Source organism: Drosophila mojavensis, unplaced genomic scaffold, assembly GCF_018153725.1.
Source record: "Drosophila mojavensis isolate 15081-1352.22 unplaced genomic scaffold, ASM1815372v1 contig_136, whole genome shotgun sequence".
In the NCBI taxonomy this organism is placed as follows: Eukaryota; Metazoa; Arthropoda; class Insecta; order Diptera; family Drosophilidae; genus Drosophila; species Drosophila mojavensis.
Genome location: NW_025318667.1, coordinates 29,210,596 through 29,282,684, shown reverse-complemented (window position 1 = coordinate 29,282,684; position 72,089 = coordinate 29,210,596). Strand labels below are relative to the sequence as shown.

Here is a 72,089-nt window from a genome sequence, read left to right as displayed (position 1 = left end):
TTCAAGAGCTTCTTCTGACATCATACCTATCGGAAGGGCAAAGTGTTCTATAATTTCTGCACCATGAATCAAAATTTTATGGACAGAGGAAGGCATATAAAACCATGGGTACATGTCTACAAATAATATTGCAGTTTCAAATGCATAATGTTTAAAGACTTCTGTATCAATTTCATATCCGGATGCTAGTGTTCGTAATATTACACTAAATCGATAAATTAAAAGATAGTTGACTCCAGTTATTTTGGCAGCTAATTTTGCATCTTGAAAAAACTTTCTCGCTGTGTTGCCGTTATTAGTATTGCCTGACCCGCCAGGCTTTGGAATATCAACCAATATACCCATCTCTTTTCTCAAATTCTTTTGTATTTCCAATTTTCTCATATCAACAGCTGCTTTATCTGTACTTCGAACTTGCCAATTTTTAGTTATTAGTCGGTAGCTAATATGCAGAATGCAATTAAGGAAACGAATCCAAGCATGTAAACTAGATAAACCATATTTGTAAAGGTTTTCTTTGCATGGCAAGTTTTTAATAGCACTGAGATCATTCATTTTTTTTGGGGTTGTACCACATATTCCACAAACTGAAGTTGATGATTCAGCCAGAACACTGAATACTTTACCATCTATCATCGTCAGGTGAAATTGATGATGTACTTCAAAATTTGTTATATTAGTTGGCTGTATTGCTGTTATTTGGCTTTTGAAATTATTCACAACATCATGAACCAAATCTATTGTTTCCTTTTGACAAATCAATTTTAATGGCCTGCAATAACGAGTGGATGAAGGTTTGGCATTCTTCCAAACTATTTCTGATCCTCGTAGTATTTCTAATGGTACCAAGTAAGCCGAAAACATGTGCTGATCGACCATACAAGCGTTCAAATCATTAAAATTCTGGCGATAAGTTGAGTGGCCACTACTTCCATCACAACCCCATTTATATATTGCAGTTAGCTGGGAACCATTGTTATTTTCTATACTAGGAAAATCTTTATAATGTGCTTTATATATTCGGGATATTGTGTGGTCAATTAAATTTTGTAAAGGTACCTCAAATGAATGATCAGTTACTACTAGACCACTAGGATAGCACAGTTTTTTTGCAGAACGCAGAACATCATACGTCGGAAATATATTTGCATTTCGCATTTTGGTACCACGCTGCAAGTCTGTATAAGCCTTCTTTGTATAACCACCATCAATATATAAGGCTAAGGCTTCCTCTGGTGTATACTTAATTGGTTGCTTATCATCGGACTGAATAATTGATTTTATTTTTTTGGGAATACTTTCATCAGTGCTCAACAAATTAATCATTTTAGATGCACTTCGCTTTCCACAGTTGTATAAACTAGTACTAGCCGCGGAGACAAGCTCATTGCTCGGAATTTCTTTGACGATGTCTGAAATTTTTTTTTTCTTTGTTTTTTCCTGGCTATCTTCAAAACTGAGATCAGGTCGCCCAACATTTGAATTTCGATCCACCAATATTATATCGTCATCTAACCATTCCTGGTTGTTTAGCTCGAAATTTTTAAGAATTCTATGATTTTCTTTCCATTTGCATGTCAATTTTGTAATGAAATTTTTTATTTTCTTATCAATTTTAGCGCATTGGCTATCGTCGTATTTATTTTTATCAAAAATATTGGTGTAGATGTATGTCTCAACCGCAAAAGTTTTTTTTGAAACGTCAGTCTCCATATGCCATACACTAAATAATTCTCGTTTGGACACTGACATTGTTGCTAAAAAAAATATTTCTAAAATAATATGCGGATATATGCAGCTCATTGTGGACGATTTCACTTCGTAATACACAGACTTATTTTTTAAAAACACATTGATATCGAATCCAGTCGAATCTTAAAAGTTCTACTCTACTAAAGTTCAGTTTTTAGCAAATGTTAAGACAAATTCAAGTACTAATTAATATATTACGTTTTGGGACGAAACACAATCACAGGTCGCAAACATTTATTTGGTTAGTAACTACATACCTTTTTATTCAGTTCACAGCAAAAAGTTCAATTGAAAACAGTAAAACCAATTTTTATTCAATTTTTTTTCGATTCAATCGGAATTGGCGGGAAAGCTGATTGCAACAACCAACAAAACATATGTTGTCTTCTAAGCTTCACAGCTGTGCGAATATTGAGAGAAAATCGAAGCGATTAATGTTTTTGGTCTATCGAATATATTAGTGATCGATTACAAAAGAGAAATTGGCAACTAGAATTACTTTAAATTTGAATTAATCGGAGCTAAATCAGCCGTTTCGCCCACTGTGCAGCGGCTCCATACAGGAAAAAGAAGTCGAAAATATACCGGTGAGAAGCTATATAGTGAAAGTGCGTGAAGAAAGTCAAGTGAAAGTCAACGCGAGTGGTAAATCAGGACTCCCAGGACATCGTGGGAACAGCAAGGACATCGTGGGAACAGCAAGGACATCCAGTGGGAATCCTTGCAGATCATCAGCAGGCGCCGATCAGGACATCGGTGCATATCAGCAACGTAAGCGAGGCCTGCACACCTGGGTGAGTTCGCGTAGCCGTGCGTAAGAGAAGAGCTTGTGAGTGAACGAAGCTAGTGTTGTACTGTGAGTGAGCGAGATAGTAGGAGAGATCTGCATAGCTGGCGAACCGCCAGAGTTTACAGATCCAGACCCTGGCGTTTCTCAAATCCTTACGGTGAGCTAGCGTGTTTAGCACAACACTCTCCCAGCCGGAATGCGTTGAACAAGCGCTCAGTAGGTGTGCGTCGCTAAGCAAACCAGCGAGCCAGCATACATTTTCATAAGTGACGTGTACATTTCATATTTATTTAACCTAAACCACAAGACTAATTAATTATCGCAGGGGCTTCAACAAATAAATTTGTTGGCAACGAATCCACAGTCAGCTGAGACTAGCCCAGCTTAGACTCGGGATAAACCGAAGGTTCGTTACAGTGTATGCGTGTGTGTATGTGTGTGTGTATGCGTGTGTGTGTATGTATGCCTGTTTTTTTTTTTTTTTTATATTCATTTATTGACAAAATAAAAATTGCAAGTTGTGTGGTGGCTAGGATAGCGCGCGGTGCTTGCGGGACGGCCGTAAAGCATTGCTTCGCAAGCACTATGCGCTACCTTAGCCTGGGACAGCTCGTCTTCTCAGTCGCTCGACTCTGCGGAGCTCCATCATCACTGTGGCCGCGAAGGTGCTTGTTAGTTCCCAAGCTTCCTCCGATTCCAGCATGGCGTTGACTAAGTTGTCCGCTCTGATGGAGCGGCCCACTGCCTCTTCCAGACGACGCCTCTCCTCCAGGAACCGTCCACATTCGAAAAGAATGTGGTTGGCGTCTTCCACATGCCCTCGCTCGCACCAGGGGCACTCGTCAGATTCCTCGTGGCCAAAGCGCTTCAAATAGCTCCGAAAGCATCCATGACCCGAGAGGATCTGCGTAAGGTAGAAGTTAACCTCGCCATGTTTGCGGTTAACCCATGGTTCAAGCTCCGGGATGAGCTTGTGCGTCCACCGCCCTTTAGCTGAGCTATTCCACCTTCTTTGCCATCGTGCGATGCTGTTCGCCCTGACAGCGTTGAGTCGCGTAGGCCCGTGCGAATTCCGCTCCACGGCTTCGGCGACCAAATACTCCAGTGGCACCATACCGGCTATGACGAGCGCCGCGTCATCGGAGATAGTCCTGAAAGCGCAGCTGACTCTGATTGCGCTCAGCCTGTAGATCGCGCAAATGCCTCGGCTGTAGCTCGGCGTTGCCATCGCTCTTGCCCATATTGGCGCAGCATAGAGGATGACAGACCTAATGACGCTCATTAGGAGGAGACGTCGTTGCTGTTTAGGTCCCCGCGTGTTAAGCATGATTCTCGAGAGAGCTCTACACATATTCTAAGTGCTCGCGGAAAGTTAATCTTGTGTCTATCATGACACCAAGATATCTTATCGCCCTCTTTGACGCAATGGTGACGCTGCCGATCTTTATATTGGCAGTTTCCACTCTTTGCGACTGCTGACTAGTACCACTTCGGTCTTGTGTGCCGCTAGCTCGAGCCCACCTCCTGTCAACCAGCTTCGTATGCGATTGATACTTTCGCTGCACATATCCTCTGTATCTTTGAGCTCCTTTCCTATGGCTACGACAGCTACATCATCAGCAAAGCCAATGGTGTGCGCGCCTGCTGGTAGTTCCAAGCGCAGTACGCCGTCGTACATGATGTTCCATAGGAGAGGCCCCAGCACTGAGCCTTGGGGTACTCCAGCTGACACTGTATGAGTTTGGGGACCCTCACTCGTGTTGTATACCAGTGTTCTTCCTCTGAAGTAGCTCTTTATTATCTCTCTTAGATATTTAGGGATATTATATTGTGACAGCGCATTCAGTATCATATCCCAACTAGCTGTGTTGAAGGCATTCCCTTACATCCAGGGTCGCGATGATACAGTATTCCTTCGTCCCGTGCCTCCATCTGGTGCCTTGAATAGCGGAAGTGGCCAGACCAACAACTTTGTTAAGCGCGTCCGTTGTTGACCGGGCCTTCCGGAATCCAAATTGGTTTGGTGACAGGCCTCCGGCGCTTGCAATCGCAGTCTCCAGCCTAGAGCAGATCAGTTTCTCAAACACCTTTCCCATGGTGTCTAAGAGACAGATCGGTCTGTACGAAGATGGCTCATCTGGTGGTTTGCCAGCCTTGGGTAGCAATACCAGATTCTGGGCTTTCCATTTTGCCGGGAACGTCTCTTGGATCAGGCATCCGTTAAATAATTCGGCGAACGTACTTGGGTGCAAGGCGAGGGCTAGCTTTAGCGCACGATTTGGGATCCCGTCCGGCCCCGGAGCTGTGTTGGTTCTAAGACCTCGGAGAACTACTGATATTTCTTCCTCTGTAACTAAAACAATTTCAGCAATTTCAGTGCTCGTTGAGCCCTGATCAGCAGACTCGGACTCAGGGGCGTGAATGGAGCTTAAACTTTCTGGAAAGAGTGTTTCCACAATCGATTTAAGCTCCAGACGATCCGTAGGCTGCACCTGTCTACCTGCGTATAGTCTTTTAACTACTATCTTATATGCCCTGCCCCAAGGGTCATATTCGGCTGAGTCGCACAACTGTAAAAAAACATTCTCTTTGCTTGCCCGAATGGCCTTCTTCAGCTGTCTTCTAGCTGCCTGGTAAGCTAACTGTTTCTCAAGAAACGTTGGCCTACCGCGAGCCCGTTGGTAGCTTCTTCTCACCTGGATGCATTTGCGACGAATGTCACCTATTTGCGTATTCCACCAATACGTAGGCTCATGTTGTCGCGTGAACTGCTTGCGGCGTAACATGCTGCTGTTGCAGGCACTCTGTATTTGGGCTACCATTTGGCATGCTCTGGCCTCAGCATTACCAATCGTACCCAGAGACTGAATGGCCTCTGAAAAGACCGCGGGATCAAAAGTATCTAGCCGATACGACTCCCTCCACAATATTGACGCCCTGGCAGGTGGCTCACCTATTGTGAACAGAAGTGCCGTATGATCGCTGCCTGTATAGCTATCGCAATGGCTCCATGTTGCTCCCCGAAAGAGGGATGAAGTGACAAAAGTAATGTCGATAACAGACCCGTATCCCGCCCGACTGAAGGTGTACTCATGGCCAGTGTTGAGCAGTGCAACATCTAGTGTCGCGAAGATCTCCAGTAGGGATACGACCTCTGGCATTTGTTGTTGGGCTACCCCATTCTAGCGCCCAGGAGTTAAAATCTCCAGCTATAATGGCCTTCCGACCCCTAGCATCCTCGGCAAGCTCGTCGAGCACCGTCGTGAATTCACTGAGCTGCATGCTGGGGGCCAGATAGCAACTGTAAAGCCACAAGCTACCATATCGGCCACGTACGAACCCATTGAATGACTTAACATTCGAAAGTACGTTCGTTGAGTTGCCGCATACCCACAACGCAGCTTTGCCATTAACGTCTGTTGACCATGTCCTAGGGCAGCTGGTTCTACAGTGGTGAGGCTCACTGAGAAAAGGTACATCTATACATTTTTCCCTAATGGTCTGCTCTAGAAGATCTTGGGCAGCAACACAATGATTTAAGTTAAGCTGCAAAAACCTTAACATTTCATTTTACGAGCAGCTTCACGGTAAGATGGGCACTTGAAGCTGCCTGCTGAATGGTCCGTCTGCTTTTCACCTTTCCGGATGCAGAGGCTACATTTTGGTGGCTTGGTGCATGCTTTGGCACTGTGACCCATTTCTCCACACCTGAAACAGGCGCCCTTTAAGTCACAGTCGCTGCCGCAGTTTGCTGCCATATGACCGTAATCGAGGCACTTGAAACAGCGTTTAGGCTGCTCCACGGCTCGGATACGGCAAACTACCCATCCTATTCTAATTTTGGACAGCTCGAGCAGAGTTTTAGCTTTCCCAATTGGAAGAGCAACCGTAGCTCTTTGCTGTCCACCAAAAGCTGGCCGAAGCGATTTGATAGCCTCAATGGGGAGTGAGCTATCCTTCAACTCCACCCTAATTGCCTCCAAGATCTCCCTCTTTGGTCGCTAACTCATCTAGATCGCGAATCTCAACTTGCGCCGATTCGGTAAGTGTTTTAACTACCGCTCGGTCTCCCAAGGCCTTGCCTACAGCTTCGTGCAGAGCCTCAGCGCTATGCTCCGGCTTCCTACTCAGTTGCAGTAAAAGGTCCCCCTTAGCTGTCTTCCTAATGCCTTGAACGTCGCTGCTCAGATGCTTCAAATTTGGGTCGTTTTTAACTACACGAAGCATGTCCGCGTAGCTGCAACCCCCCTACGCCTGAAATCGCAATCGCGTCAGTCCTGGGACGTTTTTGCATAGGCTTTCGCCCTTTGACGACTGTCCAGCTGCTCTGGTTTGTCTGTCGGGCGGCCTGGTTTGAAGTTTCAGCTATAGCCCGTAGAGCCATTGGTTCTTTTGGGTTCGCTGCACTTCTATTGGGCCTCGGCTTTTTTGAGGGAGTTTTCCTCTGTTCGGAGGCAACTTCCCTCGACCGCTTGGGAGTATTGCTACCTACTGTAGCACTAATGCTCGCTGCCTTAACGTTTTCGCCTACTTTGAGTGGCGTGGTCTGCACCTCACAGTTTTTAACCGAACGGTTGCAGAACGCTTCGGCCGTCTTGTGGAGGCTGACCAGCCTAGCCAGCTCCTCTCTCATTAAGGCATTTATATGCCGCTGACCCCCAAATAAGGCAGACAGACCCCTCTAGTGTAGCTCCTATTTGAGCTAACGCTTCTTTTAGTGACTTGGGTGCCTGGCACTCAGCCACTGGAGCCTGGTTAGAAGTCGACGGCTGCGCCAACACCCTCTGTTGTTGCTGCGGCGATCGCTGCAACGAGGAACGACGCGCAAAAGCTTGCAGCTCGTCCTCCATCATCGCATCCATTTCTGCTCCGACTACAACGGCGTGAAGCCTGTAGTGGGCAATGGCTACTAAAATAATCTGAGTTTACAACCCGCAGTCACTTAAACTCAACTTGACTAAAGCGAGAGCCCGAAAGTATGCACTACTTTTAATAACTGCTACTTCACTCCAGCAGCTAGGTTGCTGTCTTTGCTAAGGCTTAGCAACTCACCAACGTTAGTGAGCAGCTGATTGCCCGATGCAATTTCCAGCACTACTAACAGCTGTTAGAGTGAATGCACCTGATTTTTCTTATTGCGCAAGTGTGACGCCTAAAGTAACAAAATTTACGCGCCCACAAAAGACAAGGAAAGGAAAGAAGCCCTGACGCCAAAACACTGACGCTATCGCCCCCCCTCTCTTGCACCACCGAATTATACCGCTTGGGAATTCCACGAACCGCCGCGCAGTAAGTCTCTGGTAGTTTTTTGAGGTCGCTGGGTACGCCGCGCCCACAGCAAACACGTTGACTTCAGTTCTTTCCACTTTCACAGGGGAAAACACAGTTCAAGCTATTGTCTACGATGGACCACGATGACATCGACCGCACTCCGTGAAAACGCAACTCGAATCATGCCTGTGTGTGCGTGTGTGTGTGTGTGTGTGTGTGTGTGTGTGTGTGTGTGTGTGTGTGTATTTCTTGTGTAAGCTGAAAGACGCGAAAAATTATTGAACTAGCTATTGCTCCAAGGGTTCAGGGGATCTCGTAGTCGAGCAGTCTCGACTATAGCTTTCTTACTTGTTTTATTATAAACTACTTAAGTACTCATTATTCTATATTACACTTTTTAAATGAAAATTGTTTTTTAAATGGAGAAGAAAAAAAATATCAAATATCATCAACACTTAAAGAAATACCACCATGGTAACTATAAACCGTTTCAAATGTCCTAGCAGAAATGACCTCATTGCTTAGATTTGAAAACGCCCAATCGATATGTGAATCGGAATTGGTTGTAGACGTCTTCAAATCTAGCAGTCTTCTAAAGCATTTTCTAATCAAATTATTATAAAAGGTTCTGGATGTTTCGAACCTGCTCAAACATAAGTTAAAATCTCCCACAATTACACAATTTTCAGTTAGAAATGAATGATGAAGAAACAATTCCTCAAACTTAGTTCTAAACAGCGGTAATGAATAAGAAGGACTTTTTTAAGCTACAATAAAGCTTAACGACTTATATCGAAATACTGCATATTCAAAAACTGCTGCCCCGCATATTTTTCTACCGCTTAAGCAGTTTGAAATATTATTAAAAATTTCATTCCTAACATAAATAATTATACCCCTCTTGGTTCGAACAGCATTCGGTACTACGTCGCAATCAACCCGAACTATAATACTAAATCCTGGAATGTCCACATTTTCATTTGGATATGTGGACGCCTCAACAAAAATAAAATTGACGATTTAAGCATTAGTATGTCAGACCGAATGTCTTGAATATGACAATGAATGCTCTCAGTATTATGAAAGAATATGTCAAGAGTGGAACTATTAACTAAGTGATCATAATGTGATCGAAGCTGCTTCACACTCCGCAATAGCAAAATTTGATTTTGCACCTTATCTTCATTTCTAGAAGTTTTGGGAGGCACAAAATCTCCTATAATAAATAGCCCCGATGCAGTTGTTGCTCTACTACATGCTACGTATATTGAAACGCGCTTCATTCGAGGACAAGTGTGGACAACCACTTTGCTATATATAGCTCCCTGACTTTTATGGATTGTTATTCCTTCTGCAGGTACAACTGGAAATTGTTTGCGGTCAATAGAAACTCGCTCGTTTCGTCGATACTGAAAGCTTTTTACAACTTTTTGAATAGGAGTCCATAAGCTTTCAGTACGATGTGTTAACTTTGATCGAGCAAGTATTCCTATATTATCGTCAGCAAATTTCATCCATAACGTATTCGGAGTATTGAAAGAATCCAAATCAATTTGCATTAACATGCCTGTTGCGCCATTAACTAAACCATCTGCAGTATCTATATTAACTGTAATCATATATTTTGCAGTGGTTATTAAATGAGACATACACAATCCCTGTGTTTCCGAGCACCTAAAACTACTAACGGCGTCTAGAATTCTTTGCCTATTAGCATTTGTTAAATGGGATGCTTTTACAAAATCAACAGCGTTAGAAACAAGTAAGAAAGCTCTAGTCGAGACTGCTCGACTACGAGATCCCCTGAACAATAGATATTTCAATAATTTTTCGCGTCTTTCAGCTTACACAAGAAACACGCACACACACACACACACACACGCACGTACGCACACACAGGCATACATACACACACACGCATACAGACACAAACGCATACACACACTCACATACACACACACATACACAAACACATACATACACATACACAAACACATACACACATATACACAAACACATACACACAAGCATAAACACGCAGGGGCTGCAGTGTGCGCTTACTATGAGAACTTAATTGTTTAATAACTCTTTTTGTGGATACGATCTTCATGAAACTTTCAGATTATGATTATAACATGAATATGCATGTAATTGCCAAAGCACAAGTCTCTAGTATTTGAAATACGCTTTTTACAAAAGTGAGGGTGAGGGGGTGAATTTAGAGGTGGGGGTACATTTTAACAAAAACCGAAATTGTATAAATTGCATATAAGCATACATTAAAAATTTGGAGACTCTAGCAATAATGGTGTAGAAGATATAATTTCATAACTGGTTTTCGATAAGGTTTTTTATCGATAAAAAAAATCGGGATGAGTTATCCAAAATTTGAAGTCTCTAGCTCTTATATTTTCTGAAATCGACGCGTTCATACATACGGACAGACGGACAGACGGACGGATGGACGGACGGACAGACGGATAGACGGACAGACAGACGGACAGGGCCAAATCAACTCAGCTCGTCGCCCTGATCAAGAATATATATACTTTGTGGGGTCTGCCACGCCTCCTTCTGCCTGTTACATACATTTCAACAAAACCATTATACCCTGATTTCCCATTGAAAATGGGTTCAGGGTATAAAAAATGGATCAGTCGGAATCATATTGAGCTTTGTAATATTAAAGTTATCAGTCGCTGCATTAGTATTAAATAAATGAATTGCATCATCGGGCACCTCTGCTGGCTGACATATGCGAGAGCGAACTAAACTAATATCATCGGTAGTCATGGTTCCCGATGCCATATTATTCAAAGCCGTTGCGAAAGATTGGTCTTCCCGTTACCTCATAATTTCTGTAAGTTCAAAATATTTGAAAAGGTCCCATAGGGATGAAGCATAAATTGAACTGCAGGGATCATTCGAATTGGATTCAAAAATCCAACGATCACTTACTGGTGAGAGTTGTCGTAAATCACCGAAAACCATTACAGAAATACCACCAAAAGGAGACGTATTTTTGAAAATCTGCCTTAGTCGTGAATCTAACTGAGAAAACATTTTTGACCCCACCATTGAAATTTCATCAACAATAATAATTCTGAGGTCTATCAACCTTGAATGTAATGTATTCACTAGATCGTGACTTAAGGGTCTTAAACTTGAACCAGATTGATTAACTAAAATCTTAATTGTTGGATGATTGCCTGGCTTGCTATTGTACATTACTGATAATGACTGACTGCATCACCTCCAACAAATTCATAAAACACAGAATTGTTTTTGGCATTGTGCAAAACATGGGTAAAATATGTCCTTTGCTTCAAATTAAGCGACCTGACAATTTCGGCCAGTCCTTCAGGCGAAACTAAAGGTGGAAGTTTAATGACCCGTACATTATTATCTCCTAAATCTGTACTTTCATCACTTTCATTAATGTTTAGAACATTTAATTGTGGATTAATTTCGGGCAATCCCAATACCCTAAATCTGTCGTCTACGACTTGATTTTCAAAGGTTTCCTCATTTTCGTCCTGAGCTACATTTTCAAGAGCATTTTGTAATTCGGTATCATCTAACGAATTGAACTTGTTTATTGTATATTGATTGTCTCCAGGTTTTGACAACAAAACGTTTCGCAATCTCTCATAACTAAGTCTATGCGCTCATTTCTTCACGGAAAGTATAACATTACGACCTCTCTAAAGTAATTACATCTATCAGTATTTATATTAAATCTTCTATATCTAATTATGCTTGGACTTTGTCTTTTTCTAAGAAAGCCACTTCCATCACGTAGCATGAGATTTGGTGTCTGTGAAATACTGGGTATATCAAGATTATCCAAATCATGTCTATTTTGTCGAGCTCCAGTTTATTGTTTGCTAAATGTATAAAAAGCCGCAAAATCAGCTAAGCATACATTTTCTAGAACGTCAGGTCGTTGAACATAATGTTCTATAAGACCCAATAAAAATATATCAGTTGAATCATCGGGCAAATTTTGCAACTGTTGTCTAGACTTAAGTATTCTTACCCGATGTTCTGGTAGCGAAGTATTAATATAGACTTCAGCGTTACTTCTTTCGGATAAATGCATACCCAAACAGCAGTAAACAGCTTCTTGGGCCGATATTTCAGTGCCCGAAATAAATTTATGACCTATGTGCTGCAAAAAACTGTTGAAATCGCAAAGTAAATCAATAGTGGCACGATCAAATGGATATTCTAATATGCACTGGATTTTTTCAAAATTTTGCCGATGTACATCTAAATTTGGAATATTTTCCTCTAATGGAAAAAGAATTTCAGTTTGAGGCATAGGTGGGTATGGTATCCCAAATCTACATATCCTTTTGTTTAATAGTAACATTTCCCCTGCTAATCTCACTGACTGCTTCACGCAACAATTTGGAAATACCCCTCTGGGACTTGTTAATATAATTTACAACATAGCTGCAGCAGGCGTAGGGGTCTAAGATAAATTGAATGTCAATATTTGCTCTTTGTAATTGGAGCAAGGTACTATTATAAGCGTTTAGCTTTATAGCTGCAAATGATCGCTTTAAAAATATTTTTGGTTTTTTTTAAAGTCGACCGAAGTGCATTTATATAGCATTCATAGGAGAGGTTAAGTTGGTCATGAGCCAAAAAACTGTTGAAATCGCAAAGTAAATCAATAGTGGCACGATCAAATGGATATTCTAATATGCACTGGATTTTTTCAAAATTTTGCCGATGTACATCTAAATTTGGAATATTTTCCTCTAATGGAAAAAGAATTTCAGTTTGAGGCATAGGTGGGTATGGTATCTCAAATCTACATATCCTTTGTGATCTAACTTCTCGCCTACATGAGTGCCCGTGATTGTGGATTTGGTATTCCAAAAATGGAGCCACATCTGGGTTATTTACTTCAGTTGTAATAAACTGATCAACAAAAGTCTTTATTGGAGGAATGCTTAACTCATTAGTCAATTCAAACTTAGGGGCATCTTTCAGCCAAAACATTCCATGAATGTGGGGAGAGCCTCTCTGCTGAAACTCAACCCGCCAGTAAAACCTAATGACGTAGTGGCGACCGAAAATACCACCCTCCATTTTCATTAATTTTAAAACCTGCCTACAGCGAAAATCAAAATATCTAGCGCAAGTAACCGGGTCAGACCTAATGAGACGTGCTTTATCCTCAAAACTTAAATTAGCTGCTTGCTCTTCAGATATTATTAAACTGTCTACATTTTTAGACAATAAAACTAACAATTCTGTCCATCGCGTCTCAGCTGCTGAAAATGTTATGAAAAATGTCGGCAGACCAAACGGCCTTATCATCGTCATAACTTTCATTTTTTCCGCTTCCCAATGAGCAGGAGATGTTCTAATACCCTTTAATACCCTATAGCCATCATCGTGGCGAATTAAATTATTTAAATGGTCCTCATTGAGAGCAGTTGCAGCAGAAATACCTCGATTTGCGCTATGCTTTCGTAAGCAAATGGAAGTGTTATTTCTAATATTTATCATTTCCAACTCTTTATAGTTAAGAAATAATTTATCACTCCTACAGCCTCTTCTATCAGTTTCTAAGTTCAGACCTGACAATAGTTGTAAAACTCTCGCTACATTTTCTTTTAATTCCAGCAAAGATTGTGGGGAAAGATAGCTCTTCAGAATCACTATCCTGATTCATATCTAATGGTCGTTGACCTTCCCCAGGTGCGATAACAATTCTCTGCAGCGCAATATTTTCAACAGGAATGTTTTCTAGTAATGTTTCCTGGCCTACAGGATTTAACAATTCCTCTTAAAAATCATTTTGCCCTTGTACACCAGCTTGATTTGTCTGCTCTAGAAGTTGTGAAACTAAATCTCTATCATCGGTTGATGCTACAAATGGTACGTTAGCGGAAGAAAATAAGGACATCCACTGCTCATTGACAGTAATTTGATGCTTCCTATAGAGTTCTGTATTAATCAAATACCTAATAGCACCTATAATTTTAGAAGGCCTAATGGTTTCAGCCATGAAATCATGGCTATATTCCATTCTTCGCTTAAGATGTATCTGAACAACCTCAGCTTCATGAAATGCCCTTGGAAGGGATGTCACCACATTGCCTATCGGTATGGGTACATTAACTACAGCTCCTTTAATTGCAGTTTGACGACCATACCCTAATGACTTAATAATCATGAAAGGAAGGCGGGGAGCAATAGGTCTTTCTTCTAATGGAGTTAGATCCTTTAAGCATTCAGGTAGCTCTGGAAAATCTAGACCATTTGAAATAGCTGATGTTGGTTTTTTGCCCAATTTTACACTTGCACTACATGTTTTTCAAAAAGTGTATTTATTATTTGAAGCTGGTAAAATTGCAGATAAACTTAAAATATCATCGCTATCTTCAACACTACATTTACATTCAACAAAATCTCTACTTATTTTGACGACTTGGTGTGGAAACCACAAGCCTTTACAGCAAACGCAAACCTGATCTGGACCCTGCTTAACAAGTATATTATAATTGTTTATGCATTCAGATAAACTATTATTTAATCTTCTACGTTCCCTATTCTCTGGAAGAATTTCTGCGCGAGCCTGGCTATTACGGATAGCATTTCGTCGATTTTCTTCTATTTTCTATTATATTCCTAAACTGTCTAACTCTTTGGGACACGATTCTATTGGCTTGCAATCGCGTACTTCGCCTTGCACTTGTATTACGAGCCTGTTCAATGAGTCGCCGAGTAGTGTTATGTCTAACCCTTGACCTTTCTAAAAGTTTTCGACCAAAATTTTGTCTGCTTTGAGAGTGCAATGCAGTATTGTGTGACTGCCCTGTCGCTCTGTATATAGGATCTTGCCTGCGTCTCGCTCGACGCAAAGTATTTGCAAGTTGTTCCTGTTCCCTAACTATAGGATCGCTTCGACGGCTAGAATGCTGTTGAGTATTCTGCTCTTGCTCTATCGCCCTGTCCTCGACGTGAAGTATTTGCAAGCTGCTCCTGCTCTCTAATATGTGTTTTCTGCCTGCTCCAAATTTCTAACCCTTAAATTATTCCTAAGAGTATGACGACGCTCACTATTATTAAGCTGCTCAGCTTGCCGATATTCTAAGTTTTCCCTACGCTCTCTTTGCGAAAGTGTGTTATATTCCCTTTCTCTATCTAAATTATTTGCATTTGACCTATTTAATTAATTCCTAGCTCTTATCCTCTCTGATCTAGCTGCAGCTGAAATTCTCCTAGTTCTTGGCATCTTTACAAATTTATATTAAAGAGAATATAGTAAAAGTAGAGTAAAAGTAATTAAAGTAAGTGAGTCAAAATCAATTAATGAAATGTTCTTATGCTAAAATTATATATATATAATATAGTAAATATAGATTAAAAGTAATAAAAATATAAATAATCTAAGTAGGTAAAATACAAAATTATTTAAGTGCTTGTTAGTTTTTTGTCCTTCTTTCGTTTTAATAATATATGTAAAATACTAATTAGACTACAAAGTCTTTAAAAAGACTATTTCGAAAAGTTAGTTTATATATTCTTTAAAAAGTTGACTTACATTCAATGTAGTAATCGTCAAACACGTAAACGCACGCAACGCACTAACTGATATCCGTAAAGAACTTTTCACAGTGTACACAGCTGAAAAAACTATCACGTTCACTTTTCTTTACGGGTTACAATTTTCGCGTTGTTCACTTGTTCACAGTTTAACTATTACTAAAGGGGGAGTGAATGAAGCTGGTGTTAAAGACCATAAGTCAGTTAATGATTTTAGGTAAAGCATCGGTCCCAATGAAACCAAAAACCCAAAAAAAGGATTTTAACGTACATTACATTGCCATAAAACTGTCTCAATGAATATGAGTATATGAAGTATGTACATATTCCATTCACAAACACAACCGTCATTAACAATATAAGTGGGTATAGGGTATAAGAAACGGAACTAAAGGGGCGTACATGGGACTTATTTTCGCTACCAGCTGACCCTTTGAAAAGATGCAACAGGTCATAAAAAAGGGATTCATTTGAATTATTTGTTTTATTGTCCGAAATACGAATAATTTGCCTGTTTCATCTATATGTATATTAACCTCAGCATGCATATAAGCACACGCTCTGCTAACCTCGCAGTTAGCAGCGACTGCACTTGGGCTGCGCTGCAATATGGGCAATATTATGAGAATTTATTTGTTGAATAATTTCTTTTGTAGACATACGATCTTAATGAAACTTCAGAACGTAATCATATGGTAATAATTTGTGTACAAGATAAGTTATTTTGCTCGACAATGATGCTGACACACGCACACAAATGTAAGGAGTCAGATTACTGTTGCTGTCCGCTGTGGTCAGGGCGCTGAATTTAATACTGTTTCGTCAGCACCATGTCACAAGCGTCGGCAAGTGAGAGAGAAATATGCTTATGCTATGTTTGTGTTAACTTACATTCCGAAGCACAATTCTCTAGTACTTGAAATGCGTTTTTTTAAATTGGGGGCGAAGGGGGTGTGGTATCCAAAATTTGTAAGCGACAAAATCTTCGTATCGATCAACTGTATATACAGCGCAAATTTAAAGACTCCAGGTCTGAAAATGTTCAAATTAGGCTGAAAAAACAAAATCAATTTTTCGATTATTCTCGATAAAGAAGTTATCGGATGATTTATCGAAAAAATTAAGCAAACTCGTACTGCGTATGGTATACACGAGTATGCATGCCAAATTTCAACTCTCTAGCTCTTATAACTTCTGAGATCGACGCACTCATACGGACGGACGGACAGACGGACAGGGCTATATCGACTCAGCTCATCGCGCTGATCAAGAATATATATACTTTGTGGGGTCTGCCACGCCTCTTTCTGCCCGTTACATACTTTTTCCCAAAACCATTACACCCTGATTTCCCATTTTCAATGGGTTCACGGTATAATAATAAATATATTCCATTTGTTGTTCCGTGTGCAAATGCTAGTGATCGTATTTAGAAAATTTGTATATAAATACCGATAACAAGATTCATCGACAGCCGCCACAATTCCGTGGCGATACTTTGTTTCTTTAGAGATCACAGCGCGCAACTATTGTTTTTGATACTGATGGTTCAAATAATAATAAATATATAAAACCCAAAAAAATTATTAAATTAAAACAAAACAGGGGAGGAATTAATTAAATAATAAATACCGATAAAATCGTACATTTTAATAATCATATTTTTTTAATATTCTGATACATATACTTTTTTTAATTTTTTTTTTTTTTAATTTTTACTATTTTTTTTTTGTATTCTTCGATTTGCATTTTTTTGTTTCTTTTTGCGGATTTAGTTAATATTCCTCCCGTTTGTTTTTTGTTATTTTTTTCTCTTTTTTGTGTTTTTATTTATTATTCCCCAAATAAAACGTTTCTTTGTTGGTCTAACAAGTTTCGATTCGGTTATCGAAACTTGCCTTCATCGTCGACTATCCAGGCTTTGTTTAACACGGTGTCCGAGTAAACCTCCATGTCCGATCGTTCTAGCCGAGCGCAGCTGAGTGTACCTGCTTCACGTCTGATCAAGCGCAGTGCTTCCGCATCCCCCATTCCGTCCGGGAAACTACCGACTACCAGCACTTTCAAGCGCAGTCCTGTCGTTACCCGGTTCAGTCCGAAGCCCGCAATTTCAGTCAATATGTCTTTGTTCGATTTCATCGCGGCTGCGGATAGGCTCATTAAATTCGAAGCCCGCATCGACGGTCCTGGAGATTCTAACGCCACCCATGCGGCTCAGCACCGGGCCTTCGAGATCCGCCGAGATCGTGTCAGGACATTATGGGATGATGCTGAGCAGCAGTATAAGGTCTGTGCCAGAGCGTTGAGCCAAGGGGCGAGCAGTGGCGAAGTTGAAGCCATGGAGGATAAATTCGACAACTGCTATTCTGTGTATGAGCGGTGTACGACGCACCTGGGGGTGCAAATCGATGCACTTTCCGCATCGAGTACACCGCCCGCTCCTATGTCCGCTCCTTTCGCCTCGTCTGGAGGCTGTCGTCTTCCACCCGTTGATACGGAAGTGTTCCATGGCGACTACTTGCGCTGGCCAACATTCCGTGATCTTTTCACTGCAATTTATATTCAGAATCCGCGCCTGACTCCGGTGGAAAAGTTATTCCACCTCAACTCAAAAACAGCAGGTGATGCAAATGCGGCTTTGCATCGGCCTGGGACGCCTTGTGTGACCGGTACGAAAACAAGCGACTGTTAGTGAACAGCCAGCTTAAGATCCTTCTCAATCTCCCCAAGGTCACCAAAGAATCAGGCGCGGCTCTCAGAGAGTTGCATGGCACCATTCATCGGTGTATCACTGCCATCGAGCAAGCTCAGATCACTACGGAGAACTGGGATTGTATCCTTGTGCTCTTGTGCACTTCCAAGTTACCTGAACACACTCGATCTCTTTGGGAGCATTCGCTCACTAGAAAATCAGACATCCCAGCCTAGAAAGACGTAAGTCTCTTCATTAGCGAACATGCTCGCGCGCTTGAAGCTATGGAAGGTGATAGGTCCCTCCCGAAAGTCCTGGGTGCAGATCCGAAATCCACGGTCAGCACCTCTCATAAAAATGTCCATGCCTTCGAGACACAAGTCCAGCCCAAGTCCAAAAAGTGCGATTTGTGTGCTAAAGAAATCCATCCGATTCGTCTGTGTCCTCGTTTTATCCAAATGTCTCTGGCAGCGCGCGAGACCTACATAAAGCGAAGGCAACTTTGCCTGAACTGCTTTGCGCAAGGTCACCAACTGCGCGACTGCACTAGCATACACAATTGCGCCAAGTGCAAGGGAAGGCACAATACATTGCTTCACCGTGAAGGCTCCACAGCAAACAGTTCCTCGTCCGGAGCCGCTGTGACTCCAGGTACGTCCGAAGTACCTCGTAATGTGCAGTCGTATTTCACTGCCGATACTCCAGGGGTCCTACTTGGAACGGCCGTAATTGATGTGTGTCACTTGGGGGTCACATATCCAGCCAGGGCTCTAATCGATTCGGGGTCCGAGGCGACGTTCATTTCCGAACGATTATTCCGTCTGATGAAGCTACCATTCCGATCCGTGCAAACACAGGTGCCCGGTCAAGGCCACTCTGTGGCAGCACAATCAACGAAGCTTTGTGATTTCCATATCGGCACTCCGCTGAAACCCCGACTTTGAATTGAGGCCTCAGCCTTGGTCATCCCACAACTTTCCGGCAATCTGCCATCGTACCACATTCCGCAACAGCTCTTAAACAATCTGCCCGACATCCCATTAGCTGATCCACTCTTCTTCAAGAGCGCTCAAATTGACGTTCTTTTAGGCGCGAATATCCTTCCGTCGATCGTTCAGGGGGGCTTCCGCCCTAACCTCTGCGGATCACTTATGGGCCAAGAGACAATCTTTGGCTGGATTCTTACGGGTCCAGTCACCAAGAAGCCTCAAGAGTCGATTTCCGCTTTCACGACTAGAGCTACTATCCTCCACGATGAAAAACTCGATCACCTCATCACCAAATTTTGGGAGGTGGAGAATCTCCCCAAGGTAGCCAGTGAGCCGGACTCTGCGTGTGAGGATAACTTTGTCCGAAACACACGGAGAGACAAGTCTGGCTCCTACGTCGTGACTCTTCCGTTCAAGAATCCGGATCACCCTGACTTAGGTCACTCCCGATCCATCGCTCTGGGGCAGCTTCTCAAGAATGAGAGCAGATTGTCCAAGAATCCGACACTCAAGGCCGAATACGAAGCTATCCTGCAAGAGTATCTCGACTTGGGTCATATGAGGCCAGTGCTCTCACATTGCAATCCTGCAATGAGTAACTTTTACCTGCCTCACCACGCAGTGTTTAAGCCCGACAGCACCACCACCAAAGTGAGGGTGGTGTTCAATGCATCGTGCCCATCTTCCAATGAGAAGAGCCTGAATGATATTCTTCATCCAGGCCCGGTCCTTCAGTCCGACCTCACGATGCAAATCCTTCAATGGCGATACTATCGATACGTGTTTAATGCCGACATCACTAAAATGTATCGCCAAATTCGTGTTGATCCAAAACACACCCCCTTCCAACGGATCCTTTTCCGTAAGCCAGACGGCAACATCGGGGACTTCGAGCTAAGCACCGTCACTTTTGGAGTAAACTGTGCTCCCTTCCTGGCTTTAAGAGTTCTCAAACAGCTCGCAAATGACGTGAGATTCCGTTTGCCTCTCGCCAGCAAGGTCATCTCCGAGTGCATGTACGTCGATGGCGTACTTGCAGGAGCACATTCCAAAGAAAAGGTGATCGCAACCATCGCCGAACTCACAGATGCTCTGCAGAGTGCGGGGTTTCCCTTAAGGAAGTGGACATCCAATTCCATGGATTGTTTGAAGGCTATCCCAAAGAGTCATCGGCTGTGCGAGGACTTCTTAGAGTTGGCAAGCGCATGCCGATCTTTTCTTTTTTTCGCCCCCTGACATTCCTCTCCAGGAGTCCTACACAAAAAGGTCGGTCCTTTCACAGATCGCCAAGTTGTTCGACCCTGCAGGGTGGCTGGCACCCTTTGTCATTCGTGCAAAAATATTTATGCAAGCGCTCTGGCTACGCGGTTTAGATTGGGACCAACCTCTGCCTGGTGATCTCCTCACCCAATGGAAAGAGTTTATCCTCAGCTTCTCCAGCCTTCGGGATATTCGTGTGCCTCGATGGGTACACTTCCAGCCTCGAGCTACTATCCAATTTCATGGGTTTTGTGACGCATCTGAGCGTGCTTACGGAGTGGCTGTCTATCTCCGTGTAGAACTTGGCAACCAGATCTTCGTCAATCTGCTCTCCGCCAAAACGAGAGTCGCTCCGATCAAATTCCTTTCTATACCCCGCTTGGAGCTTTGCGGTGCTGTCCTTCTGACCGACTTATGCTCAGTACTGCTGCCGGCATCCCCAGCAGTCAGTTTTCAGTCCCTTTATTGGACCGATTCGACTATTGTCTTAGCCTGGCTAAACAAGCCTGCGTGCAATTGGACAACCTTCGTCGCAAATCGGATCAGTAAGATAACTGAGCTCACCAATCCTGGTGACTGGCGTCATGTCAGTTCAGAACATAATCCTGCGGACATAGCTAGCAGGGGAGCTCACGCACAGGAGCTTCTCTCAAATCCGCTATGGTTCCATGGGCCAGACTGGCTTCGACTTTCCCAGACTCACTGGCCACTCGTTCCCGCTCTTAGCTTGGAAACTGCTCTGGAGTAAAAAGCAGCTAAAAGTCATGCTGCCACTTTGACTCCTTCAACTGAGTTCACAAGCAGGTTTTCAGAGCTTCATCGGGCCCTCCGTGTCACCGCTTGGATGTTTCGTTTCATCAATAGGTGCAGGAGATCCGCCCCACCTCCGTCGCAAGAGCTCAGTGCTGATGAATTGCACTTTATTCAGGCCAGGTTCATCTCCTTGTGCCAAAAGAGAGTTTACGCAAAAGAGATCAGTTGTTTACGTGCACAGCAACAACTTCCGGCCTCAAGTCCACTCCGAAATCTTAATCCTTTCCTGGATAATAAAGGTATCCTGAGAGCATGCGGACGCATAAGGACATCCACCTCCTTAAGCTACGACGAACGCCACCCCATCATCCTCCCTTCCTCGTGCTCTTTCACAAAGCTGTTAGTCCGTTTCACCCATCGCATATTCTTGCATGGCGGTAACCAATTAATTGTGAGACTCATCCGTTCACAATTCTGGATCCCTAAGCTGAAGGTCCTCATCAAATCGGTGATAAACTCATGCAAGTCCTGCGTTGTTTATCGTAAGCGTCTCCAAACGCAAATGATGGGCGACCTGCCAGCTGATCGCACAATCTTCACAAGGCCCTTCACCGTCGTAGGCGTCGACTTTGCAGGCCCCTTCGATGTGAAGAATTACGCCGGACGTGCCTGCCTCATTACAAAGGGGTACGTCTGCGTGTTTGTGTGTTTTAGCACCAAGACTATCCATCTCGAGGCCACATCCGACTTAACCACCGAAAAATTCTTAGCGGCGTTCTCCCGCTTGGTGGCTCGGCGTGGATGTCCGCAGAAGATTTACTCCGATAACGGGAAAACGTTTGTCGGAGCCGCAAAGACTTTATCTCGAGACTTTGTAGAATCACTTCGATCCGCAAAGCACACTCTCCATAACCTATCCTGTCATTTCAATCCACCGAGTGCACCACACATGGGCGGCTTGTGGGAATCAGGGGTGAAGAGTTTCAAGGCCCTATTCTATAAATCCACTGCCATGACGAAATATACTTTCGAGGAGCTTTCGACCCTCTTGGCAAGAATAGAAGCCTGCCTCAACTCGAGACCGATAGCACCCATGTCCGAGGATTCCACCGACCTACAAGCCCTTACTCCAGGACACTTCCTAGTCGGTGGGCCTCTTATAACCATTACTGAGCCCAGAATTTCGCAAGATGCGATGTCTATCCTGAATCACTGGCAGCGACTTAAGGCTCTTCACCAACAATTTTTTTCCGTAGGAAAGAAGAGTATCTTAAGAAGCTGCACAAACGTAATAAATGGCAGTTCGCCCAACGTGACTTGAAGGTCGGCGACATGGTCATCGTGAAAGACGACAACGTCGCCATCAACGAGTGGCGGCTTGGCCGTGTCCACCTCACGCACCCAGGAGATGATGGGAAGGTCCGAGTGGCGGACGCTCTTACCTCCCGGGGCATCGTCCGTAGACCCGTCCATAAGTTGGTCATCCTACCAACGGACGATAATCCACATGTGATGTCCAACTAACTCCAGTGTTCATCTCACAAGACAATCATTCATCACCCATCATACTTTCCTTTATCTATTTCAGTTATGACACCAGCCACTCATCCTGTGCCGACACCCGGCATAAACTCCTTCCGATGCCGAGTGTCCAGAGGAATCCACGCTCTGCGGAAGTGCAGGCGTTTCCTGGGCCTTCCGGCGCGAATTGTCTGGCGCACCAGCACTCCGGGCAATCCTGCCGTAGCAAGGCTAAATGCAAAACGTGTGGCCAGAGCCATCACACTCTGCTGCACCTGCCCGGAGCTCGTCGCCAACAGCGACGTCGTCCCGCTGCAGCCCGTGTCAGCGGGCCCACCTCCTCCGCCCTCGCCGGGACATCTACGCCACAAAAAGGATCCCGCAAAAGACGACGTCTCCAGGCAGTATCCAGGTCCACGAGGAGAGATACGCCGCCGCTGAGCACGCTGATGCAGCAGAAGGCCGTTAGCATCCTGCCCACGGCAATCATCATTCTGCAAACGGATGTTAAGGAGTTCGATGTGAGAGCGTTGATCGATCCGTGTAGCCCTACTACTCGGATCCATGCTTCATTGGCAAGGGCCATGGGTCTTTCCGCCACTAGCGTGGGTCCGGGAGAGGTTTGCACAGCGACCATCCGTTCGAGAACATCGAATTTCCATATTGATATTATCCTCCAAATGGACCCGCAGCTCATTTGCCGGACGCCAATTCGGCAGGTCGAACACGCAGCCAATCCAGCTGGGATTACGCTCGCCGACAGCAATTGGGCTCGACCCAGTACGGTGTCTGTTGTGCTGGGGGCTGACGTGTATCCTCACGTCATCCTTCCGGGATTGCTCCTCCCCCACATTGCCCGATTATGCTATTAACAGATTTCTGTTAATAGCATAACCGCTTGCTCTCAGAATTTACAACATCGCTATCTTGCGCGACCCACTTTTAAGTTTAATAAATAATTTGAACAATAACCCAACAACGTGTTTTCATCTGACTGCTCCACCCTACTCATAGACATATGTATTTTATATACCTTCGATTTTTATTGTAATCTAACCCCTACCCCTATATCCACCCCCTCACCCACATATTAATAATTTGATGACAATCTACAAGTTTCATGGAGATAGTCCATCGACAAGAAAAGTTATTAAGCAATTAAGTTCCCATTGTAAGCCACCACTGCAGCCAATGCGTGTTTATGTGTTTATGCATGTGAGAATAATTATTGAAATGTCAGTTACACGTAGGGTTCAGGGGATATCATTGTCGAGCAGTCTCAACAAGAGCTTTCATACTTGTTGTTCTTTTCAATAAATTTATTATTTTTACCACTATCACATATATTCATAATAGTAACAAACATAAATACAAAATCTTATTTTATAAAACAACCGATGTCTCCGATAACAATCGCCACCTCTCCGGTGACTTATTTTTTGACTCTTTATCACTATGTATTTTTTCTTCTTTTGTTCATTTATTTAAAATAAACGAATTTAATTAAAACTTAATAGTCGCTAATCTGCTCTCGTTGCGGTCGGTTATGTCACGCAGACAAAATACGTGAATTTATTTACTACCTAAGCTAAAAGTAACCCTAATTATAATAGAAGACCTAACGGTAAACTTCGGACGCTGTCCCGTGCACTGTCGGCTGCCCGAAACAACGAACAACAAGGGGACTGCGACAAACTACATAAACTTGTTGCCCACCAGGGCCACTACTTATTACCCCTCTCCGTGCGCGCCACTGCACAAGAGGGGAAATAAACGCCGTGCTCAGCTGATATTCTGCTTCGAAAATAAGTAAAATCAAAAGTTAACAAATACAAATTAAAATGGAAAAATTGATAAAAACATTTCTGCTAGCTCTCAGCTTAGAAATAAGCCGATTGATTATGCAAGAATGTGCCACATAGCTGGGAAAACACCTTTGGAGCTGAGGGCTGAATTCAATAACCAACGCCAATCATGTACTAATTTTGAGAATCTCAGCACCATGACAACAACAATCGCATATACTAGTGTTACTTGTAGCACAGTATATACCACCGCAACTGCTGCAATCAGTAGCGCGATCCCTAGCGGAAGTATTGATAATCAGGCAGTCGGCTTCCCACCTGACACTGTAAAACTCACTGGAGCTGCTACAAAACTGGCAACAGCCCAAAAAATGCTTAAAACTAAAAGGAAGAAACCTCTATCCCAATAACAAATATAAAAGAGTAAGCAGAGTTGAGGTCTCACACTCCGCTTTAACTAATATTGCAAAATCCAGTAAAAGCTTTGCTTTACTGGATATGGACATGGACGTAACCAGTGAAGGCGAGGATGATGTGAATCCCACAAATGCAAGTCCTGCGACTGCTTCTATTGCTGATCATAGCAACACTGCTGATGCAATTGATACAGTCAATAGCCATCGGAATAATGAACCCAGCAACAACCAGCAGACTCTCGAGTCATCAAAGCCGCAAATCGTTGCGAATATCACTGATCTTAATGATCTATTTGAAATCATTAGTGAAGTCACCAGTATTGATAACGTATCAGTGAAATTCAACCAAGGAGTGACGGCTAGAATATTTCCTAAAGATAGCGACACTTACAGAGCTATCGTAAGCCATTTTGATGCAATAGGTATTGAGTTTCATACATATCAGATGATAGAAGAAAAATCTTACAGAATTGTAGTAAGGGGGCTTCATCATAGTACTCTGAGCAATAAAACGATTTCCAATTTTGAAAAATATGGGTTTGATGCTCTGCATCAAACCGTGTAAAAACATTAAAGAAGTTTACAATATAATAAAAACAATTTGCCGCCAAATGGTGAGAGTTGAAAGGATGCGTAAAACTTCTGAAATTGTCATATGCACACGATGCCACCAATCTTTGCGCACGTTCACAAGATGCACCGCCTACCTGCTTTTACTGTGGAGGAAACCACATGGCAAGCTACAAAGGTTGCCCGTGGTACCAGGAGTTCTATCGACGTTCAATGGGCTCCTCTACGATCAAGAAGAATCAAGCAAGACCGCAACAGTCACTACGTAAACACCAGCATCAACCGGAGTTGGAACAGGTAGAATATCCTATGCCGCGATAGCAAAAAATGGAAACGCATCTGCTCAAAGTCGCATACATAGTATTCAAGCGCACGTCCAGGGGCAGAGAACTAGCAGAAGCCATCACAGCCAGAGGCGCTAATATTCTTGCAACAGGATCTCCTACTAGGTACCCATATATGTATATCCAGTCACACTCCCTCTTGCATTGATTTTGCATTATACAATGACTTAGATTCTGACCATCTAGCCCTTATTGCCGAGTTGCACATCGATAGTCATCATATCAGGCCAAGCCCAAGGCTAATAACCAACAACCGGGTAGCAAAACAGCTACGTAACCTTTTAAGGTAACTCAGAGGTGATTTCTTCGAGCAAAAAACTGGCTTCCATGGACTACACTATGGATGCAAACTATTCGCTATGGAAATGCACAAAATTACTTAAACGACAACCTTTTAGACAGGTACCTGTCCGATGCCCTAGCGGCGAAGTTGCTAAATGCGAATTGGAACAGGCTAACGCATTCGGATGCCATCTAGAAGAACGTTTTACTCCATATTGATGACTCTGAATACTCCAACGCTGTCTTCATTGACATGCAGCAAGCTAAGAGAGCAGGAGTGCGGCAGGGCAGTGTTTTTGGTCCGCTGCTGTTCTCCTTGTACACCTTTGATATACCGAGCTCGTTCTCTCAACATATGGATGCTCCCTCGAAAGCTGTCATTGCCATATATGCTGATGATATTGCAATCATCTATAACTCAAACAAGTAAGAAAGCTCTAGTTGAGAGTGCCCGACTACGAAATCCCCTGAGCCCTTCGAGCAATAGCTGTTTCAATTAATTTTCGCGTCTTTCTGCCTACACAAGACACACACGCACACACACACACACACACACACACACACGCATACACACATTGCAGTGGTGACTTACTATGGGAACTTAATTGTTCAATAACTTTTCTTGTGGGCGTACTTTCTTCATGAAACAGATTAAGACTATAACATGGATATGCATGTATTTGCCTAAGCACAAGTCCCTAGTATTTGAAATACACCTTTTACAATAAATTTTGACAAAAACCGAAATTGTATAAAACGCATATAAATATACATTTAAAATTTGGAAACTCTAGCTTTAAAGATGTAGGAGATATACATTTATTACTGATTTTCGATAATGTTGTTAATCGATAACAAAAAACCGGGGCAATTTATCGATATTTAAAGCAAAACTTCATATGCGCGTGCTATACACGGACCTAGAAAACAAAATTTCAAGTCTCTAGCTCTTATATCTTCTGAGATCGACGCGTTCAAGCATACGGACAGACGGACGGACAGACGGACAGGGCTAAATCAACTCAGCTCGTCGCCCTGATCAAGAATAAATATACTTTATGGGGTCTGTCTCCTTCTGCCTGGTACATACATTTAACAAACCCATTATACCCTGATTTCCCATTGAAAATGGGTTCAGGGTATAAAAACGAAGTGAGTCTGTCGTAACTTGGCGGAGAGCCCAACACCGAGAGCAAGCGGTTATGCCATTAACAGAATTCTGTTAATAGCATAATCGGGCTAAGTGTGGGAGGAGCAATCCTGTTAATAGGATCTGGCATTAACAGACCCAAATGGCTACCCTGAGGTACACCAGATGAAACAAAGATAAATTTAGAAATAGCTGTTCTCAGCAAGACTCTTTGGGCTCTACCCATTAAATAGGATGAAATCCAAGACACAAGTCTAGGTGAAAAACTTAAGCGTTTTAGCTTTAGAATTAGTATGTGATGATGTACTGAGTCAAATGCTTTACTGAAGTCAGTATAAATAACATAGGTTTGCATTTTTTTAGAAAAGCTGTCATTAACAAGCGAAGTAAATTCAAGTAAATTAGAGGACGCTGATCGATTTTGAACAAAACCATGTTGAGATGCTGCAAGGCCGATGTTAAAATTTTCTCAAATAACTTCGGATTTGCAGATAATTTCGCAATGCCTTTATAATTGAAAATATCAGATCTTCCACCTTTTTTATAAAGGGGAGTGATGAAAGATTCTTTCCAAATTGAAGGGAACACAGAAGTATCTAAGGACAAGTTAAACAATTTTAGTAGTTATGACTGAAGAGAAACACTGCATTCTTTAATAACACAACTTGGAATATTATCGACACCGGGAGAGAAGATGATTTCAATGTCCTAATGGCTGCAGCCAGAGAGGCTTCAGTAACTTCAGAAGTATTTATAGACCCATATTCAGGAAGTGAATATGGATATGAGTTGCTGTAGAGATCAGCAGAAGAATAAGTGGATTGAAAAAAATCTGCAAATAGATCTGAGGAATCCTGGTCATTGCAAGTTTTTTCACCACCAAGGATAAATGAGAATGGCAAACCAGAAGATTTACGCTTCGAGTTTACAAATGAGTAAAATTGTTTAGGATCTCGAGAACGTATAGATAGTTCTCATCACAAGTAGAATTAAAAAGATTGAAATTTGACTTTGCAATGGAATATTTATACCAGTCAACACTTATAATTTTTAAAACATTTAGTTTTAATGTTTCTTAAGGTTGAAAGAGAATTGGTAAACCAAGGTGGCTTATTTCAAACTGGTGAAATACGGCAGAGAGGGACACAAACTTTCAGAATAGAGTTTAAGGTGGTATTAAAAAACGATGCTGCAAAATTAATATCAACCGACTCATATAAAATAGACCAGTCTGTTGAATTAATTAATTCATTAAGCAAAACAAAATTGCATTTACGATAATAGCGAGTAGTTTAGAAGGCAAAGGAGTATTAGTGAGAGGATTATCAACAGTTAATTTATTTATTAATTCTAAATAACAATTTGTTAAGCCAGAGCGACAAAGGCCTTCAGGCATTATTTACGTTATATAAATTATTTACTTTATATACATTGTTTACATTCTATATTACATTATATTTACATTATATACATTATAGGTCTATTTTAAGTTTGTTGATAATATTTATAAAATTTTATTTTTTATTTGTTTTATTGGGCTTTAAGATAAGGATATTGAGTGTGGGAGAATTAAAGGATTTGCAGATGTTCATTACGTGTTGGCATTGGAGTTGTAGGTGTTTTCTTGTCAATGTGTCGCTATTGCAAAATGGGCAGGTAGGAGCAGGTGTTTTATTGAATATGTATTCGTGAGTCAGTTTTGTGTGTCCTAGTCTGAATCTTGTATATTTTATTACGTGTTTCCTATCTGTTTTAGTTGGAAAATGTGTAGGTTCTCTTGCAGGGTTGATCGTTTTGTAGAAGTGTGTGTAGTCATTCCAGATTGTTTTTTGTTGTTTGATTGGTTGTTATGTTAATCATTTTATTGATGTATTTTTTGTTGTTGACGTTGTGTAGGAGCAATGGTGAATGTGTAGCCATTTTAGCTGATGTGTCTGCTAGCTCATTTCCTTTTATCTTAACATGTCCAGGTGTCCAGAGTAGCTTATTATTTGCTTAATTAAGTTTGTCCCGAATTTTCGTTATTGTGGGTTGATAGGTGTTTGGGTTTTTGACAGCTAGTAAGGTGGTGTTCAAACATGAACATACATAATAATAAAAATAGAGACAGTACTCGAATAACCTGCGCGTTATCCGACACAAAGTAATAAAAATGTCATCCCTTAGTTGCAGCGACCAATGCAGCGTCTAATATATGTAAATGTAACGTGAGCCTGGGCCCAAAGATTCAAAAAAAGGGACACTTAAGTAAACATCTGGGCACTTGTTTGTGTGAGAAAATGCACCCTTCCAGTGACTGGAAGTAGTTTTAAGAGTCTCTGTTAGGTATATAAGAACTAGGATTTTAAGCAATAAAGAGTTCAGTTAAGATCTTGAATTCGGCAAATGTGGAGTGTTTTTCATTTTAACGCTCTAACATTTTGGTCCTTCGGCGTTCTCTGTGTTTTCCCCCACCCGTGGTAAGAGACACAGAGAAAGGAACCAGCGTCTTAATGCTGATAGTTTTAAAACTCAGCTTAAGACAAAATATAGTATATTACTCTGTTTTCCCCCGCCAGTGGTAAGAGACAGAGTATATACATATATAAACTAAAAGTGGTGCTCAAATTTAAAAAAAGAAAATTTGTAGTGCTGGTGGGTCTGCATTCCCAAAAAGGGACTAGACCAAATAAAAAAAAAAAAAAAAATTTAAAAATCCGAAAAGTTCGGTTCTCTCGTGAAGTGCGGAGAGAGAAAAACAAAAAACAAAAACAAAAATTGAAGTGATTCTGTTCTCTCGCGTGAAGTGCGGAGACAGAAAAAATTAAAAAAGAATAATAAATAAAAATCCGAAAAATTCGGTTCAAAAAAATAAAAAATCGAAGTAATTCTGTTCTCTCGCGCAAAGTGCGGAGAGGCAGAATACTACCAAAAGGTTTCTGTTCTCCATCCAAAAAGAGAGACAGAGTAAAACTACAGCGAAATTCGACGAAAGAAAGCGACTCATCAGAACCGTCAGTGGCCAACGGGAAGAGGAATATCACCAAGATCATCAGGCGCCCCCTTCAGAGAAGACTGGATCAACAGGAGGACAGCGCGGATAAGATAAAGATAAGTCGTAGTTTAATTTTTTTTAATAAATATAAATAAAAATAAAAAGAATGCTGTCAGAAAAAGTGATAAAGCTCTTGAAAATGCAATCGGACTTAGTGTCCAGATTGAAAAAACTAGACTCATCTGAAGAAATTAGGCCACCGAGCGAAATTTTAGGAGAGTTAGAAAAAATAAAAGAAGAATTAGAAAATAATCATACCTTATTGTTAAAAGTAGGGGTAATAGACCATGCATACTTTAACAATAAGGAATTTGATAAAGCGATGAAAAGCATACAAGATTTGAAATTAGAAATTATGAGGGCTGAGAAAGAAGAAGATAAAGATGTGAAGCATGTTAGAGCAGTCACAGTTCACAAAAGCTCTGAAGAAGAAGTAGAGTTTGAAAGCAAAGTCGAACAGTTAAAACTATATTTAGTAGAAGTATATGAGGACATTGCAAAAGGAAACGTAGGAATCTTCGAGATTCGAAAGAATAAAATTAGATATTTATGGAATAAAGTTTCAAAGCTAGTTCAGGAGCTAAGAAATAAATATGTGTCAAACAAAATGTTTGACGAAGAGGTTAATGAATTAGATTTTGATGTGCAAAATGCAATCAGTGCGTTAGAAGCCAAAAAAGGCACCCCAATTCAACCCATAATCCACGAAAAAATGGATAACCTTCCGGGTCTACCAAAAATTCAAGTCCCAATATTTTTTGGAGATGTCAAAGATTGGGATTTATTCGCTGAATTATTTTGCGACCTTATTGATAGAAGAGAAGATTTAACTCCTTCTATCAAATTCAGTTACTTAAAATCCTCATTACGAGGAGAAGCAAAGAGCATGGTTGCTCATTTATTAACGGGGTCCGCAGATAATTATTCTACCGCTTGGGAATTACTTACCAAGCGATATGAAAATAAAAGGAAAATTTTTCGGAACAATTGAACCGAATAATGGACCTTCCAAATTTAAATATTGACTCATCCAAAAGTATCAATTATTTTATTGATACAATTAATGAGTCAATACATATAATTAAAAGTAAGGCTCAACTTTCAGAAGAAGTTGATAAAATCTTTGCACACATAATACTAAGAAAATTTAGTAAAGAGGCACTTCAATTATACGAAAGCCAAATAAAAAAGACAAAAGAAATACAATTACTGACTGACGTAATGGACTACTTAGATCAGCGACATTGTTCATTATCCACTTCAAATAAGGAGGAAAAGAAAATTCACTCTGGTTACAATTGTCCTATATGCAAAGTAGTAGGTCATAGTACCACGCAATGCACGAAATTTAAGGCAATGGTCCCAAGAGAAAGATTGGATGCTGCAAGAAAGATACAGTTATGTTTGAGGTGTTTAAGACACACGAATACTAATAGGTGTACAAGTAGCATGAATTGTTACTTTTGTAAGAAGCCTCATCATACAATGTTACATATAAATACAGAAAAAGTTAATACAGTAGTAACAAATGAAGAGGCCTTATTAGCCACAGCGATAATTAAAGTTAAAGCAATAAAGGGGAATTATATTAACTTAAGAGCCTTAATAGATAGTGGATCTCAAAAAACAATTATATCTGAGGAGGCCGCACAGTTGCTAAATTTACCCAGAATCAGAAATGAGACAGAAATAAGTGGTGTCTCATCAGAAAATACTTGTAGGTCGAAACACAAAGTTAAGCTAATAATAAAACCTAGAGAACCAAATAAAGAACAGTTTAGGGTTGAGGCCATCATATTATCAAAGTTAATGAAAGCTCTCCCAGTTAGTAAAGCAAATATAGACATGGCTCAATGGCACAATTTCACTTTAGCTGATCCACAATTTTATAAACCAGGTTGTTCATGAACATGCATGAACATGGAAATATGATAAGTAGGGGAACGTACGCGCTATGCACTCGACAGCTAGCATAAAATAAATAACATATGTCTCAAGTGTGAACTGTCAAACTGGGCATACATTATGACCCTGACCCTTAGCGATTAGAATACGTAAGAGGCGAGCGCTGAGCATTACAAACTCAGCGATAGCATAAGAATAGCTAATAAGCCAACGCGGAGCCTTACAACCTCAGCGATAGGATAAGAATAGATAATAGAACCACGCGGAGCCTTACAAACTCTGCGATAAGATAAGAACATGCAATAGACCAATGCTGAGCCTTACACACTCAGCAATAGACGCACTAGATTTAAGGGTTGAAATTATGCATGAGTCTGGGTATATAAACCCAGGCTCAGAAGAATAAAGATCAATACAAAACTAAACACCATCATAGTGAAGTGTATTCGTTCATGGTCCTTCGATCCGTACCACAAGACTACTAAATATCGAAAGTTGTAACAAGTGTATATTAAAGTGAAAACTTATTTTGTTAAATAAGAAAAGTGATTTCTTCTTTGGCTTACCAATCCACGCTGTGAGTCGAGGCACAGCAAGATCAACAAGGCGATCAAAACAAAAATACCTCCAACGGGTTAAGCCAAAAAAGCAAATCAACAAAATATACAAAAACTACAACAACCGCAACAAGATGCTGTCAGACAAGGCCATTGAAGTGCTGAAGAAGCAATCAAACTTGTATGACACCATTTTAAAGGCCATAGCTGAAAAGGATGCGTTAGCAGTCGTGAACAAGTTGGCAGAAGAATTCACTGCCAATCACTCGACGCTAATAAAACTCGGTATCCCAAGCAATCATCCGTATTTTACCCAGAATATAAACGATGGATTGATGGAAAAAATCAGGATCTACAAAGAGAACCTGATGAAGGTCGAAACTACCGACCCCGATATCGACGCCGATAGACCATCCACCAGCATGAATTGGCAAATGCACTCGACTCATCAAGAAACAGTGTTTTCACCCAGGAAGGCGAGCGCAACGGATGTGATGGTAGAACTTGTGGGTAAAAGAGCTCTAGTGTTAAAGCGGCACATTGAAGAGGTGCATGCCAATCTAGAGTTCAGCAACCAGGAGGAAACTCTAGATAGCAAAGAAACACTAGAGTTCCTCTGGAATAAAGTCCAGTCTACGCTTACCGATTTGGAGGTAAAATATGATATACCTTCCCATGAAATCGACGGCATAGACGCATTGGAGCTTAAAGTCCATACATTGTCGAAGAAACTTAACAGGAAGTTAAGTGTCTTTCACAGTATGAAAGAAGACGTTCCAGAGATGCCAAAATCGGATCTTCCTCAATTTAATGGAAGTCCCAAAGAGTGGCCAACGTTCTTCAACTTGTTCTCCGACATGGTTCACAAAAGGAAGGATATCAGCGACACAAGGAAGCTGAACTACCTGAAATCATGCCTCAAAGGAGATGCCCAAATGGTAGTGAGCCATTTGTTAAGTGGATCAGCTGCTAGCTACAATTCGGCGTGGGAACTTATATGTAAGCGCTATGAAAATAAGCGCAAGATATTCGCAAACGCCGTTAACCAGCTAGTGGACATGGAACTGCTGGAAAACGATGATGAAAGCAGGATCCGCCGATTCTTGGATACAGCAAATGAGAATATTCACATCGTTAAAGAAGTAGCCCAAATTGGTAACGATGCTGATGTGCTAATCGCTCAAATTTTGCTAAGAAGGTTCTCAACTGAAGTCCTACAACTTTACGAGCAACATGTAAAGAGGGCTAGAGAAATTCAATCCTTACAAAATGTACTGGAGTTTGTTGATCAACTATACAATTCAATAGACGCAGTACAAAAAAGGGCCGCCCAGACGATTACTGAAGCAAAGAAAACGAGCTACAAAAGATGCCGTTTTTGCAAACTGGATAGCCACGACATAACAAGATGCTCAAGATTTAAAGCAGAGCCAGTTAAAAAACGCAAGGAGTTTGTAACCAAAAATGCTCTATGCTTTAAATGCCTAGGAGCTCATTGTATAAAAGATTGCAAAAGGGATTTGGCATGCAAGTATTGCACCAAACCACACAACAATTTGCTTCACGAGGAAGCGAACAAAAACGAGACCTTCAGCAGCAACTGTCTCAAAGAAAGCAACGGACAAGATACGTTGCTGGCAACTGCGCTCATACGGATCAAAAATAAGTCCGGAAAATACGAGCAGCTAAGGGCCCTCATCGATGGAGGCTCTCAAAGAACGTTGATATCGGAAGAAGCCGCACAACAGCTAAAACTGCGCCGAATCAAGAGGGACGTGGAAGTACAAGGAATTTCGCAAAATACTGAAATTCTGAAAAACAGCGTCTGCTTGACAATCAAGCCTAGAATGTCAAGCAAATTCGTAACTTCAACGCAGGCACTTGTTATGCCAAAACTACAGAGAGCTCTACCGAGCAAGAAAATTGACATGGATGTCAATAAAGACTGGATGGGCTGCGAGCTAGCGGACCCACACTTCAACGAGCCCAGCAGAATCGATGTTGTCATCGGTGTTGATTTGCTTCCCTTAATAATGTTGGGAAACGTTAAAAAAGTCAACGAAACACTGGGACAGAAAACTGAACTTGGATGGATTGTTTCTGGCAACATAGCTAGATCATCAAACAACAAGGTGATCAGCGCAACAACGACCATACGCCTGGATGACCTCGAACGCTTCTGGGAGCTTGAAAGTAACTCAAGCGATTCGGAAGAAAACAATGATTGCGAGAAAGGAAACTCGCGCAAGCAAGCTATGGCCAGACTAATGCAAATGGAGAAAAAATTCAAAAAGCACCCACAATTATTCACAGAATATAAGGACTTCATGGAGCAATACCTGAAGCTAGGTCATATGGAACCTGTAGACACAATTGGCAAAGGCAAATACTATATGCCACATCAAGCTGTAATCAGACCAAACAGCCTTACTACTAAGTTAAGAGTAGTGTTCGACGCTTCAGCAAAAACCACTAATGGATTAAGTCTAAATGATGTGATGCTAGTCGGGCCCAAAATACAAAAGGATATCTTCGATATTTTAATCAAATGGCGACAATGGAAGTATGTGATGACAGCCGACATCGAGAAAATGTACCGCCAGATTAAGGTCGCCAAAGCTGATCAGGAATATCAATACATCCTCTGGAGAGATGACCCAAAAATGCCAATAAAAGAGTACAAGTTAACTACAGTGACATACGGGACATCGGCTGCACCTTTCTTAGCTGTTCGCTGTCTTCAGGAATTAGCAAACCAACACTGCCAAGGAAACAATCAGCTAATGAGAACAATAAAAGAAGACTTCTACATGGACGACCTCATTACTGGTGGCGACTCGATAGAGGACTGCATCAACACTCAAACAGCACTCTTGAGTATCATGGAAAAGGCAGGCATGCATCTAAGAAAATGGGTGTCAAATGATGACAGAATCATTGCTGGATTTTGTGACGCATCAGAAAAAGCATATGCAGCGGTGGTGTATACAAAGGTCGGAGACAAAATCACTTTGCTAGCTGCGAAAAGCAAAGTGAACCCAATCAAAAACAAGAAGACAATTCCCAAACTAGAGCTATGTGCAGCTCATATACTATGCAAACTATTAACAAAAATTCAAGCAATAGTAGGAAATAATATCAAAACGATAGCATGGAGTGATTCACAAATTACGCTAGCTTGGATAAACAACAAGCGTAGCAAAGACAGATTCGTCAAAACCAGAGTAGACGAAATAAACAAGGAACTGCCTCACGTCGAATGGAAATACGTGAAATCGGCAGACAACCCAGCAGATGTTGCCTCAAGAGGAATCGCCCCGGAACACTTAGCAGCATGCGACATATGGTGGAAAGGGCCTGAGTGGCTGACAAAACAACCACATCAGTGGCCACAATTTGAAGAGCCAGAAACTGTTATAGTAGCAACTATAACAACAAAGGAAAACTACCTGAGTCCACTATTAACAAGGTTCTCGTCAATAAATAAGTTAACAAGTGTGATGGCCTACATATTACGCTTTATTGCTAAATCAAGGGGAAAGAAGCATCAGCCGACGCACCTAACCGTCGAAGAACTAAAGCAAGCCAAAACACTCGTTGTAAAATTGCAACAACAACTTGATTTTGGACATGAAATAAACTTACTCAAAGCAGGAAAACCTTTGGAAGCTAAGAGTAAATTACAAGCGCTCAACCCGTTTCTGGATGCTAATGGAGTCTTACGTGTGGGAGGCCGTCTCCAAAGTGCGTTGGTACCATATAATGTGAAACACCCAATTATAGTTGGAAAATCACATCTTTCTTGGCTAATCATAAACAACGCACATAAGGAAACCTTACATGGCGGACTGAAGCTAATGAGAAACCTTATTCAAAGAGAATTCTGGATTGTCGGCTTACGGAACACGCTTAAGAAATACTTACGCGAATGCGTTACCTGCATCAGGTACAAACAGGAAATGGCCAGTCAGTTAATGGGAAACTTACCAGTTTATCGAGTAACAGGCGATTACCCGTTCCAAAACACTGGTATTGATTACGCTGGACCTTTCCAAATTAGATGTTCCAAAGGAAGAGGCCAAAAGTCATACAAAGGGTACATATGCCTATTTGTATGCATGGCTACAAAGGCTCTACATCTGGAAGCGGTCAGTGACTTATCATCAGATAAGTTCTTAGAAGCTCTACATCGATTTTTTGCAAGACGAGGCAAAAGCGAGAACTTGTATTCGGACAACGGCACTAATTTCGTAGGTGCCGCTAGAATATTGGACAAGGAACTGGTCGCAGCTATAAAAGGAAATAGCAGTATCGCACCAGTGCTGGAACGAGAAGGCATCAAATGGCACTTCATCCCGCCGGCAAGCCCCCACATGGGAGGAATATGGGAAGCCGGAATAAAATCAGTAAAACACCACCTTAAGCGAGTCATCGGCGATAACAGCTTCACGTTTGAGGAGTTTTCGACACTGCTATGCCAAATTGAAGCAGTACTAAACTCACGACCCCTGGTTGCCTTAAATAATGACACAGAGGGAGACGACATATTGACACCCGGTCATTTTATTGTTGGACGACCACTGATTGGAGCTCCAGAACACTTTGACGAGCATAGAAAAATTGGATCTCTAGATAGATGGAGACACATGCAACGAATCAGAGCAGAATTCTGGAGGAAATGGAAAGAGGAATACCTGGCGTCGTTGCAACAGCGAACCAAATGGCGACAAGCAAATGCAAACCTCACAGAAGGCCAACTTGTTCTATTAAAACAAGAAAACACGCATCCCGCTAGATGGCCCATGGGAAAAATTACAAAAACTACTAAAGGACAAGATGATAAAGTTCGAGTAGTCACAATAAAAACAAACATGGGTGAAGTCAAAAGATCAGTAAACAAGATCTGTTTATTACCCACTAATGAAAAGGATAAACAAGACGACTCTACAAAAGACCGAAGAAAAACACGGTCAGCAAAGTTACCTGCCGGAAAAGCGACAATCTTAAGTCTGCTAATGGTATTGCAAGTAGCAAGTGCTGCAATCATACCTGCTACAAACAAAACCACCAAAATCAAAGTTCAAGATATGGATCCACAAACGGCAATGCTAATGGATAAACTTGGAAAAGTGGAAGTCGTCTCTTCAAGCTGGCAGATGCTGTTCTACTACGACATGCAAGCTTATTTCGAAGTGCTAAAACAAGCAGATGAGCTCATGAGCAAAACAAACATCATTTGCGAAAAATTGGGCGATTTCAACGAATACTGCACAACAGTGAGCAGTACAATAATGTTAAAAATTAAAAACATTAGAGAAAAAATAAAATTATCACCCAAACGGCCAACAGATCGAAACGGTTCATAATGTTTTTCGATATTGGCACTGCAAACAGACTGGAAGAAAACATGCAGACAATAATCAAAAACGAAAAGCGGCTAAGTGATTATGTCAGCAACCAAACATCCATCATAAATGCAACATCAAACCTTGTACAAACCACTACAGAGGAGGTAAATAAAAACTTCGAAAAGGTTACAATGGAGATAAATAAAATGGCAAGCACTATGAAGGATAACTTTTTCGTCTACAAAGAGTCCATAAAGTTCTTTATGTTGATCAACCAAGTGAGAAGCTGGATTGAGGAAACCGAGGATCTCCAGTCAGCAGTAATTTCCCTGGTGACAGATATTAACCAAGGAAAAGTGCACCCGTCCCTAGTCGAACCAAATAAGATGTTAGCTGAACTCAACAAGATCCAACAGAAACTGCAGAGGAACCAACTTCTTCCTGGCGAAAACTCTCCGAAAAGACTTCAGTTAGTATACAAACTAATGAAAGCGCAAGCAATATTTAAGGACAACATGCTAATCATAGACGCAAGGCTACCAATATACATAAACCAGCATGCTACTCTCTTCGAAGCAATACCAATACCACTCGTATTGAAAGGAAGAAAAGTTATCCCGAAAACTAAAACTAAATTCCTTATCTTCAATACTGAGATAAACGCATACCACTCAATGACTGAAATGGAAGTAAGTCATTGCCAGCATGAAGACGAGATCACATACCTGTGCGAAGGAAGTTGGGCGTGGGAAGAGGCAGACGACGAAAGTTGTGAAATATCTCCAATAAAACCAAGCACCAAGCAGCCATGCAAGATGATGGAATACGAGGGAGACACGTTCGTCAAGAAACTCAATGGAAAAAACCGATGGCTCTTTAAAGTATTTAAGGAGAAGTCTGCCCACATTATATGCGGAAACTACGAGGAGATAGTCCAGCTACCAAACCAAGGCATAATCGAGCTATATGCTGGATGCTCAGCCAGAATAGGTAAAATTAACATTATTACTCCGCAGGATCTAGTATCTACAAATACTGCAAGGTACTCGCCACTCTTCCTCAAAATAATCGACCAGAACGTCACATGGGATTCAACACCACTTCAACACATTGTCGTAAATAACTCAGTAGAGCTACAACGAGTTCAACAAAGCATAGAAGACCTGCACCGGCAAAAGGTACATATTGAAGATCTTGTCTTCCACACAATGAATGGACATATTTCGTTGGGACTAGTAATAATTATAATATCGCTATTTATCGTGTATCTAATCAAGAAGAGAAACCAGAGACAGCAATTGTTAGCTATAACCTTCTCTGGCCCCCCGCAGAATGTTCATGAACATGCATGAACATGGAAATATGATAAGTAGGGGAACGTACGCGCTATGCACTCGACAGCTAGCATAAAATAAATAACATATGTCTCAAGTGTGAACTGTCAAACTGGGCATACATTATGACCCTGACCCTTAGCGATTAGAATACGTAAGAGGCGAGCGCTGAGCATTACAAACTCAGCGATAGCATAAGAATAGCTAATAAGCCAACGCGGAGCCTTACAACCTCAGCGATAGGATAAGAATAGATAATAGAACCACGCGGAGCCTTACAAACTCTGCGATAAGATAAGAACATGCAATAGACCAATGCTGAGCCTTACACACTCAGCAATAGACGCACTAGATTTAAGGGTTGAAATTATGCATGAGTCTGGGTATATAAACCCAGGCTCAGAAGAATAAAGATCAATACAAAACTAAACACCATCATAGTGAAGTGTATTCGTTCACAGGTCGTGTAGACATAATAATAGGTGCAGACTTATATCCACACGTACTAAAAGATGGGATAGTAAAGATAGATGGATTACTTGGGCAAAAGACTGAATTTGGTTGGATTGTATCAGGTTGTACAAAATCAAAAGGTAAAACAACGATAGTAGCGACAAGTATTGCAATAGAAGACCTAGATCGGTTCTGGGAATTAGAAAACGAAGAAGAAGAAGATGTCAAAGAGATAGAATTTTGTGAGAAAAATTTTCAGAATACAACAAAAATTGATTCAAGGGGTAGATATGTTGTAACAATTCCGTTCAAAGAAGAAAATGAATTAGGAGAATCAAAGCCACAAGCTATAGCTCGATTTCTTAGCTTAGAGAAAAAGCTGCAAAAAAATGAAAAATTAAGAACAGACTACACAAATTTCATGAACGAATACTTGCAGTTAGGACATATGATATCTACAAATAAAGAAGGAAAATATTATTTACCACATCAGGCAGTGTTAAGAGATAGTAGTCTGACAACGAAGCTAAGGGTAGTTTTTGACGCATCTGCAAAAACAACAAATAAGAAAAGTCTAAATGACATTATGTGGACGGGACCAAGAGTTCAAAAAGATATATTTGACATTATATTAAAATGGCGACGCTGGGAATATGTAGTATCAGCAGATATAGAAAAAATGTATAGGCAAATAAAAATAGCAAAACATGACCAAGAATTTCAATATATTGTCTGGAGAGATTCTCCAAGTAAAAAACTAAAGAACTTTAAGCTTACCACAGTCACTTATGGTACTGCATCAGCTCCTTACTTAGCCACTAGAGTTCTTTTAGACATAGCCAATAATTGCAATAACGCAACAATTAAAGAAATAATTAAAACAGATTTTTATATGGACGATCTTATGACAGGCGCTGAGTCCATACAAAACTGTAAAGAAATTGTTGAATGTGTTTCCAGTGAACTAGCAAAAGTAGGATTTAATCTGAGAAAGTGGATTTCAAATAAATCAGAAATAATTGAAGAAATAGACAGAAATGAAGAAAATAAGGTGTTAAGCATTGAAGAGAATGAGTCAATAAAAACATTAGGTCTACAGTGGGAACCCCTCAAAGATGAATTCAAATTTAGTTTCACTGACAACAATATTAAAACAATAAATAAAAGAACAGTCTTATCAACACTTGCTAAAATATATGATCCCTTAGGGTGGTTAGCTCCAGTGACCATAATAGGGAAACTGTTTATGCAAAAGCTATGGCTAACTGATAAAAAATGGGATGAAGAACTATCCAAAGAAGAAATCAAAGAATGGAAAGAGTATCAAGATAATTTGAAACATCTACAAAACCTAAGAATACCTAGGTGGGTCAAAATACAAAAAGATATTGAAGTACAGTTTCATGGGTTTGCTGATGCTTCTGAAAAAGCCTATGCAGCAGTAGTATATGCCAAAGTAGGTAATTCGGTAATGATATTAGCTAGTAAATGTAAAGTTAATCCCAAGAAAAATCGTAAAACTATTCCCAAATTGGAACTATGCGCTGCCCATCTTTTGACAAAACTCATTTCTAAAATAACAGAATCGATTAAAATTAATGTTGAAATCTTTGCGTGGAGTGATTCCACTATCACATTAGCTTGGATCCAAAACGGATTGAATAAAAATAAATTCATTAGAAAAAGAACGGATGAGATTAGGAAAATGTCAGAAATTAAATGGAATCATGTAAAATCAGAAGACAATCCAGCAGATATAGCATCCAGAGGAATCAATACTTATAAATTAGTAGAATGCGAAATTTGGTGGAATGGGCCAAAGTGGTTAGCCAAATCAAAGAACCATTGGCCAAAAGAAGAAGAAAATGTAGATGAAGAAAAAATAAGTGTGAACACTATGATAGAAAACTCAGAAAAGAATATAATAGGTGAATTAATCAAACGATATTCTTGTATGCAAAAATTACAAAAAGTAGTAGCATTTATTATTAAATTTATTAAAATCATAACCAAAAAAACGATACAAAAGCCACAAAAATATATAACAGTAGAAGAATTAAATAACGCTAGAATATTAATTATTAAACAACAACAAGCATGTCAGTTTAGAACAGAAATAGGAAAGCTGTTGGGGAAAAAATATTTACAAAATAAGAGTAAAATAATTAGTTTGAATCCATTTTTAGATGAAAAGGGAATACTTCGAGTAGGAGGAAGATTAGAGAAAGCTAGTATTGGATTTGACGTAAAGCATCCAATTATTCTTGACAAATGCCATTTAGTTAACTTAATAATTAAAGATGCGCACACTATCACTCTGCACGGAGGTATTAATGTAATGAGAAACTATATTCAAAGAAAATATTGGATAATTGGACTCAGAAACTGTCTAAAGAAATACTTACGTAATTGTATTACATGCACTAGATATAATCATACACCCACACAACAAATAATGGCAAATCTCCCTATGAATAGAATTACAATGTCATACCCATTCTTGAATACGGGAATAGACTATGCAGGGCCTTATTATATGAAATGTTCTAAGTATCGTGGGCAAAAAATGTATAAAGGGTACATAGCATTATTTGTGTGCATGGCAACAAAAGCTATACACTTAGAAGCAGTTAGTGACTTAACGTCAGATGCATTTTTAGCTGCAATGAGAAGATTTATTGCAAGGAGAGGAAAATGCTTAAACATATATTCTGATAACGGTACAAATTTTGTAGGAGCAGCTAAAAAACTAGAAAAAGAATTTAAGAAAACAATTCAAGAAAATACAAAAATTTCTTCAACGTTAGAAAAAGAACAAATAAAGTGGCATTTTATCCCGGCGGCAAGCCCTCACTTTGGAGGAATCTGGGAAGCGGGAGTAAAATCAGTAAAATATCATTTAAAAAGAGTAATAGGAGATAGCAATTTAACCTTTGAAGAAATGACGACACTATTATGTCAAATTGAAGCAGTCTTAAACTCCAGACCTCTATACACTACAGGGGATGATATCGATAATATCGAAGTACTAACTCCAGGACATTTTTTAATAGGTAGACCCACAGTAAGTGAAGTGGATTCAACAGGAGAAGAAAAAATAGGAAACCTAGATAGATGGAAACTGATCCAAAAAATGAGGAGAGATTTTTGGAATAAGTGGAAAAATGACTATTTATATACCCTTCAGCAAAGAAATAAATGGAAAAAGAGATGCCAAATTTAGAAGAAGGGCAAATAGTATTAATAAAGGATGAAAATTGTCACCCTGCTAGATGGCCACTAGGGATAATAAAAGAAGTTCACAAAGGCCAAGACAATAAAGTTAGAGTCGTAAAAGTTAAATCTCAAGAAGGGTTAGTTACACGACCAATCAATAAAGTATGTCAGCTAGGTGAATTAAAAAATGAAGACTCAGACCTAAGAAGCACAAGACAATCTAGCAGAGGGAAAGGAGGATCAAGACTAAAAGTACTAATGGCAATGCTAGTCTTAGCTCTCTTCTGTCAGGTATCAAGTGCAGAAGTAACGAAAAGCGATAAGATAACAATTTCAAAATTAGGTAACAACTCAGCAATCTATTTAGATCCAATGGGTGAAGTAGAAATAGTAACCTCATCATGGGATCTAATTATTTACTATAACCTAGATTCATATTTTGACATGTTAAAGAAAGGGAGTGAATTAGAAGGGAAAATGAGAGCAGTGTGTACGAAACTACAGAGTTTCGAGGACCAATGTAATATAATACTAAATAATACAAAAAGACGAATAGCAGAATTAGAAGATAATAACAAACTATTTATACTACAAAATAAACCAAGAACCAAACGTGCACCTTTCGAATTCATGGGCTCATTATATCACTTGCTATTTGGGATAATGGATGCAGACGATCGAGAACAAATGGAAGAAAACATGGTCAGTTTATTAGACAACCAACATAACATAAAAAAATTGAGTGAGAAACAGACATCAATAATAGATTCCACAGCAAATATACTCAAAAGAACCACTGAGGAAATCAATATTCATTTCAATGACATGAATATACGTATAGACAATATGACAGAATTGCTAAAAGAATCGTATTATGTGTATAAGGAAGCAATTAATTTCTTTATGATAACAAATCAATTAAATGCCTTAATTGAAGAATGTGACAAGATTCAAACAGGGGTAATAAATATGCTAATTGATATAAATCATAGCAGATTAAGCCCGGTTATATTGAAGCCTTACCAATTTGGGGAAGAAATAGCCAAGATAAAAGAAAGTTTGTCCGAGAATTTAGTCTTACCAGGGAAAAGGACAGGTACAGAACTAAAAGAAATATATCAATTACTTACAACGAAAGGAACCTTTATAGACAACAAAATAATAGTTAACGCCAAGATTCCGCTATTCAGCAGATACCCATCTCATTTATATAAGGTTATCCCAATACCAGTCTACAATGACGACCAAATGATAATGGTACACCAAAGAACAGAATATTTAGTGTATAACTTCGAAATTGATTCTTACCACTTAATGGCCGAAGCCACATTAAATAAATGCAAAAAATGGCAACCAAACAAGCTCATATGTGAAGGTAACTGGCCCTGGGATAATGCCAACGATAACAGCTGCGAAATATCACCATTCAAGCCAAACCGACCGGCGAACTGTATCTATCAAACATTAGTTCATTCAAAAACATACTGGGTTGAATTGGAAGGTAAAAGTAGGTGGTTATTTAAAGTACCGATTAATGAAAAGCTAAGCGTACGATGCAAGGGAGCACAGCAAGAACTAATAGAATTACCAGAACAGGGTGTGTTGAAAATGAAATCAGATTGCACAGCTCGATCAGGAGATAAGACCATAATAGCTCATAATAATGATATTCACACTGAAAGATACGAGAAAATCGCACCCTCATACGTAGGAAAGATTGTTGACGTTCCAAAAATAGTTTGGAACCCATTAGCACTATCAAGAATAAATCATACGAAAGAAATTGAGCATTTACAAATAGCAATACAGCAAATGAAGGAGAGCCATATAGAATTAAAAGGGCTCCATTTTCATCACATATCAGGTCATGCTTCTATGTTAATAAGTATTTTGATTGCATTAATATTAATCATATATACAATAAGAAAATGTAATGTAAAGAGGCGATTAAAAGCTATAACATTTCCTGGTCCCATATAATTTGAAATATAAAAAATATACAGAAAAATACTCGATAACCTGCGCGTTATCCGACAAAAAAAATTTATTCGATAACCTGCGCGTTATCAAACTAATATTAAAATGAAAACAAAAAAGCAAATATATTTTTGGCCCCTCTGGCAGAATGTTTGAAAACATGCGAATACTGGATGACCTGCGAGTCATCGAACAAAAAATAAAAATTTTTACAACCACAACATTTTTGGGCCCCTGGCAGAATGTTCAAACATGAACATACATAATAATAAAAATAGAGACAGTACTCGAATAACCTGCGCGTTATCCGACACAAAGTAATAAAAATGTCATCCCTTAGTTGCAGCGACCAATGCAGCGTCTAATATATGTAAATGTAACGTGAGCCTGGGCCCAAAGATTCAAAAAAAGGGACACTTAAGTAAACATCTGGGCACTTGTTTGTGTGAGAAAATGCACCCTTCCAGTGACTGGAAGTAGTTTTAAGAGTCTCTGTTAGGTATATAAGAACTAGGATTTTAAGCAATAAAGAGTTCAGTTAAGATCTTGAATTCGGCAAATGTGGAGTGTTTTTCATTTTAACGCTCTAACAGGTGGAGAGAGAGTCTGTGCAGATGACAAATTTAGTTTTTGTGTCTTTTTGAGTTAGTTCCATCGCACAGTGGATCGCTTCTGCTTCTGCTGTAAAAATTGAAGTGTGCCAAGGTGTGACTGCTGATTTTAATATTTTATTTTCTTCAGCACTGACGGCAGTTATGTGGTGCAGCTTGGAAGCGTCCGTGTAGAGAAAAGTCCATGCCTTGTGTTCGTTTCTGATTACAGCGACTAAGTTTAGAAGGCAATGGAGTATTAGTGAGAGGACTATCAACAGTTAATAAAACCTCTAAAGCGGGGTGATGTATGTCCTCTGGTATGCAGAAAGGAGTTGATCTCACGACATTAATAAGCGAATCATAATTAACAATCACAGGATCTGAAACATAGACAGGTTAAACAATTCATCAAAAAGATAGTGATCAATCGTCGGAATAAAGTAATTTGCATTACAAGTTGATGTCCAAGAAGTGTTAGGAATATTAAAATCACCCAACACAAGAAACAAGTCTCTATCATTTACATGCTCATAAATTTCTCTGATACAAGTTATATGTTGAACATAAACTTGTACATCAGACGAGGGAGGGATGTAAGAGCATGTGATAAATAATGAGCAAGATGGGTGAGTTAATTTAACTCCTATAATCTCTGCATCCTGAAGGGACGAAAAGGTAAACAATTAACACCCCATCCCCTCTACGTATAGCTCGGTCAAGTCTATAAATAGTAAAATTACTTTAAAGGATCTCACTAATATGAATGTTATTACACAATCATGCTTCAGTGAAAGCGATAATATCATATTGTACACTAAAACTATGTATTTAAGCCTCCTACATTTTGGTAAACCAAGGACATGAGAAGATTGGAAAGCATTCCGTTTTTTGGTGTAATGCTCGATGATGATTGCGCCGAAGGCAGATTCAAGGAAACAGGAGTCGATTTGTTCCGATTCTTAGGTTTGAATTCATGCACAACTACATGAGGTGGCCAGAATTTAGGATCACATATGATTGTATCGGATCTAAAGGTTCTTGATCTACAGATAAATTCGAGGCACACTGTTCATGGAATACTGATAGGTTAGATCTGCTATCTTTTATTATGTTAGCTAACATGAAATATTCATCTGGAATACAATTTCCAGATTTAAATGCAGATGTTAAAAGCTTCATTGAAAGCATTTTTCGATGTTCAAAAATCGGTAGGTTCGTATTGGTGGCGCCCCGACTTCTAATTAAACAAAATAAATTTTCTAAAGGGTCTTGGTTCAATTTTGATGTGACAACAAATAAGAGATCATTGCTGTCATTCCAAACATTTTTCGCTAAAGCAATTACAGATGAGACTGTAATAATCATATCATCAATACAATATACTTTTTGTGGATACTTCAGGTCATAAAAATAATCTCTCATTTCCAGAAAATATTCATGGACATTATGGTTTTTCCTAAGGGCGTATCTATAAGGACTACTATCTAATATTACATGGCTCCTATTAGCGGCTAAATCGTGCCACAATTCATTTCTTAAATTGTTGTCGAAGCTCAAGAAATTCTCTAAATTTTCTTCCTCGTCACATTCGTTAGATATATATTCATTCTGCTGTTCCACTTCCCCACTGTCTATTAAATTAATCTGATCATTGAAAAAAACTTTGGGTCACCCAAATGCAAGGTTGGGACTGCGTTGGCTCTTAATTTAGGGTTACCAATAAATTTCCGTCGAAGTGCCTGTTACATATTTAAGCCTTCTTACGGTTGAAATTACTGGGCAAATTGCAGGCTTTAATCCATTATTTGAAATTTTTCACTTGATGGAAACGTAAATAACTGGAAATTGACGGAACTTTTCCTATAACTCGCACCACACGTTTGTATTACACATTTCAAATTACTTTTCAGTAAGTCGTTTTTGCCCGTCTTTCTCACACTAACACTGGATTGCATTGCAGCACTTGTACTAGCCATAGTTAAAAAAAAAAAAAACAAGTAAGAAGACTCTAGTCGAGACTACTCGACTAGGAGATACACTGAACCCTCTAATCTGATATTCTAATCACTCTGCACTTCATTTCGGCACATACAAACGAACGTATTAGAACGCGATCTGCTAACTGCGCAGTAAGCAGCGACTGCGCTTGGGCTGCGCTGCAGTGTGGGCAACAATATAAGAATTTATTTGTTGAATAATTTAATTTCTAGATGTACAATCTTAATGAAACTTTCAGGGCGTAATTATATGGTGAAAATGTATGTACATTCCAAAGGACAAGTCTCTAGTACTTGAAATACGCTTTTTACAAAGGTGATGGTGAGGGGGTGAATATAAGGGAGGGGGTAAATTTGAAAATCGAAATTCTATAAAGTACATATGAGTCTACATTAAAAATTTGGCTCTAGCCTTCAAGATATAGGAGATATAATTTTATTAGTGGTTTTCGATAATGTTTTTTTTTTTTTTTTATCAATTTTTAAAGCAAAACTCGATATCCGCGTGGTATACACGGACCTAGGAAAAAATTCAAGTCTCTAACTCTTATATCTTCTGAGATCGACGCGTTCAAGCATACGGACAGACGGACGGACAGACGGACAGAGCTGTGCTGTGTTTTTGTTTGTTGCCACTTTGGCCTTATTCGCTGGTGTTTTTGTCTTGTTTAATGGTGTTTTTGTTGCATTTCTGCATATTATCTTTTGTTTTTGTCTTTGTTTTTGTAGTTGCATGTCATTGTCATTTGTGTTGTCGTTGTTGTTGCCTGTTGTGGCTACTTTGCTACGCGCAACGCTGCTATATGTGAGTTTTCTGTTGACCGTCTGTTGCGTGTTTCTGCTTTGTGACTGAAGTTGCTGCTTTTGTTGTTGCTGTTGCTGTTGCGGCTGCCTCTGCTTGCGCATAACCTGTGTCGCTTGGGCGGCAAGCAGTTTCACACGCGCCGCTTTAAAGGCTGGACAGCCTTTAAAGCAGCTAACGTGTGAACCACTACAATTTGCGCATGTTGCCGCCTCGTCTCTTTTGGGCAATCGGTAGAAGCATGCTCGCCGGCACACTTCATACACCTAAATGGCCGCCTACAGTAGTTTTTCGAATTGCCAAACGCCTGACATCGATGGTACTGGGCCGGATCGATGGGCTTGGCCATACGCTCCACACTGACTGCTTGCATAGCGATCTGCTTGAGATTGAGCACCGCCTCATGGCTGCCATCAGGCTGTGGCTGGAGCTCAATCTCAAACAGATTGAGTGGCTTTGATGTGAATCGGTGCCTCATGACGCGCACGAAACGCGTCAACCACCACGTGCCAAAGATGCTGAGATTACTACTCACAAAATAGTTGCTCACCCGAGCAATACGTTAAGTGTCGCGAGCGTGATCGGACGCACACCGCTGAGCGCGAGGCCGGCGGACGATAAGTAGTCTAGCTTGTAAATTAAAAATTACTCTAAGCTAAGACTACGGTGAAAAATAAAAACATTTTAAAACAAAAATTAAATAAATTGTTTTTATTTAAAAGTGGACTAACAACGGCGGCGACTACAATGTAAAACATATAATAAAAGTGATTAAAACTTGCAAATAAAATTTTTTCACTTGTGAAAATTCGGCCACCTTGTGAACAGCCATAAACATATTAAACAAAAATTTAATTATCTTGAAAACCCTTATTCAAAATGAACTAAAACAAAAACTAAATTAAAAGCAACTACAGCAGCAACTATTGTGATAAATAAAAAACAAAATTCAAATAAAATTAAATAAAATGTTGACAAGTTAAAAAGTGGCCATTTCTATATGTACGTACATACATACATACGCACATATATAAAACTTGAAGTAACTACTGTGATTTTATTTAAAATAAAACAAAATAAAATCTAACGCAACTACAACAACATTTGTGATAATCTTGACAAATTTAAAATAAAATCCAAATAAAATTAACAATTAATTTCGACAAACTAAAAGTGGCCATTACATATGTGCGTACACACACATATCCACAAATCTAACCAAATCTAACGAGTTTTATACTGTGTATATATATGTATATATTTTTTTTCCTTTTGTATTCACTATTTTATTATTATTATTATTTTTTTTAATTTTTTTTTTTTTATTTTATCGTATTACTCTCATTAATATCATTAATATTATCGTTTTTCCCAAGTTTATCCTTTATTTATTAGCTTTTATTTTCTCTCCCCCTTGTTTTTTTTTTTTATATTTAATTTATTTTGTTCGCCCTACTGTTGTCGTCGTCGTCGTCCCACTGTGCTCTCCAGTTTTATGGCCTCTGGACCGCTAATCTGCTCTGTTTCACAGAGCTGTGGGGTATACCCGCCGATTAGTTCGCACTTTTATTTCTTTATAAATTAATTGTTATATATATACATACTTATATACATATATATACCCATATATATATGCGCATATCTACATATATGCATATATACACACAAATATTGTAACGAACCTTCGGTTTATCCCGAGTCTAAGCTGGGCTAGTTTCAGCTGACTGTGGATTCGTTGCCAACAAATTTATTTGTTGAAGCCCCTGCGATAATTAATTAGTCTTGTGGTTTAGGTTTTATAGCGCAATGGTATATTTTCTTAAATAAATATGAAATGTACACGTCACTTATGTAAATGTATGCTGGCTCGCTGGTTTGCTTTAGCGAAGCACACCTACTGAGCGCTTGTTCAACGCACTCCGGCTGGGAGAGTGTTGTGCTAAACACGCTAGCTCACCGTAAGGATTTGAGAAACGCCAGGATCTGGATCTGTAAACTCTGGCGGTTCGCCAGCTATGCAGATCTCTCCTACTATCTCGCTCACTCACAGTACAACACTAGCTTCGTTCACTCACAAGCTCTTCTCTTACGCACGGCTACGCGAACTCACCCAGGTGTGCAGGCCTCGCTTACGTTGCTGATATGCACCGATGTCCTGATCGGCGCCTGCTGATGATCTGCAAGGATTCCCACTGGATGTCCTTGTGGTTCCTACGATGTCCTTGCTGTTCCCACGATGTCCTGGGAGTCCTGTTTGCTACTCGCGTTGACTTGATTTCGACACTTTCTTCACTTTCACTTTGTATAAATTTCGACGGCAACACTCTCTCGTATCGTTTTTCGACCCACCCGTATGGAGCCGCTGGTGGCCTTTTATACCCCAGCCACAGGCCCTGCCTCGTGTGGTAACGGGGCCTGTTCGGCTCTGGAGCGGGGCCTCTCTGCCGTTATTGTCCATAAAAACGGTAAAGTGGCGTGATTTTGGGTGACGCCACTTTCCCGCCAAATCCGTGGCAGCCTCCCATTGGCCGAAGTACCGTTGGCGCCCTACGAGTGAAAGTGTCCACTACTATCACTCGGCCCAAACGGCACCTCGGCTAACGGTCCCCGATGATCGTCGTGCGTGCGACGCGAACCCATTGCTGAATCTGTAGGAGCGAAAGAGACCGCCTGTAAAAGGACTTTGACCCCCCTTTCCAGTGCGAGGGTCGCTCCTACAGTATTCGCGTCGCTGTGTGGAGCAACATGTATATGCACGTATATGCATATAAACGCACAGCAAATACATACGTTTATATACATTAATACGTGCATACCTATATTGCTCCTCACACTCCCCTCTTCCTTCGGGAAAACACGAGACCATCGTGTTTGAATTTGGCGCCCGCCTCCGCTGCGCTGCTCCGTTTTGCGTCGCTCCATCCCTCGATGCTCCATTTTGCGCTGATCGCTGCTGTTAACGCTCTGTTAATGTTAACAGCTGTATTTTCCCCTTACCGCTGGCAATGCTGCACTCTGCCGGTAAGTGAATGGGGCTAATATTTTTATAAGTCTCGACAAAACCTTAATAAAAATATCGATGTTGAACCAATCTCTCAATGGGCAACCCAAAGCTGTAACTATGTGTTTTATGTATATATAGATATATATATATATATATATATTTTTTTTTTTTAATTCTGAGATATAGTATACACTTCTCTTTTTTTTTTAAACATATTTGAATGTCCGATACGTGTCCGCCGCACCCTGTATTTCATGCCCCTTTCCCAGACGATGCGGGCGGTGCGCCCGCTGCCCTGGGCCTCTATCCGGGCAGCGTGTTGCTCCACTTCCACTGACCACTCCTCACGCCGCAACTCCACCCATTGTGCTGCTCCCGCGTCGGGCCAAGATACCTGCCGCTGTAGCGTAGGCCTCTGGGGTGGTGGCGGCGCCGGCTCCGACACCTGGCGTTGTAACGCTGGCCGGGCGGGCAGTCGGATCGGCCGCCACTCCTCGTCGGCGTCCATCGACGTCTCCGGTGGCGTGGACGGCGGCGCGGTCGCCTGTTGCGGCGTCGTCTGTGGTGGCGTCTCCTGCGGTATGGGCGGCGGCGGTGTCGCCTGTTGCGGCGTCGCCTGTGGTGGCGTCTCTGGAGGCGAAACTTCTTCCAATATGAACCCCGCGGGCTTCGTGGTGAGGGGTTCGCTCCAAGTTATGACAAACTCGGCGCGATGCTTCAAGCGACCCCCCACCACCTTTCCAGCGTAGCTGGCACTTACCCGCGGAGGTTCTGGTATTTCTCCCTCCTCCGAATCGGAGATCACTATTGTCTCATCCTGCTCGCCCACCTCGTCCTCGTCGCTGTCGATTATAATGATGGGCTGCTCTTCTTCTTCTTCCTCTTCGCTGCTCTGCAGCGCTCGGTGAGGCGTGGGCGGACGCGGTGGGCGCCATAACGGACGCGTTGGCGAATATCGGCCGTTGCGGACGTAGTCGCTGACCAGCGACTCGTCCCACCGCTCCTCCTCCTGCCGCTCCTCCCAGGCTGCGCCACTGGGCGAGCTCACCGGTGACCATGCCCTGTCCTCTTTTCCGCTGATCCAGCTACCTGGCAACCACGAGCCATCCGTGGCCACGCTCTCCTCCTCGCTGGTTGACGGCTCCAGCTCCAAATACGGCCGATGGCGTCGTAGCCGTCTCTTCGGCTGCCGGTGTGGGTGAAACGGCAGTCTCACCGGCGGCAGCCGCGTTTTACTCCTGCGCGCTCGTGGTCTGGACACCGGTGTGTCCACCCTGCTTGCTCCACGTGCCGCTCCAGCGTAGTCGCTGGCCAGCAACCGAGGATCGGCAGGGTGTACCCGGCCGATGCCCAGATCGAGGTTATCTTTCGCGATGCGTCCACTTTCCATAGTAACTTTTCACCAAATAGGCCGAGCCAAAGCTCGCCTGCCCATTTTATACCCTTATGCTGCCGCGTCGCCGCTGCGTGGGCGGCAGCATAACGGATCCTCGGATTGGCCCACTATAGCCTGCCCGATCTTATCCGGCAGATGACTGGAGACACAAAACTGGCCACTATATATGGGCCTCCATAGCGTGGCGCCAGTTTTGCTGCGCATCCCTCTGCGGCATTAGACAAGTGGCGTTCCTTTGCCCACACCTTGTCACCTACGGCCGGCTTCCACTGCCGCCTCCGTAGGTTGTAATGCCGCGCCTGATCCTGTCCAGCTCTCTCCAGGTTCCGACGCACGATCTCAAACACTTCGCGCATCTTGCTGGCTCTCTCGACTGAGGTCTGTGCCTCCTGGCCTGTGCCGATCGTTTGCGCGTCGAACTGTGATTTGGGCAGCCCTAGGCTCTCGCCCTTGCGTGATGAAGGCGGCCGAATATCCTGTGGATGCTAACACGCTGCTGTTGACCGCCAACGTCAACTCCGGCAATGCGTCGTCCCAGCATCTCTGGTCATCTCCAGCGAACTGCGCAATCATCGTTTTCACTGTCCTGTTGGCCCTCTCAGTGGGATTCTTTTGAGGTGTGTATGGTGCTGTCAGCTGGTGGCGCACCCCAAGCTCCTCTAGAAACACCTTGAATGCCCGACTGGTGAATTGGGTACCATTATCCGTAATGAGCACCTTTGGCGTGCCGAACCGCGCCAAGATCCGCTCTCGAAATGCCTTTTGGAGCGCCGCGCTATTCGCACTCCGCAGCGGCACCATCTCCGTCCATTTCGAGAAGCGGTCTATGAAAACCAAAAGCATAGTGTTCCCATGCTTTGATCTCGGCAGTGGGCCAACAAAATCGGCACAAACTGTTGCCCATGGCTCCTCGGGCACCTGTGTCAGCATTTGCCCAGCAGCTTGCAGCTGACTGGGCTTATATCGCTGACACACCTCGCAGCGCTGTATGTATCTTCTCACATCCCGGTACATACCTGGCCAGTAATACCGCGCTGCCACCCGAGCGATAGTTTTTTGGCTCCCAAGGTGGCCAGCGGTGGCTGCGTCGTGGTTCTCCTCCAGCACTTGTTTGCGCCGGTCCGCCGGCACGCACAACTTCCATGCAGCCACATCCTCGTGGCCGACTTGATGAGGGATGTGCCGATATAAGTTTCCAGACTCTTCCATATAGTCTGGAAACTTATGTGGCGCCTTCTTTATGTCTTGTCGAAGCCTGATGAGCCAGCGACATCCTGTCCCAGCTGGCGTCTCCTTGCTCTTGACCAATCAACACGCCTCCTCTCCCAGAGGCTGCCGTGAGAGCGCATCTGCTACCACATTCTGCTTGCCCTTCCTGTAGCGGATCTCGAAGTCATACTGCTGTAGCTCCAGTGCCCATCTGGCAATCCTTCCTGTTGGGCTCTCAATGGAATTGATCCACTTCAGCGCCATATGGTCAGTGACCACTACGAATTTGTAGCCTTCCAGGTATGGCCTGAGCTTTCGTATGCCCCAGATTATAGCCAGACACTCTTTCTCAGTAGCTGAATAGTTCTTTTCAGCACTGTTCAGTGTCCGGCTGGCATACGAGATGACGCGCTCTCCATCCTCCGAGGTCTGCGTCAGGATTGCCCCAAGCCCATAATTGCTTGCGTCCGTTTGCAAGCAAAACGGCTTCGAGAAATCTGGGCACGCCAGCACCGGTGACTCCGTCAGTTTGGCCTTCACTGTCTCGAACGCTCTCTGCCGCTCCTCAGTCCACTCCCACTTCGTGCCCTCTTTGAGCAGTGCATTTAGCGGATGCACTGTGGCTGCGAAATCTGGCACAAAGCGGCGATACCATGAAGCCACGCCCACATATTGGTGTAACTCTTTTACGTTTGTGGGCGGCTTTAGCTCGGCGATAGCGGCCACTTTCTCTGGATCCGTGCAAATGCCTTCCTCCGTGACCCTGTGACCCAGATACTTTAGCTCTTTCTTGAAGAAATCGCACTTGTCGATGTTGATCCTCAAGTTGGCTGCCCGCAGTCGCCAGATCACCTCTCGTAGGTTGTTCATATGCTCCTGTCGCGTCCGGCCGATGACGATGATGTCGTCCAGGTAGGCAAAGGCATGGGGCATCATTTCTGGGCCGATCACTTGGTCCAGAGCTCGCTGAAACGTTGCCGGCGCAGAATGGAGTCCAAATGGCATCACTTCCCAATGAAAAAGCCCCTTTCTTGGCACCGTGAATGCCGTCAGTGGTCTGCTGGCCTTCTCCATAGGTATCTGCCAATACCCATCCTTCAAATCCAGGCTGCTGATGTAGCGCGCCTCTCGCAGCTGGTCCAAAATGTGATGCACACGCGGCAAAGGGTATGCATCTTTAATGGATCTGCTGTTCAGCTGTCGAAAATCCACACATAGCCGCCACTTCCCATTCTTCTTGCGCACCATGACAATCGGCGCGCTATGTGGGCTCTTCGAGGGGCTCGATGCAGCAGCTCATCCACCTGCAGGTTGATCTCCGCCTGCATTTTTGGATTTTTAGGGAAGTAACGCTGCTTTATGGGCCTGTCGTCCTGCATCCTGATCCGGTGCTCCGTGATCCTGGTGGTGTCATTCACATGTTGGAACTTCTCCAGCTCATGCCTCAGAAAAGCGTCCACCTCTGGGTCTCTGTGCATAGGCGTTGGCTGCTCCATGTTCGCCTCCACTGGCGTCTCTGGGTTCGCCTCCACGCTGGCCACAGCCACGGATAGCTTCTCCTCCGGCTGTCCGCTCGACTGTGAAATTCTTGGCTTGATCCTCAGTGTCAAGCCACCGCACTCCAGTGTGGTGCCCATGCTGGCCAAGAAATCCCAGCCCAGCACTAGATCGTCGATCACTCCCGGCAGAATCAGCAACGGGATTTGGATCTGCTGATTCCCCAGGCTGATTGTCGTCTCCAGTTGCGAGTCCACCTGACTGCAACTGCCGTCCGTTAAGCGTATGCGCCGCCGTGTAGCACGCACCACGCCCACTCCTCTGAGCTTCTCAGCAAGCTTTTCGCTGATAAAGCTGCTTGTGGCTCCCGTGTCGATCGTAGCTCTTTGTTGAGTGGCTCCAATGGCCACGATCGCCGACATCTGGCTGCCTTCATCCTGGAGACGGCCCACTAGTGCCTGGGGGCTCCTGACTGCTGCTCCCGCTCGCCCCTGGATGACGGGTGCCGCTGATCGTTTCCCGACTGGCAACAGGCAAACGTTCTCACTCCAATGCGCCCGCACTGCCAGCAGAAATCCAGTGCCTTGTTGCGGCACGTAAAAGCGCGGTGCCCCTCCTGACCACACACTCGACATGCCCTGGCTGGATTCGGGATGTGTGTTCGTGCTCCGGCTGTGCCTGTCCTTGGCGCAGGCGAAGGCTTTGCCTCATCCTCCATGCGGCGAAACTCCATATCGCCTCCAGCGTCGTCTATAGCCATCAGTCATGACCGGCCAGGCCGTGGCTGCTGCCGCAACCTTTCGCGATCCCTCTCCAGTTCCTCGAACTCATCTGCCAGGTGCATCAATTCCACTAGATTGTGGAATTGATACGGCCTGGCGTAAGCGCGCAGATCGGGCAGGCTGTTGTTGTATATTAGCTTCATTTCGCGGTCTGCTCCATAGCGCAGAGGCCGCATGAGAGTCTGCATCTCCACCATGTAGACCTTGAAGTTCTCACCCACCATTTGTCTCCGGCGTTTGACGTCATCCTCCAGCTTCTCCAGATAGCCTCTGGGCAGGAAAAACTCCTGGAAGCTGCGCACGAATGTCGCCCACGCCGTCCAGTGCCGGTTGTTGGCCACATACCATTTTAAGGCCATGCCTTTCAGCAGCTCTGGCATCGCTCTCGGGATCATATCCAGATCCAGGCCATATGTGTCAGCTGACCACTCCACCTGCTCCAAGAACTCCAGAGGCTTCGTGGTACCATCAAAGCGAAAGCTCCACTCTCGCACTTGTTTGGCCAGCTTTGGATATTCTTGGGCTGTGCTGCCGAGTCCTCGTGGCCTTATTTCAGGTTTCGGGGTGGATGTGGCTCTCATCTCACCCTGTCGCGTGTCCTGCAGTCGTGCTGCTGCGCTTGTGGAGGGCACACAGTGCCGCGCCACATGCGCAAGCTCTGATTCCAGGTCGTCCTCCGTGACGGCGGTCGTTGCCTCATCCCTGAGTGAGGCACGGCGTCCATGCAGTCGCTCCAGCTCGGCGATCCTCAGTGAGTAAGGAATGCTTCCTTCATTCCTCGCAACCCACTCGCCAAACTGCCTCCGCATAACGTCTAGTGTGCCTGACAAGCTCACTCCGAATTCGTCACCATAACGCAGCACTTCATCCTTTTTCAGATTATATACCCACGCTCGCACCATAATCACAATTTCTAATTAAACTCTTATCGCAGGGCCCCACGTTGGGCGCCAATTGTAACGAACCTTCGGATTATCCCGAGTCTAAGCTGGGCTAGTTTCAGCTGACTGTGGACTCGTGCCAACAAATTTATTTGTTGAAGCCCCTGCGATAATAATTAGTCACTTGTGATTTAGGTTTTATAGCGTAAATGTATATTTTTCTGAATAAGTTTGAAATTTACACGTCATTTAAATTTACACTGGTTCGCTGGTTTGCTTTAGCGAAGCACACCTACTGAACGCTTGCTCAACGCACTCCGGCTGGGAGAGTGTTGTGCTAAACACGCTAGTTCAACGTAAGGATACGAGAAACGCCAGGATCTGGGTCTGTAAACTCTGGCGGTTCGCTCAGCTATACAGGCCTCTCCTACTATCTCACTCGCTCACAGCACAACACTAGCTTCGTTCACTCACAACCACTTCTCTTGCGCACGGCTACGTGAACTCACTCAGATGTGCAGGCCTCGCTTAAGCCGCTGATATGCACCGATGTCCTGATCGGTGCCTGCTGATGATCTGCAAGGATTCCCACTGGATGTCCTTGTGGTTCCCACGATGTCCTTGCTGTTCCCACGATGTCCTGGGAGTCCTGTTTGCTACTCGCGTTGACTTGATTTCGACACTTTCTTCACTTTCACTTTGTATAAATTTCGACGGCAACACTCTCTCGTATCGTTTTTCGACCCACCCGTATGGAGCCGCTGGTGGCCTTTTATACCCCAGCCACAGGCCCTGCCTCGTGTGGTAACGGGGCCTGTTCGGCTCTGGAGCGGGGCCTCTCTGCCGTTATTGTCCATAAAAACGGTAAAGTGGCGTGATTTTGGGTGACGCCACTTTCCCGCCAAATCCGTGGCAGCCTCCCATTGGCCGAAGTACCGTTGGCGCCCTACGAGTGAAAGTGTCCACTACTATCACTCGGCCCAAACGGCACCTCGGCTAACGGTCCCCGATGATCGTCGTGCGTGCGACGCGAACCCATTGCTGAATCTGTAGGAGCGAAAGAGCCCGCCTCTAACAGGACTTTGACCCCCTTTCCAGTGCGAGGGTCGCTCCTACAGTATTCGCGTCGCTGTGTGGAGCAACATGTATATGCACGTATATGCATATAAACGCACAGCAAATACATACGTTTATATACATTAATACGTGCATACCTATATTGCTCCTCACACTCCCCTCTTCCTTCGGGAAAACACGAGACCATCGTGTTTGAATTTGGCGCCCGCCTCCGCTGCGCTGCTCCGTTTTGCGTCGCTCCATCCCTCGATGCTCCATTTTGCGCTGATCGCTGCTGTTAACGCTCTGTTAATGTTAACAGCTGTATTTTCCCCTTACCGCTGGCAGTTTCACACGCGCCGCTTTAAAGGCTGGACAGTAGTGCTGGAGATACATCGATGTTTGATGACATCGATGTTTCGATGTTTTTCAATCCAAAACATCGATGTATCGATGAAAAATCGGAATTTTTTTTTATTATAAATGAATTCAATGTTTACATTCTTAATAAAATTAAATTATATATTTTCGTTTGTAATCCATTTCAAAACTTAAAAATAAAAAAGAAACAATAAAAAAAGTAAATAAAAAATAAAAAATATATCACTCCATCAGTCTTTTTTTTTAAATTATCGTATTTTAAGATCTGCAATTACATTGTTATTAATATCATTATTTAAAATTAATCTAAGTATGGGAAACTTACCATCTCATATTCTAATGGGTCTCATTTAAGACCCAATCGTTTTTGTTGATGAACACCAGTATGTCAACATTTTTTGACTTCAGCGAGCTTCTTTTTTCGCTTACAAGTAGTCCAGCTTTGCTGAACATCCTCTCACTCTCCATAGAGGTTGCTGGCACGCATAAATATTTCTTAGCGCATTTTACGACTGGCTTGTCATTTGAGATCTGCAAATAAAATATCAATATAATTTTAAATCATCTTATATCTGAGAAACATTACCTTCCAATAGTCTAATGGACTGGATGATGATGATAAATTTTCGGACATAAAATATTGACGAAGTGCCAAAATAGAGTCCACTCGTCCACTCCGTACTTTTTTTGAAATATTTTCTTCCAAGAACTCAAAAAGCTCTGGTTCTGTAGAGCTGCAGTTCGGTGCTGGCAAGCATTGTATGTCGTTAGTGGGAGACGCGGGCAAAACGCAGTAGAGGGTAGCAAGCTCATTTTCTAAAATTTTTTGGGATTCGCTGGCATTCGCAATCGACAGAAAGCCCTCCTTTTTGAATCTGGGATCCAGAAGAGTTGCTATTCGCGTGACTGTGCGTTTTTCGTATTGCGTAAGTCTTTGTCGAATTCCTTCCATTAATGAATTGTATGCCTCACGACCATCATCAGAGACCAGTCGGACATTAATTTTTTCTAAATTATGTATAAGTCCGTATACAATTGGAATAATTATTGATGTTGTCACTGAACTACTCGATGATGCCCTTTTTGTCGCGTGGTCAAAAGGAGCGAGTAGAAGCTTTAAGTCCTCCAACACAAGAATCTCGTCCGCAGATAGTGGCAACACTGCTTTTGGGGTGTTCAGCAGTACCTTTGCGATGGCGGCATGAGTACTTAAAATGCGCTCTACCATATAAAAAGCACTATTCCACCTTGTGGGACACTCCTGTTTTAAATTATAGGGCTTCTCTATTTTTTGCTCGTCTCTAAATTTGGCATACGCTATAGAGCTGTTCTTGAAAAACGACACAATACTCTTGCATTTCCCTATTACGTTTTTAATTTTTTCTTTGGATAAACAGCCTTGGACAACCAAGTTTATGCAGTGCGCAAAGCATGGCACGTGCCGTTTTTGTAACAGTTCGCAAGCTTTGATCATACTTCTGGCGTTATCCGTCACTACTGCAGTCACTTTTTCAATTACTTGCCATTCTATCAGGACTTCACGCAGGGTTAGGGATATGTTATCGGCTGAATGATTAGTCTCGTCTAAGAGTTTTTTGGTGGACAAAACTGCTGTGCGTAACATAAAGTTTTCTGTAATAAAATGGCACGTGACTGTAAGATAACTTTCGTTAGCACGTGAGGTCCAGCAATCAGTTGTTATAGCGCAGTGTTCCACGCGATCAAGGACAGACTTGAGATTTTCTCATTTTTTTTATAGAGATCTGTCATGCAAGAATCCCGCAACTTCGATCTAGATGGCAACTCATATCTTGGATCAAGAGCTTTGACAAGGTGTCGGAATCCTTTGTTCTCGACAACCGAAAATGGTCGCATATCTGAACTTATGTAGTACATCAGCGCACTGTCGAGAGCTTTCTTCCTATTTGAAGACGGTTCATATTTTTTATCTATAAACGATAAAATAGACCCTGTCTCCTTAGGAAGCTCGCTTATAGTTAGCGTCGGATGCATTCGCTTTAAGTGGCCAGATAAATTACTGGTATTGCCACTTGTAAGATATACTTTTCCACATTTTAGGCATTTTGCTGAACCATTACACGATTTGGTAAAAAATTTCCACACCTCCGACTGTCCATACCTTGTCCTTTTTACTTGTGTTTCTCCTTCGTCAATGTCTGTTGATTTGCGATCTACACAAAAATAACACATACATATACATATGCAGAAATATAAATATAATTGAATGCTAATAATACCTTTGCCACTAGCGTCTCTCAAAAACTTATCCATTGCCTACCAGCACCAATATCCTACAAAAATAATAAATAAAAAATAAAAGAAAGAAATAAATAAATGCAAATTTGTTCTTACCAAGCTCACAACACAATTTTTGCTTAATGTAAAGAAACCAGTAAATTTAGTGGTGGGAACATTTATACACAACATCGATCATCGAAAAACAAACATCGATGTTTCTCATTTTATTTCAAACATCGATGTATCGATATTACATCGATGTTGCGCCCAGCACTACTGGACAGCCTTTAAAGCAGCTAACGTGTGAACCACTACAATTTGCGCATGTTGCCGCCTCGTCTCTTTTGGGCAATCGGTAGAAGCATGCTCGCCGGCACACTTCATACACCTAAATGGCCGCCTACAGTAGTTTTTCGAATTGCCAAACGCCTGACATCGATGGTACTGGGCCGGATCGATGGGCTTGGCCATACGCTCCACACTGACTGCTTGCATAGCGATCTGCTTGAGATTGAGCACCGCCTCATGGCTGCCATCAGGCTGTGGCTGGAGCTCAATCTCAAACAGATTGAGTGGCTTTGATGTGAATCGGTGCCTCATGACGCGCACGAAACGCGTCAACCACCACGTGCCAAAGATGCTGAGATTACTACTCACAAAATAGTTGCTCACCCGAGCAATACGTTAAGTGTCGCGAGCGTGATCGGACGCACACCGCTGAGCGCGAGGCCGGCGGACGATAAGTAGTCTAGCTTGTAAATTAAAAATTACTCTAAGCTAAGACTACGGTGAAAAATAAAAACATTTTAAAACAAAAATTAAATAAATTGTTTTTATTTAAAAGTGGACTATAATAAAAGTGATTAAAACTTGCAAATAAAATTTTTTCACTTGTGAAAATTCGGCCACCTTGTGAACAGCCATTAACATATTAAACAAAAATTTAATTATCTTGAAAACCCTTATTCAAAATGAACTAAAACAAAAACTAAATTAAAAGCAACTACAGCAGCAACTATTGTGATAAATAAAAAACAAAATTCAAATAAAATTAAATAAAATGTTGACAAGTTAAAAAGTGGCCATTTCTATATGTACGTACATACATACATACGCACATATATAAAACTTGAAGTAACTACTGTGATTTTATTTAAAATAAAACAAAATAAAATCTAACGCAACTACAACAACATTTGTGATAATCTTGACAAATTTAAAATAAAATCCAAATAAAATTAACAATTAATTTCGACAAACTAAAAGTGGCCATTACATATGTGCGTACACACACATATCCACAAATCTAACCAAATCTAACGAGTTTTATACTGTGTATATATATGTATATATTTTTTTTCCTTTTGTATTCACTATTTTATTATTATTATTATTTTTTTTTTAATTTTTTTTTTTTATTTTATCGTATTACTCTCATTAATATCATTAATATTATCGTTTTTCCCAAGTTTATCCTTTATTTATTAGCTTTTATTTTCTCTCCCCCTTGTTTTTTTTTTTTATATTGAATTCATTTTGTTCGCCCTACAGTCGTCGTCGTCGTCGTCCCACTGTGCTCTCCAGTTTTATGGCCTCTGGACCGCTAATCTGCTCTGTTACACAGAGCTGTGGGGTATATCCGCCGATTAGTTCGCACTTTTATTTCATTATAAATTGTTATATATGTACATACATATATACGTATATATACACATATATATATGCGCATATCTACATATATGCATATATACACACAAATATATAAGGTTTAATTATTTCTTTGACTCGGCGATTTCTAATGCCCTCCACTTTCTTGCTTCCGTTTTCGCACAACGTATGCTGCGCGAGTTACCAACCCAACAACACACACAAACACATATTCAATAATTCTTTGTACACACATAAGCACACACAAAAACACTCAAACACACACAAACACATATTCAATAATTCTTTGTACACACATAAGCACACACAAAAACACTCAAACACACACACAATTATAAAATACCTACACATAAGCATTGTACTCTTTGTAAGAAGATACGAAACAAAGAAACCAAAAAACTTAGAAATAAAGACTCACTTCTGTTTTGGCATTTGAATGAAGAGGACGTTTTATTAATATCTTGACACCTACATATATACACCATCTAGCTCCCGATGGTAATTGGCGCAGCCGGTTAAGGAATGGATCTACTTATAATCATGCTAAGTATCATTATTTTTGTGAAGTTCACTAAAGTGGAGTAACTGTGTATAAGATGCATTGCTAAATGGAACGGAATCAATCGCTGATAATCGTTACCACAAAAAAAAAAAAAAAAAAAAAAAAAAAATATATATATATATATATATATATATATATATATATATATATATATTGCAGTCTATGTATAAACATGTACACATGTACCTAATTTTAAATAACAAATGTGTTGCGATTGGGCAGAATCAATCGTTGATAATTGCTGTTATCGCAACATTATTCATTAAAAATATATACATATGTGGATATGTATGCATATGAACATCTTGTGGTGTGATATATGAAATCAAACGCTGATCATCGTACTTCATACACAACAAACATTCATTCACAAACTCATGATGTGGTGGGGTGGAATCAATCACTGATAATCACTACTGCCACAGCATGATTAAACAACATAGTAATGTATTTGTGAATTTGTACATGCAGTACATATATGCAGACATACGTAACTAGAAAATCGTCTATTATTTCACAACTACATGAAATTTTAAGACACGCTATGAAAAATAAATAAAAAGCAGCAACGCCACAATTCTGCGTTTCGCCGCCGACCTAACGGAATCTTGAATTTCGGTCGTCACTCTCAACATTAAAGAGGCTCTGATGTCCGGCGCCACTAGACACGCGACAGAATTACAACGCTCAAAACTCAAGAAATTTCGGCCGACAATAACAAATCTATGCTGTTGAAGGTTTTTCTTAAATGAAACACGGTATATGTAGGCGCAACACAAAAAGTTTATTTAACACAATATTCAGTAACAAGTACACTTCTTCACGTACCGCGACGATTTGAACTTAGCTAACCGAGCCGACACACTGACATTGATCTTACACAATGAACTTACTGAATGATCTTTGGCTCGACTTACAGCGCGCTTATATACCTACTTCTACTGCATATCGAATGTTCTGGATGTCTCCTTATGCTTCTATGTTTGCGTCTATTTCATAATCCAGAACATTCGGTTTCTTATTCTAGAGACAAATGTGCGATCAGCCGACGACTGTGTTTACCGTTAGCTCAAATGCTCACTTGATGATGAGTTTTTCGAGATCAATCCTCAACACCCTCCCTAAAACTCAACATCTCTATAACAAATTTGTCCCTTATTCTTCATTCCCAATTTCTCTCTTAGATACAAAAATCTGGGCTTTGGCAAAGCTTTAGTAAAAATGTCAGCGATCTGCTCTTCACTCTTTACATACCTTACATCTATCTCATCTTTCTCAAATAAATCGCGTACAAAATGATATTTAACATCTATATGTTTGCTTCGTTGATGAAATTCAGGATTTTTGATTAGCTTAATCGCACTTATATTATCTATAAACAAGATGTAGTTACTTAAATTAATGTTACAATCAAAAAACAATTTCTTTAGCCATATCATTTCCTTACTTGCTAGAGCTGCACTTACATATTCGGCTTCTGTTGTTGATAAAGCTACACATTGTTGTTTTTTTACTTTGCCACGTTATTGCAGCATTCGCATATTTACACAAAATTCCAGATGTAGATTTCCGAGTTTTCTTATCACCTGCATAATCAGCATCACTATATTATATTATACTATATCAAAAATATTATTATTTTTACTGTATAAAATTCCCAAATCCATCGTTCCTTTCAAATAACGAAATATTCTCTTAACTAACGTCCAGTGATGCTGCTTCGGGTTTTCTAGCTCTCGGGAAACTACATTAACAGAAAAACTTATATCTGGCCTTGAAACAACTTGTAAAAACATTAAATTTCCTACTGCTTCGCGGTAAGGTGCATTACAATTATTTTGTTCAGATACATTTTCATCATAATTACATTCAACTGGCGTGGAGACAATGTTCGCATTTATCATATTAAATTTTTCTAAAATTTTCTTTATATAATTTTCTTGATATATGAAGATAGAACCATTTGGCTGCTTCAGTATTTCTATTCCTAAGAAGCATGTTACATTTTTTGTACTTGTTATTTTAAATTCCTTGCTCAAATTCTCAAATAGATTATCAATTAAAAATTCATTGGATGCAGCAATTAACCCGTCATCTACATAAATCGTTAACAAAATTCTGTCATTATTTTTAGAGTATATATAAAAACATGGATCTGCAATACTTTGTGTAAATCCCAAATTTTTAATAACATTTGCAAAATGCTCTGTCCAGCACCTCGGAGCTTGTTTTAACCCATACAAACTCTTCAACAATTTGCAAACAGAAGAGGTACCATCTTCGAAACCCTCTGGCTGATGCATATAAATATTTTCCTTAAGAGTACCATATAAAAAGGCTGTTTTTACATCAAACTGACCAAGAAATAGATTTTCTTGAGCAGCTACACTTAACAGGAATCTCACGGTATCAAATCTAACTACAGGGCTAAAAGTCTCTTTATAATCGATCCCTTCCTTTTGTGAATAACCCTTAATAACTAAACGCGCTTTATACCTTTCCGAGCCGTCTGGATTGAGCTTCTTTGTATAAACCCATCTACTATTGATAACCTTTTTATTTTCAGGTTTTGGAACAAGAACCCAAGTTCTATTTTCATGTAAAGAATTAATTTCTTCTTGCATCGCAGTTTGCCAGTACTCTTTATCATCAGACTTTAACGCTTCATTATAATTTAAAGGCAAGCTTTGTGTAATAAATGTAACAGGGCAACCATAAAAATCTGGCATACGAATCTGTGATCTATCTCGCAATCGCCGACCCATTTCACTATTATTATGTTCAGTTGATTCATCTTCAATTTTATTATTTTCGTATTCACTTTCATTAGTCTCACTTTCAGAATTGTCAACTAAAATTTCAGGCCTTTTAAACTGAGCTGTAAAGTTTTCTGGCTTAAAACATACATCTCTACTTATAATTACATCTCTCATATTTGGAACATATACACGATATCCTTTGCAATTTTCAACGTATCCTACTATAAATCCTTTAATAGACTTTTTATCTAATTTTCTCCTTTTTTCTTTTGGTACATGTACAAAACATTCAGTCCCGAAAATTTTAAGATTTCCGATATCTGGCTCTTTCTTGAACCACAACTCATATGGAGTTTTATTCCCATGTTTTGTTGGACCTGTGCGGTTAATTACATAAACTGCAGTGTTTACTGCTTCTGCCCATAGAAATAATGGTAACTCAGAATTAGAATGCAACATTGATCGTGCAGCTTCAATAATAGTTCTATTCTCACGTTCCGCAACTCCATTCTGTTCAGGTGTATAAGGAGCATTAACAATATGTTTTATTCCCTTCTTATTAAAGAACGATTTAACTTCTTTATTAATATATTCTCTACCCCCCATCGCTGTGAATTTCTTTAATGTTTTCATGAAATTGATTCTGAATTGCCTGAATAAAAATTTGGAGTTTTTCAAATACTTCAGACTTATGACGTATAAAATAAACTTCCCGATAACTTGAATAATCATCTTTAAAGCTAACAAAATACAACTTTTTACCAATAGACTCTACCTCTATCGGACCGCAAACATCAGTATGAATTATCTCTCGTGTCTTTGTTGCACGGTCAATATTTTTGTGAAATGTTAGCCGATGCTGCTTCCCATAAGCACATCCTTCACAAAAGAAATCATTTTCTAGAAAATCAATATTCTTATTTTTCAAATAATCGCGAACATGTCGAACGTTTTGATGACAAAACCTCTCGTGCCATACTTGTAAAGAATCACTTTCTTTCGATTCTATTTTTCTTGTTAAATTACACAATTTTGGCATCAAAACATTCGCATCTAATTTTAATAAGTTTCCGAACCTAGAACCCGTTGCAATTATTTTATTATCACGTCTCAACAAACACTGTGTTCCTTTATTTTTAATAAGACAATCAACACCCCTTTTTGCAGCTGACATAATAGAAAATAAATTGTAAACTATTTCCGGAACATACAAAACATTAAACATTGTCGTCGCCCTTTTATCATTATTGACATAAGTTTCAATATCAATATTACCTTTTCCGTGCGCCGTGATATATTTACCGTTACCTACGCCTATCCTCAGGGGCTCCAAAAATTCTTCATAAGTAGAATACCAATCTCGACGCCTTGACATGTGATCAGAAGCTCCTGAGTCGATCACCCACACGTCATCTTCTCTGCCGTCCCTGCTCGCAATCAATCCTTTCCTCGATGATTCACCCGATTCTCCTTGATTATTTTCCGCTTGACTTCCTGCATTTCTCCTTTGGTGACATGTGTTGCTCTTGTGGCCTTTCTTCTTGCATATATAACACCTGTAGCAGTCCTTCTTCAGATGTCCCATCACGCCGCAGTTATAGCACTTCATAATTTTCTTCTTATTTTCATGTTCTCTTTTATTTTTTCCGTTGCCGGCGACTAACGCTGTTGACTCTTCAGGTACCACTTCTTGTTCTTTTGACCGCATTTCTTCTGTCATTAAACGAGTCGTCAAATTGTTCAATGTTCTTTTGCTGTCTTCGACCGAATCCCACGCACTATGAAAATAGTTAAACTTTTGAGGCAAAGATGACAGGATTCGCGACATTAACATTGTTTCAGGCACAGCACTTCCAAGATTTTTCATCTTGCTCCACAAAACTTCCAACTTTGAAATATTGTAGTCCACACTCTCACTTTCAATCCATTTGAAATCAAAAAACTGTTTCTGAATAGCCGATAAATTTTCTTCTGATTTCATATCATACACTGAGTTCAATTTTATCCACATTTCTCTTGCTGTTTTGCAGCTCACAATCAATTCCATCGGTCTTCTCTCGATAGAATGAATAATTATTTTCCTTGCAGTCTTATCAGCTTTCAAGAACCTTTTCGAGTCTCTCTCGTATGTTGCAGACTCCTGTGTCGGACACGTCAAACTACCTTCACAAACGGCAAGAACATCGTCGTCTTCTTCCAATAGCGTACGAATCATAAAACACCACAAATGCCAATTGTCTTTGTCGCGTAATCGTTCAATTCTCATATTTAATGGCTCCATTTTCATTGTCTTTATTTAGTTACAAATTTGCCACTAATTCACTTTTGTACTTGCACTCGATTTCACACTACATTACACGTTTAGCACTGTCTGGGCCCATAACCTGTTGAAGGTTTTTCTTAAATGAAACACGGTATATGTAGGCGCAACACAAAAAGTTTATTTAACACAATATTCAGTAACAAGTACACTTCTTCACGTACCGCGACGATTTGAACTTAGCTAACCGAGCCGACACACTGACATTGATCTTACACAATGAACTTACTGAATGATCTTTGGCTCGACTTACAGCGCGCTTATATACCTACTTCTACTGCATATCGAATGTTCTGGATGTCTCCTTATGCTTCTATGTTTGCGTCTATTTCATAATCCAGAACATTCGGTTTCTTATTCTAGAGACAAATGTGCGATCAGCCGACGACTGTGTTTACCGTTAGCTCAAATGCTCACTTGATGATGAGTTTTTCGAGATCAATCCTCAACATTAATAACTACAAAAAACAAAATCCATAACAACAAAATTCCATTTCATTTTCCTTAATCGCTACAAAATCAAACTATGCCTCCAATCCTATTCAAATCCTATTCACCATAACAAAAATCTATTTCATTCAATATCTTTACTTATTACCTACAAACATTTAAGGTGGGCAAAAAAAAGGCCAACATTGCACAGTTGAAGCCATTTCATCAAGGAGATGAGGAAATTGACATGATCCCGGTAACCGAGACCGGGGAAACGAAGAACGAGGAGCGAACTCCGCTGTCCCCGACAATAACGACGAAAGGCCTTGATAGGTCTATACGTCTCGCAAACCACTAACTTCCCCGTAGAGACCCCTATTAATGCTAACACTAACGCAGTAGTTAGAGGGCCGTTTCGGTCATTAACACGAATAAAAAACAGAAGACTAAAAATAAACTCCGAACTTACAGGGAGGTCAATAGATGGAGGAAGTCATCGAGATTAGCAGCGATGATGAGGGCTCGGTCCAAGTCGAGGACACCAGCAGCGACAGCACCGAGTCGTTCTCCCGGGAAGAGGCGCAGAGGCGACAAAGGGACCCGAGGCTCGGTAGAGAATATTACCGCCGCCAAGAGGAGCGGGCGCCACCCCGGCGCGTGCACACGGCCCTCCGCTCGACGATGAACGTGGCAAGCCGGATGGACGGCCTAATACAGTTTATACAGGCCAGGTACACAACAGTGTACATCCAGGTGCCCAGGGGAGGAACAACGCCACCACTCGTGGAGGAGCCGCCGTCTCCTCCCCGCCCACCGGGCAGCCCGGAGTCGTATGTACAGAGATGTGCGGACGACACAGCCTCGTCGGGATGGGCGACTCTGACACCATGGACGGCGAGTGAGGAGGAAGAAATCCCGGCCGGAGAGATCGACGATGGATCCCCGTCGCGGGGGCGGGACGGCGGCAGGGAGCGTAGTCCCTCCGTCAATAACCCCGCCCCGGAGACCGCGGCGCGAGATGGATTGGAAGAGGAACACTTGGACGTGTCGGGGAGGCGCGATGGAACAGTTCGGGTCGAAGACGCGAGCTCCGAGGAGGATGGCACCACAAACCCCATTCCCCGACGCCGAGCTAGCGTCGACGCCGAGGAGGAGCGACAGCCGGAATCCGTCAGGATTACGCTACGATATACGCCGGGCACGGTCGAAAACCGACGTCTATCGCGTGCGTCTCAGTCCAGCACAGAGCGCCCGACGGGTCGCGGACAAGCAGCCGAGCGTAGGCGTCGCCGGCGACGACGACGAGGACGACCGGTGTCCGAACGCGAATCGGATTCCCGCACCCCCGCCAGTCAAGGGAAAACGACAGACGGTGCCGAAGGTCCGTCCACGCATCGGCAGCGCCGGGAGAGGAGTACGTCCACGAGCGGCCGAGGGCGCAGCGAGCGCCGAGATGAGTCGACGGAGACTCGTTCGAGCGAGGAAAGGCGCCTGTTGGCAGACATGGCCGAGTTGCTAGACGGGAGGGAGGTAAATCTCGAGGAGGTACTCGGCGAGGAGGACGCGGAGTCGAGGAGAATGTTGCCGTCAATCCCTATCGGCTGGAGAGTACACCCTGCCGGTACCGAGCTGAGTGCGGAGGTGATCCAGCTGCTGAGGCGGGAGACGCGAGGACGGCGGCACAGGAGGACCCGCTTCCGGGTCGCGGCGGGGGAACAGGCCTATACGGTGACTGTTAATTCATCGGGGGCGTGGTAATTTCCCCTGTCGGAGTAAGGGGGGGTGTAAGGTGGCATTTTCTTTCCCACCTAACATGTTTGTAGGTAATAAGCAAAGATATTGAAATGAAATAGATTTTTTTGTTATGGTGAATAAGATTTGAGTAGGATTTGAGGCATAGTTTGATTTTTGTAGCGATTAAGGGAAATGAAATGGAATTTTGTTATGGATTTTGATTTTTTGTAGTTATTAAGGTTATATTTTGAAATCATTGTTTGTTAATGCCAGATCCCATTAACAGGATTGCTCCTCCCCCACAGAGCCCGATTATGCTATTAACAGCTTTCTGTTAATAGCATAACCGCTTGCTCTCAGTACTTGGCCCTCCGCCAAGTACTACTCCTTCTACTATTACTACTCTTTTTACACTGATTCCTTGTGCAACTACTTGAATATCCAACATCGCCATTTTGCGCGTGCCGAATAAAATAGTTTTTAAAATCACCACCACGTGTCCTTATTTGAAGACTCCACACTACAACATTTGGTCCTTCGAGCCGGATATCATCAACACATCCACCAGCGATTCTTGGGAGTTCTGAGATAAGTAATTGATTGCTTTTCGTTTCACTGCAACTTGCATAGGTCAGTGCATACCGGCATTTGTTATACGACATTTCCGCCATATATATTTGTATATATACATATTTGTACTTTGTGCAAGTTGCATCCCACTAATATATATATTCTTATATATTAGACACAAATCTGAATATATATATTCTTATATATTCAGGTACGTGAAGTCCATAGCCATACATACATACATATATGTATGTATGCACTAACCTTCAAGTCCGTTGCATATTCACATATTCCGAATCTTTCCGTTTTGCTAAGACATAATACACAATATCCTTTGTGTCTTGTCGCAGCTCAACCATAACATTCAATCCAATCATATAGTCCGATTGCACATATTTAATTGCGATTTCACTGCAATATATGTACGTACATACAAGGCTCCCATTGCATATACATACACATATATATATGCACACCTGTTTGTACATTCCGCACCATATATACATATATTAAAATAAATAAAGATAAAACAGAAAAAAACATATCCTTGTCGTTTTATTATAATTTATTTTAAATCTTTATATTTATACACATATATTTATATTTGCATGTTAACTCTTATACGTGTGTGTGTGCTAATTGTGTCTCCGCTTTGCTCTGCCATCCACATATAAAAACAAGTAAGAACGTTGCAGTCGGGCGTTACCGACTGCAGAATACTCATTCACATCCCATCAACAATTTAGTAGTTAAGTTTCGCTCTAATACTGTAGAATATACAGGTTTTTCCGATTTGCCACGCCCCAACTGGGCGTAGACACCTAATTTTTGGTCAGTTTTTCGAAAGAGATAACGGTACCCTAACTGCAAAGTTTGAATGCTTACTCTCAAAAAAGTGAAAATTACAGGGTATTTTTCGATATGGCACGCCCCTAAAGAGGCGTAAAAATTATTTTTGGGGAATCGATAGAGGAGGCTACCAGTAACTCAACTATCCAATTTGAAGCTTCTTGCTATTATACTTTAGGAGATATAAACTTTTGCGGTTTGCCACGCCCCCTGTGAGCGGACATATATCCGACAAAACTTTTTGGTCTTGGGTGATCAGTCCGAGCATATATACAAAATTTGAGGTCTCTGCCATCAATAGTGTCCAAATATAGGAGAATTTATAGAATCACTATATCTTCAGGTCCGCT

At 41.5% G+C, this 72,089-nt stretch overlaps 3 protein-coding genes and 1 long non-coding RNA gene across 4 annotated transcripts; 3 read left to right on the top strand and 1 right to left on the bottom strand.

Moving 5' to 3' along the window:
- The first annotated feature begins 29,323 nt into the window (after positions 1 to 29,323).
- On the top strand, positions 29,324 to 30,975 carry LOC122757782. The gene is made up of 2 exons (XR_006357934.1): positions 29,324 to 29,623; positions 29,794 to 30,975. It is a non-coding gene; the product is annotated as an uncharacterized LOC122757782 (long non-coding RNA).
- A 1,819-nt stretch (positions 30,976 to 32,794) lies between these two features.
- Positions 32,795 to 37,430, top strand: LOC122757838. Its single transcript, XM_044011404.1, has 3 exons — positions 32,795 to 35,537; positions 36,915 to 37,150; positions 37,293 to 37,430. Exons 1-3 carry the CDS (start codon positions 32,795 to 32,797, stop codon positions 37,428 to 37,430), a joined length of 3,117 nt encoding a protein of 1,038 aa, XP_043867339.1.
- Positions 37,431 to 59,150: 21,720 nt separating this feature from the next.
- On the bottom strand, positions 59,151 to 61,017 carry LOC122757889 (E3 SUMO-protein ligase ZBED1-like). Its single transcript, XM_044011567.1, has 2 exons — positions 60,845 to 61,017; positions 59,151 to 60,778 (listed from the first exon to the last, which is right to left on the bottom strand). The coding sequence occupies exons 1-2, from the start codon at positions 60,876 to 60,878 to the stop codon at positions 60,285 to 60,287; spliced, it is 528 nt and encodes a 175-aa protein (XP_043867502.1). The 5' UTR covers positions 60,879 to 61,017; the 3' UTR covers positions 59,151 to 60,284.
- Positions 61,018 to 69,069: 8,052 nt separating this feature from the next.
- On the top strand, positions 69,070 to 70,344 carry LOC122757837 (serine/arginine repetitive matrix protein 5-like). The gene has a single exon (XM_044011403.1). The coding sequence runs from the start codon at positions 69,070 to 69,072 to the stop codon at positions 70,342 to 70,344; it is 1,275 nt and encodes a 424-aa protein (XP_043867338.1).
- Positions 70,345 to 72,089: the final 1,745 nt, after the last annotated feature.

Bases quoted from the DNA above. Each gene is read 5' to 3' on its own strand.
- LOC122757838 (XM_044011404.1), top strand. From the start codon at position 32,795: ATGCTGTCAGACAAGGCCATTGAAGTGCTGAAGAAGCAATCAAACTTG. The intron at 35,538-36,914 runs GTATCATGGAAA...CTAATTTCGTAG, and splicing joins CACTCAAACAGCACTCTTGA to GTGCCGCTAGAATATTGGAC. The intron at 37,151-37,292 runs GTACTAAACTCA...TTGGATCTCTAG, and splicing joins TGCTATGCCAAATTGAAGCA to ATAGATGGAGACACATGCAA.
- LOC122757837 (XM_044011403.1), top strand. From the start codon at position 69,070: ATGGAGGAAGTCATCGAGATTAGCAGCGATGATGAGGGCTCGGTCCAA.
- LOC122757889 (XM_044011567.1), bottom strand. From the start codon at position 60,878: ATGGATAAGTTTTTGAGAGACGCTAGTGGCAAAG. The intron at 60,779-60,844 runs GTATTATTAGCA...ATTTTTGTGTAG, and splicing joins GAGAGACGCTAGTGGCAAAG to ATCGCAAATCAACAGACATT.